The sequence below is a fragment of the Callorhinchus milii genome, unplaced genomic scaffold, assembly GCF_018977255.1.
Source record: "Callorhinchus milii isolate IMCB2004 unplaced genomic scaffold, IMCB_Cmil_1.0 Scaffold27, whole genome shotgun sequence".
NCBI classification, from domain to species: Eukaryota; Metazoa; Chordata; class Chondrichthyes; order Chimaeriformes; family Callorhinchidae; genus Callorhinchus; species Callorhinchus milii.
This window is the reverse complement of record NW_024704768.1, coordinates 1,104,512-1,176,258: the sequence shown is the minus strand read 5'-3', so window position 1 is coordinate 1,176,258 and position 71,747 is coordinate 1,104,512. Positions and strand designations below refer to the sequence as shown.

At 45.0% G+C, this 71,747-nt stretch overlaps 2 protein-coding genes across 3 annotated transcripts in view; one reads left to right on the top strand and one right to left on the bottom strand.

The window, feature by feature from the left end:
- LOC103190307 (STE20/SPS1-related proline-alanine-rich protein kinase) overlaps positions 1-27,701 on the top strand; it is a 28,507-nt gene extending 806 nt beyond the window's left edge. The window contains exons 2-17 of one of the 2 annotated variants that reach the window (XM_042344374.1): positions 2,506-2,618; positions 5,372-5,480; positions 8,417-8,558; positions 8,999-9,054; positions 10,575-10,684; positions 12,025-12,126; positions 13,224-13,357; positions 14,678-14,726; positions 16,215-16,280; positions 16,907-16,969; positions 19,747-19,869; positions 20,377-20,444; positions 21,513-21,565; positions 21,682-21,750; positions 22,435-22,496; positions 23,659-27,701. In XM_042344374.1, coding sequence (XP_042200308.1) covers positions 2,506-2,618; positions 5,372-5,480; positions 8,417-8,558; positions 8,999-9,054; positions 10,575-10,684; positions 12,025-12,126; positions 13,224-13,357; positions 14,678-14,726; positions 16,215-16,280; positions 16,907-16,969; positions 19,747-19,869; positions 20,377-20,444; positions 21,513-21,565; positions 21,682-21,750; positions 22,435-22,496; positions 23,659-23,730 — 1,391 coding nt within the window. In that variant the 3' untranslated portion in view covers positions 23,731-27,701. Of the gene's footprint in view, positions 1-2,505; positions 2,619-5,371; positions 5,481-8,416; positions 8,559-8,998; positions 9,055-10,574; positions 10,685-12,024; positions 12,127-13,223; positions 13,358-14,677; positions 14,727-16,214; positions 16,281-16,906; positions 16,970-19,746; positions 19,870-20,376; positions 20,445-21,512; positions 21,566-21,681; positions 21,751-22,431; positions 22,497-23,658 lie in introns of both variants that reach the window. The other variant, XM_042344373.1, reaches the window with a different exon arrangement.
- Positions 27,702-31,948: 4,247 nt separating this feature from the next.
- lima1a (LIM domain and actin binding 1a) lies at positions 31,949-65,189 on the bottom strand. The gene is made up of 10 exons (XM_007911037.2): positions 65,043-65,189; positions 63,456-63,498; positions 58,425-58,910; positions 45,478-45,616; positions 41,582-41,733; positions 40,822-40,902; positions 39,443-39,512; positions 38,887-38,981; positions 36,176-36,309; positions 31,949-35,039 (listed from the first exon to the last, which is right to left on the bottom strand). Exons 1-10 carry the CDS (start codon positions 65,159-65,161, stop codon positions 33,875-33,877), a joined length of 2,484 nt encoding a protein of 827 aa, XP_007909228.1. The 5' UTR covers positions 65,162-65,189; the 3' UTR covers positions 31,949-33,874.
- Between the last annotated feature and the right edge of the window lie 6,558 nt (positions 65,190-71,747).

Here is a 71,747-nt window from a genome sequence, read left to right as displayed (position 1 = left end):
TTCTCTCTCTCTCCCTCCCTCCCTCCCTCCCTCGCGCTCTCCCCCACAAACGCAGAGAGATCGCTCTCTCCCTTTTGCTCGAGTACTGGAAAAGAATAACAATTTGGTCTGTTTGTGGGGAATTAATTGGCTGCCGCGTTTCCCCCCAAAATATACGGTCACTACACTTTACAGTGTATCCTGTGAAGCGCTTTGCGACGTCTTGAGGACATATCAAATGCAAGGATTATTATTATTATTAAAACAATAGGTGACAGTGCACTATTGACAATCGACCGGCTTAAAAATTGCATAAAGCTGCAACATCCACCTTTTAACATCGAGCCCCATTCACCGATTTTATTCCTTGTGTGCGTGTACGTATATACTGGATATAAATATAAATATATTTCATTTTATTTTAGAAAAATCGCACTGACATTAAGCTATTCAGAGAGATATCTGTCTCTCAGAAAGCTCTGTTGTTACTGTGATGTTTCAGCGTTGGGTTTCAGCTGTCAAATGGCCTATTCCAATGCGAAACGTGACATTGCAATAAACTCTGTTTGTAGGAACTATAATGTGATCTCCCTCCTCCCCTCCCACCTATACAGACACTCACCAATAGTATCTGCTTCACCCTTTCAGTGCTCACAACTTACCTTTCACGTTGGGGGTGAATTCCATTACTTGTGTTGTTGGTGTGGATCTGAAATTAAAGAGCTTCATATTTCGGGACTTGGAACTCACAGTCCGAGTTCCAGTGCAGTAATAGGGGGGTGGGGGGGGTGCACTGTCGGATGAGATGTCAAATCGAGGTTCCGTCTGTGCCCGTTCAGGTGGGAGTTAAAAGATCCCGCAACACTTTTCGAATCGGGGTGAAAATTCCTGACGGTCCAGCGCTTTGGGACATCCTCCCGACGCGAAAGGCGCTGAGTCAATGTAACTCACTGTTGTTGAGTGGGGAGTTTCGCCCCATGTCCTGGTCAGCACTCCTCCATCTAGTCAATGTGTGGGGTGCGTGTGTGAGGTGTATATGCGTGTGTGTCTGTGGGTGTGTGGGTATGTGGTGTGTGTTGTGTCGGTGTGTGTGTGTATGTGGTGTGTGTGTGTGGGTGTGTGGGTATGTGGTGTGTGTTGTGTCGGTGTGTGTGTCTGTGGTGTGTGTGTGGTGTGTGTGTGTATGTGGTGTGTGTTGTGTCGGTGTGTGTGTGTATGTGGTGTGTGTATGTGAGGTGTGTGTGTGTGGTGTGTGTGTGTGTATGTGGTGTGTGTTGTGTCGGTGTGTGTGTATGTGGTGTGTGTATGTGAGGTGTGTGTGTGTGTGTATGTGGTGTGTGTATGTGAGGTGTGTGTGTGTGGTGTGTGAGTGGTATGTGTGTGTGTGTGTGTGTATGTGGTGTGTGTGTGTGGTGTGTGCGTGGTATGTGTGTGTGTGTGTGTATGTGTGGTGTGTGCGTGGTATGTGTGTGTGTGTGTATGTGAGGTGTGTGTGCTGGATCCTGCTGTGTGCAAACTGGCTACTGCTTTCACCCACGCAAAACAAACACCAAGACAGCTATTACTCTGGAGCAAATATCTGAAGCTGCGTTAAGGCTTTGCAATGTTACAGGCGCCATATCAAAGGCAGAGGCGATGATTTATTCATAGTCACAGAATATTGAACTGTTTTTTAAAAGCAGAAAACAGCCACTTGTTCCACAACCGTGGAGGGAAATCAGGCCACGTCGCCCTGCGTTGTGTGGCATTCAAATACCTCGTCAGCTGCTTGGCCTTTTGGCTAAGATCAAGGCTGGTATCTGTTATAATAATAATAATAATAATAATTTGGTCACTCAATCCACGACTGTTTGAGGGACGCTGCTGTGCACCGCGATTCGCCCACAAAATACGCAATGACTACACTTTACGGTATATCCTGTGAAGCGCTTTGAGACATCTCGAAGACGTGATAAGGCGCTGTGTCAAAGGCGAGGATTATTATTATGATTATCAGTGTATATGGAATGTGGCACATCCACATCACACAGTCCCTTCACCTGAAGCTCGGTGATGTGTCAGACACCCGGCTGAACCCCAACACTGCAGAGACATCACCTTGACATGCTGGGCCTTGTGTGATCGTCTGTGACCCTTTCACTCGGTTTCAAATCGCCTTCATGCCCTGGCACCTCCCTCCCTCCCTCCCTCCCTCTCCGACCTGCTTACCCCCCCACTCCACCACCCGCCGCTGCTCCCGCTCGGCTGGCTCCGGCCTCCTGTTCATCCTTCGCCCCCTCCCGCTCTACCATCGGTGGCCGTACCTTCAGCCACTACCCCCCCGAAACACAGTCATCCCCTCACCCCCTCCCTCCCTACTTTCAAATCCCACCTTCCTTTTTGATCGCGCTCATGGTCACCTCCCCCCCCACCCCCCCCCCCGGCTCAGGGTCAGACTCCGCCACTGTCAAGCCCCCCAGGACGCTACCCCATGTGAAGGGCACTGTGTAAGTGCATGTTGTTGTTGTCTCTCTTATCCGGCTCCAGGAAGCGGGGCCACAGCGCTGGTGCAGGCCGCCTTCTGCAAACCCAAGAAGGAGAGAGTGGCCATCAAACGGATTAACCTGGAGAAATGTACCACCAGCCTGGACGAGCTTCTGGTGAGTCCACACTTTCTGCTGAGATCCCACTATTCGTGCCCTCCGTTCCACCATCGGTGACCGCGCTTTCAGCCACTAAACGCCCTGAAACTCTGGAACACTCTCCCTCTATCCCTCCCTCCCCCTCGGCCCCTTCCTTCCCCATCTTCAGGTCACGCCTGAAGACCTTCCTCTTTGAACAGTGCCTCCCACCTCCCCCTCTCCTCAGCACCTCTGTCAAGTGCTCTGGGATGCTGCCCTGCACAGTGGTTAGAGTGCTCGCCTCGCAAGCGAGAGGACCCGGGTTCGATTCCCAGGCCGGGCAAAATCCTCAGCAAATTTCCTTTCTCCACACACACACACACACACACACACACAAGCCTCTGTTTATCCAGCAGTAAGTTAATTGGCTCCAGGAAGCGGAGCCACAGTGCTGGTGCAGGACGCCTTCTGCAAACCCAAGAAGGAGAGAGTGTTTGTTAATCAATTGGCGGATCGCTTTCCGGGGGTAACTCAGTCCACGGCTGTTTGTGGCCCACAAAACAATCCACTTTAAGCTTCTGGGCCACTACCCTGCGTGAGGGGCGCTATAAAAGCACAAGTTGTTGTTATTATTGTCTTGTTCATGTCTTCATCACCTCCAGGCTCGACTATGAAAACGCCCTGAACTCCTCCCTCCACAGCTGCAGATAATCCAGAACTAACTCTGCAGCCCGTGTCCTCTCCCGCCCCAAACTCCGTGACCCCATCTTCCCCACTCTCGCCCGACTCCACTGGCTCACTATCCTACAGAGGATCCAGTTCAAAATCCTGGTCCTCACATACAAAGCCCTCCATGGCCTCGCCCCACCCTACCTCTGCGACCTCCTAACCCCCTATCAGTCTGCCCGCTCCCTCCGCTCAGCCGGCTCTGGCTGCTCTACACCCCCCGACCCACCCGCCCCACCATTGGCGGGAGAGCCTTCAGCCACTCTGCCCCCAACCTCTGAAATTCCATCCCCCAGTCACTCCGCCTCGCCCCCTCCAAGTCCCACCTCAAGACCCTCCTCTTCGACCATTCCATCGGCCACCCCCTTCCCCTCCCCTCCCCTCCCCTCTCTCCCCCCCCTGACCCCAGCTCGGGTCTGAAATGCTGTCACTGTCCAGCACTTTGGGATGTCCTCCCGACGTGAAAGGCGCTGTACACATGTAATCTTGTACATGTAATCAAGGCTGAGACTGATAGATTTTTAAAAAACAGAGGGATTGGGGGATATGGGGAGAGGGCAAGTAATTAGAGTTAGGTCTGAAGATCAGCCATGATCTTATCGAATGGCGGGGCACAGGCTCGAGGGCCGAATGGCCGACTGCTGCTAATTCTTATGTTCTTATGTTCTTGTTGTTGTTGTATATTATTATGTTTTTTCTCTCCTTGTCCTAAAGGAGTGTGACTCTCCTTACTTGGTTCCAATTACACCATTTCACCTACAAATATACAGTCAATTCACTTTACAGCCTATTCTGTGAAGCGCTTTGAGACGTTGAGAAGATGTTAAAAACGCTATATCAAATGCGAGTATTATTATTATTACAATATATTCTGTGAAGAGCTTTTACAAAGTGATAATAGCAAATGAAAGGATTATTATCATTATTATGGATTTTATATATATATATATATTCATGGAGACATTAAAGGTTGTATGGCACCTTCCTACCTCTCCGACCTCCTTAACCCCACACCCAACCCACTGCCCACTGCCTCCGCTCGACTGGCTCCGGCCCCCTGCTTGTCCCTTGTGCCCCCCATTCCACTATCGGCGGCCGCGCTTTCAGCCATTAAATGCCCCAAAACTCTGGAACACTCTCCCTCTATCCCTCCCTCCCCCTCGGCCCCTTCCTTACCCATCTACAGTTGGCGTCTGAAGGCCTTCCTATTCGACCAGTGCCTACGGTCACCTCTCCCCCCCCCCCCCCCAGGCTCAACGTCGTGCTCTGCCACTGTCAGGCGCTCTGAGGGGGTGCTGTATAAATGCAAGTTGTTGTTATTTCCTCTGGAGAGAGGAAGGGGCTGTCGCTGACTCTGGGTTGTTGCAGTTGCAGTTCTCGCTGCTGTATTTGTTCAACGTCACTCGCTCTGCCAACAATTGTGAAGCGATTTGGCCAGATTCAGCCCCGTGTCAGATTCAAGTCTTTTTGGCTTTGTTTTTGGTGCGTTTCTGATCCAGCGGCAATTAAACAAAATCCTCGTGACTTGACTTTTGGTCGACAAAAATATTAAATGGTGAAATTGAGAGGAGATTTGTGTTTCAAACAATGCTCTGCCGTTCCCTTGGAACATTGCCTCGGGCTTCAGTTAATCATCTTCTCGATGTGGAAGGCGATATTTGTGATAATGGTTAAAAAAAAAACCTTTGCATTTGCTAAAGCGCTTTACTCCTGCCTTCGCGACGTCTCAATGCGCTTCACAGAACATACTGTGATCTTTGTGGGCGATTGACCGTGTATTTTGTGGGCAAAACGCGGCAGCCAATTGCGCACAGTAGCGTCCCCACAAACAGTCGTGGAGTGAATGACCGTATTTTTTTTTGAAGGGATTATTACCCCCGGAAAAGCGACCCATCAATCGACTAACAACTGGTTTCCCACTTACTGCGAGGCAAACAGGCGTGTGCGTGTGCGTGGAGTAAGGAAACTTGCCTAAGGTTTTGCCTTACTCGGGAATTCAACCCGGGTCCTCTCGCTCGCGAGGTGAGGCCTCTAATCACCGACTAACTGTTGTTGTTGTTGAACAGAAAGAGATTCAAGCCATGAGCCAGTGCAGCCACCCCAACGTGGTGACGTATTTCACCTCCTTCGTGGTGAAGGACGAGCTGTGGTTAGTGATGAACCTGCTCAGTGGAGGTGAGTAATAATAATAATACTATTAATAATACAAAAAGATTGTTCCCCGAGTCCCAATGTGCTCTCTCTCTCTCTCTCTGTCATCTTACTGGCCACACTAGTCAGGCTTTTCCATATAATAATAATAATAATCCTCGCATTTGACACAGCGCCTTATCACGTCTTCGAGACGTCTCAAAGCGCTTCACAGGATACACTGTGAAGTGTAGTGACTGTGTATTTTGTGGGCGAAACCCGTTTGATATTTGTCAGCTTAGGGTATCTAAGGGATACGGGGCAAAGCCGTGTAAATGGAGTTGAGGTACAGATCAGCCATGATCTAGTAGAATGGTGGAACAGACTCGAGAGGCTGAATGGCCCCCTCCTGTCCCTGTGTTCCTGAGACTGTGGGGACATTAGAGCTGAGCCCAACCCGGTCCTGTCTAGATTCCAGCCGGGGGTGAGGGGCCATATTCTATATCAACAGACGAGGGAACGAGTTCCGGAGCTCGGGTTTGATTAAGATATTGATCCAATCAGATAGCTTGGGTTAGTTATTTTGGGACATCACGCCTCAGGGTTTAGTTATGGATTTTAACTGAAAAATTCCACACTGTTTGTTGCTCAGAAACAGACCAGAGACGAATAACATTAAAGCATTAAATCACTGGCCGCAGAGATGAGTTATTTGAGCCGTGCTGGTCGGAACCTCAGGCGGGTTTCCCTGTTCTACTCCCTCCCTCTCTCTCACTCTCTTTCTCCTTGTGGGTCTCTGTATCTGTATGGTCCTACCATCGGCAGTCAGGCCTTCAGGCTCGGTCCCCACTCTTTGGAACTCCATCCCACGGTCTCTTTGCTCGCACCCTCCATTGCCTTCATCAAACCTTGTCTCAAGACCCTCCTTTTTGACCGCGCCTTCGGTCACCCTCCTACCCCCACCCTCACTGCCCTCTACCCCTCCTAATCCTGATCCCAATCCCTGACTCGGGTCCAAATCCCCGATTGTCCAGTGCCTTGGGACGTCCTCCTGACATGAAAGGCGCTAAACACACGTAATTTGTTGCAGTTGTTGTTTGCTGTGCGTGTATGTGTGTGTCTCTCTCTGTTTTCCTGCTCAGTTTATTGCTCCTTCTCTCTGTTCATTCAAATACAAATTATACATGGATTTCTTTTAGAAAATAATATTTTGGGATACAGAGCAGTACAGGAGTAATTTGATACATGACATATAGAAGGGTAGTGAGGCTGGGAAGAACCAGGCAGCTTAGGGTCTAAGGTTCTCAAAGCTTCCCACTCTTGTAGACTAATAATAATAATAATCCTTGCAGTTGATATTGCCTTATCGCGTCTTCAAGCGCTCTGGGACACTACCCTGTGTGAAAGGCGCTATATAAATGCAAGTCGTCGTTGTTGAGACGTCTCAAAGCGCTTCACAGAATATACTATATATTTTGTGGGCGAAACGCGGCTGCCAATTGCGCACAGCAGCGTCCCACAAACAGCCGTGGATTGAGTCATCAATTTATTGTTGTTATTATTATTTTTTNAAAAATGTTTTGAAGGGATTATTAACTCCCGGAAAAGCGATCCACTGATCGACTAACAACCGGGTTCCTGCTCACTGCCGGTAAACAGAGGCGTGTGTGTGGAGTAAGGAAACTTGCCTAACGTTTCGCCCTGCACCATACAGAATTAATTAGTTAAGTAACTACTCAATTATTGTAGCAAGCGACTACCAGAATGGTAGAAGGGAAACTGGATAGACCTTAGTCCTTTCTTGTCCAGCATTTCCTATGTTGCTATATTAGCTCCTCCCCAGCACCAGCCCCTACAATAGAATTATACAACACAGAAGGAGGCCATTCGTCTCATCGTCTCTTTTGAAAGAGCTACCGACTAGTCCCACTGCCCCCACTCTTACCCCGTAGCCTGCACATTGTCACTTGTTGCCCAGGCTCCCCCTCAGACTTGCCTGGTCTCCGAGGGCTCGGCTCCAGCTCTGCCAATCAGCTGCTCCTCCAATCCCTCCGCCACTTGGGTCTAATTTACCATATTTGCAAGACATGCTAATTGACAAGTGTCAAAGCTTGCAATTACCCCTCAAAATACACAGTCACTACGCTGTACAGTGTATCCTGTGAAGCGCTTTGAGACATCTCGAAGATGTGATAAGGCACTGTATCAAATGCCAGGATTATTATTATTATTATAACTAATAACAAATAGTTAACGATCGGTCTGTGTATCAGCCTGGCTGCACTCTCGCCTCTGAGATAGAGGTTTGTGGGTTCAAGCCCCCAGGTCAGAACATGGACCTATACAGTCCAGGCTGACGCTCCAGTGCAGGGCTGGTGGGGGGGGGGGGGGGGGGGGCGCTGTTCGGTCAGAGGTTCTGTCCTTTGGATGAAATGTTAAACCCTGGTCCTGTCTGCCTGTCCAGGTGGACGTTAAAGATCCCGTGACGCTACGGAGAAAGAGAAGGGAGTTTATTTTGGGAGAGTAAGCGCTCCGGGACACTATCCGGAATGTGAAGGGCTCTATATAAATGCAAGTTGTTGGTTGTTGTCCTTGGCCAACAATTCTCCAGATAAGTCTCTCACTTACTGCAGCTGTTTGGAGGTTCTGGTTTTGGTTCAAATTAGCTGCCATGTTTTGTCACACAGGACGTTATACGTGTGATATTATACCAAGTGAAAGGATTGTTATTGTGTGTGTGTGTGAGTGTGAGTGTATGTGAGCACAACATATGTGTGCAACAGACGTTCCTGTATATCCTGTCCTTCCCACTTTCAAATCCCGGCCAAAGACCTTCCCATTTGATCGTGCTCACGGTCACCTCCCGTCTCTCTCTCCCCTCGGCTCGGGGTCAAACTCCGCCACTGTCAAGCCCCCTGGGACGCTACTCCGTGTGTAGGGGGCTGTGTGAATACAAGTTGTTGTTGTTGTTGTCCTGCCAGGCTCTATGCTGGATATAATCAGAGGAATCATCAGTAATGAGGAACACAAGACTGGCGTCCTTGACGAATCGGTCATAGCAACTGTGCTCAGGGACGTGTTGGAAGGTCTGGATTACCTGCACCGGAACGGACAGATACACAGGTAGGAACACAAAAACAGGAGGAGGCCATTCAGCCCCTCGAGTCTGTTCCGCCCTTCTATTAGATCACGGCTGATCCGTACCTCAACCCCAATTACCCCCCTTTTCCCCGTATCCCCTGATCCCCTGACCCCACAAACATCTCCACCTCAGTCTGGACAGTGTGACTGGATCCAGTCATAACCCACAGCCTTTTGGGGGAGAGAGAGAGAGAGAGAGATTCCCACTGCCCTTTGGGGAAAAAATTGCCCCTAATTTCACTCCTTGTAAACTCAGGGGAATAACAGCCCCTGTCTGTGCCAGTGTAGTGCCAGATGCCAACAGGTACAGACTGAGCGTCCAGACATTCAGATAAACTTAAGAGGTCGGACAGATCTTACTGCTGCTCCTCTGTGTTCTCTGTGTTCTCTGGTGACTGTGTGTTCCTTGTTTGCCGTTGCAGGGATGTTAAAGCCGGCAATATTTTATTTGGGGACGATGGATCGATACAAATTGCAGGTATTTGCTGTGTTTCTTTTTATCGGTCAGTTATAAATGTTACCTTAGAGTCAGGAAACAATCGCCTTATTGTCCTTCTCCTGTGAACCGTCTAACACGGCTCAGCAGAGCGGAGCAGTAATCGGGATTATTAATAAAACTCGATTGTGTCTGAACCGTGGTTTTTGGCTGTTTAAAGCGTCTCCTGCTGTGAAATGCTGGTTAGAGTTAAAGTTAAAATGATAAGGCGCAGTCGTGAAGAATTTTCATCTTGCAAGGCAGAAATTCCTCCCTCCTTACCGGCTGCACCCCCCACCTCCCCCACATCCCCCCCCCCCCCCCAACCCCCTATCAGACAGCTGCCAATCTCATTAAAAACCTTATGAAAAATGTAATACGTTTCCCATCGCAGTCAGTGACACAGAGTGGTAGAAACTATTTTCTCTGGTGGGGGTGGCGGGGGGAGAATCCAGAACAAGGGCCATCATCTTAAAACTAGAGTCAGGCCATTTAGGAGCGAAATCAGGGGCAGTTTTTCACCCAAAGTGGGGTGGGAATCTGGAACTCTCTCCCTGCCCCAAAAGGCTGTGGATTATGGCTGGATCCAGTCATGTTGTCCAGACTGAGGTGGAGAGATGTTTGTCAGGTCAGGGGATCAGGGGATAAGGAGAAATGATGGGACATTGGAGTTGAGGTACAGATCAGCCATCGACAAATTATATCTGTATAGTGCCTTTCACGTCGGGAGGACGTCCCAAGGTGCTGCTGAAAAAAAATCCATTTAATTCCACTTCTCTGCCCTTCTCTATTACCTTTTAAATACATTGCTAAATATTTGTCCGATTCCCTTTTAAAAGCTGCTGTGGATTACGTTTCAAGCATCTGTTTTGCGAGGACATTCTGTGATCTCATAATCTTCTTTGCAAAAAAAAAACACAATGCCTCCTAACTCTCCCTTTGGGTTAGACGGTGGTTTTAGATGTAAGGCGTGGAGTCCACGAGACTCGTGGAGTCCTGTAGCTCAGTGGTTAGAGCACTCGCTTTGCAAGAGAGAGACCTGGGTTCAATTCCAGGCAGAGGGCGAAACCTTGGGCAAGTTTCCTTACTCCACACAGAGCCTAATAATAATCCCTCCAAAACCTTCTACGCTTCGGTGCGTAGTGGCTGAAGGTGCAGCCGGCCATGGTGGAGCGGAGGGGACGAGGGACAAACAGGAGGCCGGAGCCAACTGAGTGGGGGCAGCGGGTAGTGTGGGGTAAGCAGGTCACAGAGGTAGGGAGGAAGGTGTCAGGGCGCGAAGGGATTTGAAGTGTGAAGATCTTGAAATTGATCTGTTTTGTAATAGGGAGCCAGTGGAGGCTGGCGAGGGCTGGGGTGATGGGGGTACAGAGTTTAGTGTGTGTGATAGGGAGCCAGCGGGACCTGGCGAGGGCTGGGGTGATGGGGGTACAGAGTTTAGTGTGGGTGAGGATACAGGTGGGGGAGTGAGTTCAGGATCAGTTCAGACAGGACAGTAACCATCTGACTCTTTCCTTGGTTAGATTTCGGAGTCAGTGCCTTTTTCGCGACCAGCGGAGATATAACAAGAACCAAAGTGAGGAAAACCTTTGTTGGGACTCCGTGTTGGATGGCCCCAGAGGTGATGGAACAGGTAACTGAGCGTCAACAACAGCAACAACTTGCGTTTATGTCGCGCCCTTCACACGGGGTAGAGACCCAGAGCGCTTTAGAGGTGGGTTGTGTTTCATTTTAATCAGTGGTTTGTAAAGTAGGTCTGAGTGAGATTTTTCTGCTGTATTTTACACTAGGTTTTATTTTGGGGACTAACCAGGTGTTTGACACACGTGGAAACCCATCACCCGTTGCTTAAGAGCTAAAACCACTAACTACGTCTGTCCCCAAAAGGTGCAAATCCCCACGGAATTCCTTCCCCTTTTCAAGCTGTAAGATTTCTTCTGTTGCTCCAAACCTATCACTGGGGATTTTTCACATACTGTGTGTATTAGAAAAAGTAAGGTATATTTTTAACCACTGCCAAAGTGTGGAGTGAAGTTAATCGTTCACAAGACCTGGAGTTGATCCTTCACAAAATGCAGAATGAATTCATCACAGAAGTTGGTAGTGGATCACAAGCTGTGGTTAGAGCTGTATCCTATGGACCAAGCCCAGCCGGGCGTCTGACACACACGGAAACCCGTCGCCGTGACCGGCCGGGCGTCTGACACACACGGAAACCCGTCGCCGTGACCGGCCGGGCGTCTGTCACACACGGAAACCCATCACCGTTGCTTAAGAGTCTCCAAACCCGACTGAGAATTCCCGGCCTCCCACCTTCACATGGAAACCCCAGAGATAGATTGTCAGGATGGAATGCGCTCTCTCTCTCTCTCTCCTGGAGGGACACCTCCTGCTCACCTAATTCCTGAGGGTATTATGCACAGTTTGGCGAGAGCTAAGGCTTGGGGGAGAGCCCGGAGTGCGCGTTGAGGTAACTGCTGGAGTCTAACCAGCATTTTTCAGTCGGATCCAGCATCGGAACTGAGGTTTGATTACGGGCTAGGACTAGTGGGAATTTTGGGGCCTCGGAACGTTGATTATTTTAGTGGGCGGTTGATCTTGGTGAGATTTCCATGCATTAAAGCTAAACCTGCCTGTTACCACTAGATGTCACTGGCGGGGGGGGGGGGAAAGCACATCAACGTGTGCTGTCAGCTCCTCGCACATCAGTGACAAATTCACCCTGGATTCCCTGTTTACGCAAAGGGGAGAGGGAATCTCTCTCTCTCTCTCTCTCTCTCCCCAAAAGGCTGTGGATCCATTGAAATCTTCCAAGACTGAGGTGGGTGGATGTTTGTCAGATTAGGGGATACGGGGCAAAGCCGGAGAATTGGAGTTGAGGTACTGATCAGCCGTGATCTTATAGAATGGTGGAACAGGCTCGAGGGGCTGAATGACCTCCTCCTCTTCCTATGATCCTTTGTTTAATTGCAGGTTAGAGGTTACGACTTCAAAGCAGATATCTGGAGTTTCGGGATAACCGCGATAGAGTTGGCCACTGGAACCGCTCCGTACCACAAGTACCCCCCGATGAAGGTCAGGGAAACTTCTGAAATGTTTTGTCTGAAACGGTTATATTCTTATTATGATAATAATAATAATGATAATATAATAATAATCCTTGCATTCAATACACCGCCTTCCACTCACCTTGAGGATGTCTCAAAGGCGCTTCACGGGATTTTACTGTGAGGTGTGTAGCGACTGCAGATTTCTGGGCAAACGTGGACACAGGATCTCACAAACAGCCATGAAATGAGCGAACAATTTATCTGCTGGATTGTTGGCCGGGACACCAGGAGAAATCCCCTTTCCCTTTATCAATTGTGTTTACCCGAAAAGCCACCTCAGTTTAACATCTTATATAATAATAATAATCCTTGCATTTGATATAGCGCTTTTCACGTCGGGAGGACGTCCCAAAGCGCTTCACAGAACACACTGTAAAGTGAATTGACTGTATATTTGTGGGTGAACGCGGCAGCCAATTGCGCACAGCAATGTCCCACAAACAGTCGTAGATTGAAAATGACCAATTTATTATTGTTTTTGGTTTTGGAGGGATTATTATTAGGCTCTGTGTGGAGTAAGGAAACTTGCCCAAGGTTTGGCCCTCTGCCTGGGATTGAACTCAGGTCTCTCACTTGCAAAGCGAGTGCTCTAACCACTGAGCTACAGGACTCCATCTTAGCTGAAGAACAGCACCTCTGACTCTATTATAATAATAATAATAATAATAATAATAATAATAATAATCCTTGCATTTGATAGAACGCCTTAGCACGTCAATGAGATGTTTCAAAATGCCTCACGGAATATATTGCAAAGTGGATTGACTATATTTTGTGGGCGAAAAGCGTCAGCCAATTGCGCACAGCAGAGTCCCACAAACAGACTTTTGTGCTGTTTAAGCCTAGACCGGGAGCTCTAGAAGTGACGTGGAGCTTAAACCCACGACCTTCCCACTCAGAAACAAGAAGGTTATTGAGTGAGTCAGAGACACCAAGTGGAATGGAATTGTTGGAGGTGGATTTGACTGATGTTTGGGGTTACACATTCGCATATTGGGAAATCACTGTGTTGCTGATGTGCACATGTCAGTGAGCGCTTTCCTTCCCTTATTTTTCCACCAGGTTCTGATGGTGACATTGCAGAATGACCCTCCGACCCTCGAGACTGGGATCGAGGACAAGGAAATGGTGAAGAAATACGGAAAGTCCTTTCGCAAACTCATAGCCCAGTGCTTGCAGAAAGATCCTGCGAAGAGGTGAGTGAGGAGGCCACAGGCAACCAGGCATGGGGTGGGGGTGGAGTGGTTTGGGGTGGGGCTGGAGTGGTTTGGGGTTGGGTGGTTTGGGTTGGGGGTGGGGTGGGTTGGGGTGGTTTGGGGTGGGGGTGGGGTGGTTTGGGGTGGGGGTGGAGTGGTTTGGGGTTGTGGTGGTTTGGGGTGGGGGTGGGTGGTTTGGGGTGGGGGTGGGGTGGTTTGGGGTGGGGGTGGGCTGGTTTGGGGTGGGGGTGGGGTGGGGTGGTTTGGGGTGGGGTGGTTTGGGGTGGGGGTGGTTTGGGGTGGGGTGGGGGTGGGGTGGTTGGGGTGGGGTTGGGGTGGGGTGGGGTGGTTTGGGGTTGGGGTGGGGTGGGTGGGGTGGGGTGGGGTGGTTTGGGTGGGGTGGGGGGTGGGGTGGGGTGGGTGGATGGGGTGGTTTGGGGTGGGGGTGGGGTGGTTTGGGGTGGGGTGGGGTGGTTTGGGGTGGTTTGGGGTGGGGGTGGGGTGGTTTGGGGTGGTTTGGGGTGGGGTGGGGGTGGGGTGGTTGGGGTGGGGGTGGGCTGGTTTGGGGTGGGTTGGGGTGGGTGGGGTGGTTTGGGGTGGTTGGGGTGGGTTGGGGTGGTTTGGGGGCGAAAAAGTATCCAATAAAATGACATTGTTTCAGGTTTTGACGATCACACATTCCCAGGAAAGAGCAGTTGCTGTTTTGTCAGTTACCGTTGAACCAAAAACTACTTACATTTACACAACGCCCCTCACGCAGGGGGTAGTGGGTTGGGGAGTAAACAGGTCGGAGAGGGAGAGAGGGAGGGAGGTGCCAGAGTGTGAAGGGATTTGATGACCAATTGCAGCTCAATATTTCAGATGAGTAACTCAAACAGAACAACAACAACAAAATTACATGTGTGTAGCGCCTTTCGGGTCGGGAGGATGTCCCAAGGTTCTGAGTCCCGTCTGCAGGTCAGACCCATTGCACATCATCCGTGGAAACCCAGCTCTGTTTGTAATGTTTAAAAGGGAATTAGACAGGTGTCTGAATGGAAAAATTATCGAAGGGGTTTGTTCTCTGACAGAGAGACAGCACAAGCAACAACAACAACAAGATTCCATTTATAGAGCGCCTTTCACGTCGGGAGGACGTCCCAAGGCGCTGGAAAACAAATTGGTCACTCACTGCATGACTGTTTGTGGGATGCTGCTGTGGGGTGGGCACGATGGGGTGAATGGCCTCCTTCTGTGCTGAAACAATCTATGATGCTAATCCATGTTTAGGGCCATAGGCCGGGGACTGACCTGTCTCATCGCTTTTTGTTTAATTGCCAGGCCGTCAGCAGCAGAGCTTCTGAAACATAAATTCTTCCAGAAATCAAAGGTAAGGGAGAAAGCACTCAGCGCACACCAGACGCCCGGGGACACAGATTAAAGGGCGAGAGTCTATCCTAACACTGGTCACACAATTTTCAGGTATTTCTGTTCAGAGCAGCTTTGACTCACGGACTGTTTCCGACAGTAAGTTACACTCCTTTACAGAGTGGGAGTCGACAGCAGGAGTAGGTTACCAGGAAGGGTCACTGAGACCAGCTGGTTCCTGTAGTGGGAAGACATTAGGTTAATGTGCAATAATAATAATAATCTTTGCTTTTGATATAGCGTCTTATCATTTTGTTGACTGTGCTTCACAGAATATATTGCCAAGTGTAGTGACTGTGTATTTTGTGGGCGCAACGCGGCAGCCAATTGGGCACAGCAGCGTCCCACAAACAGTCAGAGTGACCACAAACGGTCAGAGTGACCAATTTGTTGTGTCCCACAAACAGTCAAGAGTGACCAATTTGTTTTTCATAAGGGATTATTACCCCCGCAAAGCGATCCACCAATTGACTTACAAACAGGATATGTGTGTGGAGTGTGGAAACTTGCCTGAGGTTTCGCCCTGTTCCGGGAATCGAACCCGGGTCCTCTCGCTTGTGAGACGAGGGCTCTAACCGCTGAGCTCCAGGCCTCCACGCCATTGGTAGTCTTCCAAGATGAGGCCAAATGACCTAAAGAGACCTTTGTAATCCTGGTGTCTCCTCTACCTACCTACCTGCCCGTACCCTCCGTTCCTCTGGCTCCGGTCTGCTCCACATCCCCCGCCCCAACCGCCCTACCATCGGTGGCCTTCAGCCTCTCAGCCCCGAGACTCTGGAACTCTATCCCCCAGTGCCTTCGCCGCTTCCTCCCTTTCCTCCTTCAAGGCCGGTCTCAAGACCTTTCTCTTTGACCTTCAGCCTTCAGCTCCCCTCTCGACTCTCTACCCCCTCCTTGCTCCCTCCCTTCCCTCCCCTCACCCTGACCATTTCCCCCTCCTCGCTCCCTCCCTTCCCTCCCCTCACCCTGACCATTTCCCCCCTCCTCGCTCCCTCCCTTCCCTCCCCTCACCCTGACCATTTCCCCCCAATGCTCGGGTCCTGACCCAACTGTACAGCGCCTTGGGACGTCCTCCCGACGTGAAAGGCGCTCAATAAATGGAATCTTGTTGTTGTTGTTGTTGTTGTTGTCTCTCGTGGAATCCTTCAAAAAAAAATTGGTCACTCATTCCACGACTGTGTGTGAGACGCTGCTGTGCGCAATTGGCTGCTAAGTTTCACCCACCCCCATATAGTCAATTCACATTACAGTATATTCCGTGAAAGTGCTTTGAGACGTCTCGAAGACGTGATAAGGAGCTACATCGAATGCAAGGATTATTATTATTACTGTGATTCTGTACGTGTGAGCTGTCAAAGGGAACGAGACGTACATACTCTGCTCACAGGTCGCTGATTAGATCAAGACCCAGATTCGTATCCGATTTGACCTTGTACTTGTCTCGTTTCAGAACAAGGAGTACCTGATGGAGAAAGTGTTTGGCCAGTTATTAAGTGGAGGACAAAGGAACGCTAAGGTAATCAGAGTGGTCTGAGATTAGTTATGCTATTGGGTGCGGTGCTCAGTCTCTGATCAGCAGAAATTTGTCCTCTCTTTGGAAGAACGTGACCTAATTGCAAATAGCGGCAGTGTACTAGAATGTGGAACGCTTTGCCCACACATACACGTACTTATTTGAAGCTAAGACCACAACAATATTTGAGAGGGAATTGGATAACTATCGGAAATGGAACAAAAGACACAGTTTAAATGTTACCGTGGAGATAGATTGGGTCAGTCGTTCAGTCGTCTCAAAGCGCTTCACAGCTGTAAAGTACTGTAAAGTGGAGTGACTGTGTATTGGTGAGGAAACACAGCTTTGGACATTGGATCCAGATTGTTGCATGTGTGTGCGTTGGTGGGGAGGGGGTGAGGGGGTCTTTCTCAAAACTAATTTTACTTCCTTTTTAACGTTGAACGTGTTCCTCTTTCCTATACAGTTCCTATACAGTTTCCTATACAGTTGGACACCCACACGCACCCATGCCACACACCCACACACGCACCCAACACACACACACACACACACCACACACAAACACCACGTGACCTATCTGTAATGTGTACACTCTGTCACTAACTCAGCTCTCCATCTCTCTACAGTCCGAGAACACAGTGCAGGCGAGTGGGACGGTGCCAAAGGCTGACAATGAGTCAAACAAAAAGGTTAGTGCTTGCTAAACGCTTTGGAGAACCTTTGCAGAGCGGGGGAACCTTTGACAGCGATTAGCTTAGTTGTGGGGCGGGGAGGGAGGGCTGGTTACGTGTGGGTCACAAGACAGAGTGACGTTCATTCCCATTGAACCTGACCCCGCGGTGAAATTTCAACTGTTTTGTGAACAGCTCTTTCAAATTAGAAACAGAAGCAGAAAACACCCACCCTGTTCCGTAGCAACACAATGACATTTACGCCTCCTTCCTTCGCTGCTCCTTAACTGCAGACACACTCAGCTACTCATTATCTGAGCCACCGCTCACCCTGAGTGTGTGACCCTGACAAGAGAGCAATCAACAACAACAACTTGCATTTGCGCAGCGTCCCAGAGCGCGTGGCAATGGTGGAGCATGAGCCCGGGGGGAGGGAGGGGTGAGTTGACCATAGGTACGGTCGGAGATGAAGATGGGGAGGGAAGGGGCAAGGTGGAGGGATTGAGGGAGAGTGTTCCAGAGTTTCGGGGCGCAGTGGCTGAAAGCGCGGCCATCTTTGGTGGCACTGAGGGCACGAGGCCTGTGCTCAATTACCACAGAGGCTGGATTGTTATTGTCATTATTGTTATGATTGTCCTTAGTCATAGAATCATAGAATTACACAGCACAGAAGGAGGCCATTCGGCCCATCGTGTCTGTGTCGGCTCTTTGAAAAGAGCTTCCAAGTCAACCCCACTCCCCCGCTCTCTCCCCATAGCCCTGATCAACCCCACTCCCCCGCTCTCTCCCCATAGCCCTGATCAACCCCACTCCCCCGCTCTCTCCCCATAGCCCTGATCAACCCCACTCCCCCGCTCTCTCCCCATAGCCCTGATCAACCCCACTCCCCCGCTCTCTCCCCATAGCTCTGCAAACTTATCCCCCACAAACAATTATCTACTTCTCTCTTAAAAGTCGTTATCGAATCGGCTTCCGTTAGCCTTTCAGGCAACGCGTTCCAGATCCCAACAACTCGCTGGATAAACATTTCTCCTCACCTCCCCTCTGTTTCTTTTAACAACTATATTAAATTGGTGTTCTCGGGTTTCCGAACCGCCCACCAGTGGGAATAGTTTCTCTTTGTTCATCCTATTGAATCCGCTCATAATTTTGAAAACTTCTATTAAGTCTTCTCTGCTCCAAGGAAAATAATCCTCGCTTCTCTAGCCTCTCCTGATAACTGGAGTCCTGTAGATCAGTGGTCAGAGCTGCAAGTGAGAGACCTGAGTTCAATTCCAGGCAGAGGGCGAAACCTTGGGCAAGTTTCCATACTCCACACTCCTGATAATAATCCCTCCAAAACCAAAAACAATAATAAATTGGTCCTTTTCAATCCACGACTGTTTGTGGGACATTGCTGTGCGCAATTGGCTGCCGCGTTCGCCCACAAATATACAGTCAATTCACTTTACAGCATATTCTGTGAAGCGCTTTGAGACGTCGAGAAGACGTGAAAAGCGCTATTTCAAATGCAAGGATTATAAGTCCCTCATTCCTGGTACCATTCTGGTCAATCTCCTTTGCAGCCTCTCCAAGGCCTTGACATCCTTCCTAACGTGTGGGGCCCAGAACTGAACACAGTCTCTCGCTGAGGCCTAACCACTGTTTTATAAAAGTTTATCATAACTTCCTGACTTGTGTATTCTATGCCCCTATTTATAAAGCCTAGTAACTCATATGCTTTTTTAACAGCTTTATCTACCTGTCCGGCCTCCTTCAAAGATTTACTTATATGAATCCTCAGGTCTCTCTGTTCCTTCACACCCTTTAAGATTGTACCATCAGCTTATATTGCCTCTCCTCAATCTTCCTTCCAAAATGGTCTGTAGTTCCCAGGTTTATGCTTCTGACCCTTCTTGTACACGGGAATAACATTTGCAACCCTCTAGTCCTCTGGCACCACCCCAGTGTCCAAGTAGGATTGAAAGATTGTGGCCAGAGCCTCCGTTATTTGCACCCTGACTTCCCTCAGTAACCTGGGATGCATCCCATCCGGACCGGGTGATTTATCTACCTTAAGCACCAAAACCTTTCTAGTACCTTCTCTCAGTTTATTCTTATCCCATCCAATTTCTCTCCCCTCTCCTCCGATACTGTGGCATTGGCTGTATTCTCTTCTTTTGTGAAAACAGATGCAAAGTCCTCATTCAGTACGTCAGCCGTGCCCTCTGCCTCCACAAGAAGATTTCCTCTTTGGTCCCTAATTGGATCCACCCGACCTTTGACTAACCTTTTATTCTTCATACGCGTATAAAATACCTTAAGGCTCCCTTTTATGTTACCCGCTAACCTTTTCTCAGACAATCTCTTTGCCCCTCTTATTTCTTTTTTCAGTTCTATTTCAGTTCTGTATTTGCTTATTGTTCCCACACGTCACAGTCGTTCACGTGTAGCGTGCCCCATTGTTCCCATGACACATGCTCCAAGCCGTGTTGGTTACATGTGGGTGGCGCGGGAGGAGAAAGACAATTGTGGAGAATAAAAACATTTGATACGACTCGAGAGAGAGAGATTTTTTGTTGGTCAGCCGTGTGTCTGACACATGCGGAAACCCATCACTGTTGCTTAAGAGTCTCCAAACCAAACTGAGGATTCCCGGCCTCCGCCCTACACCTGGGAACCCCAGAGAGAGATTGTTGGAATAATCTAGAGATAACTCGAGAGAGGGAGAGAGAGAGAAAGAGAGAGGGAGAGAGAGAGAGAGAGAGAAGGAGGGAGGGAGAGAGAGAGATTTCTAGCTGACCTTTCACACACAGGTGCGGAGGGTCCAGGGCTCTAGTGGTCATCTCTACAAGACGGAGGATGGAGGCTGGGAATGGAGCGACGAGGAATCGGGTGACGCTTACAATGAACGCAAACCTCCTGCCTCGCAGAAAGCAGTGAGTGCTTTGTTCTTTAGACCAGGGATGGGTTGTGGGTGGTGGGTGTGTGTGTGTGTGTGGGCGGGTGGTTGGGGGGCGGGTGTGGTCCAAGCTTTTGGCTGCTGAGAGGGCAGATGGCAAATTTGAGAAACCTTCACCTCACCAATATGTTATCCTGATGGACCAGTCCCTCTGCCGGGCAGGGACTGAGCCCCACCGGTGACCAGCTCCTGATTGGCTCGGGGCTTGCATGTGTGTCACCTGTATTCGCTCATCGTTCAATGAAGTTGGAAAGGGTTTGTGGACCGGGCTGGGCCGGATGTGGCCCACGGGCCACCAGTTGGACCACCCTGCCTTACGTCACTCCTGGACCTGATAATTCGCCACCCTCGTTTTACACTGTGAAAGCAAGTTTTGTGTCCAGTAAAACCTTTGACCATAACTATGTCTCCTCTGCACCTTCTCCTCTGGAGAGCACAGGGTGTGTCCCGGAGACTTTATTCTGATATTTTCTGTATTTTATAGGAACAATTAGGAAGTCCGTCACATCTCAGTAACTGCGACAATTCAGTTCATCTTGTGCTTCGGTTGAGGTAAGCAACAATAACAACAACAACAATTTTCGTGTACACGGCGCCCCCCCCCCCCCCCCCCCGCCACGCAGAGTAAAGTCCTAGAGCGTCTGACAGTCGCGGAGCACGAGGCTGAGCCGGAGAGAAGGAGGAAGGCGACCACAGGCACTGGTCGAAGAGGAAGGTCTTCAGGCGCGACCTGAAGATGGGGAACGATGTGGCAAGGCTGGGGGATAAGCAGCGAATACTGTAAAATCCCCCTCCTCTAGCCTCCCCTACTCTAACCCCCTCCTACTCTAACCCCTTCTTCTCTGGCCTCCCCTACTCTAACCCCCTCCTACTCTAACCCCCTCTTCTCTGGCCTCCCCTACTCTAACCCCCTCCTACTCTAACCCCCTCTTCTCTGGCCTCCCCTACTCTAACCCCTCCTACTCTAACCCCCTCTTCTCTGGCCTCCCCTACTCTAATCTTCTCTGGCCTCCCCTACTCTAACCCCCTCCTACTCTAACCCCCTTTTCTCTGGCCTCCCCTACTCTAACCCCCTCTTCTCTAGCCTCCCCTACTCTAACCCCCTCCTACTCTAACCCCCTCTTCTCTGGCCTCCCCTACTCTAACCCCCTCCTACTCTAACCCCCTCTTCTCTGGCCTCCCCCACTCTAACCCCTTCTTCTCTAGCCTCCCCTACTCTGCACTGTTCGAGACTCTGCGATTTCTGTGTCACAACTTTTCTTGACTCTCTCTCTCTCTGACTTCCTGCTCGGTCTGTAAGGTTCCCGAAATTCCATCACTATCGACCCCGTGTTTGAAATAGGAAAACATTTCCGTATTCTAGCAATCGGCTGTGTGCAAAATTTACAAGATACAGGTTTTGCAATTAAAATCGATCCTTTATCAATGGAGGTTGATTTAGCTTGTGTGCTCCCTCTCTCTCCCCCTCCCTCTCTCTCTCTCCCTCTCTCTCTCTCCCTCCCTCCCTCTCGCTCTCTCCCCCTCCCTCTCTCTCTCTCATTGTCCTTTATTTGAGTTTGTGAGGTTAATCCGGTCCCTGTATTGCCATTTGAGATATTTACTATTTTGCTCTCTGCTCAGGAATTTAAGAAGGGAGTTGAATGATATCCGATTTGAGTTCACTCCAGGAAATGGTAAGTGGATGAGATTTTGTGTAGAGTTCGGGGGGGATGGGGGGGGTGAACCTATTTTGTCCTTATTTAATGGAGGTTCTCTGATGTAACTGATTAGAGTCCTTGGTCCCTCACAGACTCTGCTGTTGGCGTTTCACAGGAGCTCGTCTCTGTGGGTTTGGTGGATGAGTTTGACATGATTGTTGGTAAGTTTTATTGAATCTGTCTGTAATGCTTTGATGGATGGGCTTAATAGACGTACAACACTTTACAGAGAATCTTGAGAGCGAGAGAGAGAGATTGATTCTAAAGAAAGGCCAATTATTGGTGACTGAATGCAAAGGTAGTTAATAATCCTTGAATTTGATAGAGCGCCTTATCACGTCTTCAAGACGTCTCAAAGAGCTTCACAGCTTCACAGGAAACTTGCCCAAAGTTTTGCCCTGCCGGCAATCAAACCCAGGTCCTCTCGCTTACCGGGCGAACGCTCTAAGCACTCCATTGCATAGTTGCATTCTGTTTGCAAATATATTTGGTTGGATTTTCCTGACCAATTTTCTATTTCTCTTGGCTTAGTGATTGGATTTCACGTGTGTCAAATCGACCCTCTCCCAATTAATTGGCCATTCATTTTCCTTTGCTTCACCTCACTGCTGTTCGTGGGACATTGTTAGTGCAGATTAGTTGCCATGGATAACATTTCAAAGCAACTCAGTAGTTTCTCGAGCTATTTTGGTGTGATACAGCTCTATCAAGTGGAAGATTATCCCTTAATGAAGGACTCCACTCCTTCTACGCCCCTCGAGATTCACTAACTTGACAGAATTGTTGTCTGAGCAAATCTCTGTTAACCTAACTGTTTTTTTCCCCCCGTGTTGTATTTTTAGTAGCTAACAATCTGCAGAGGCTTATTGATGACCCCCATTCCAACAGGAGCCTAACGTTCAGACTGGTAAGGAGATTGGACAGAAACCTGTAATACTTGTGGAGTCCTCTAGCGTAGTGATTAGACCGCTCTCCTCACAAGCGAGAGGACCCGAGTTCGAATCCCGGGTAGGATGAACCTTAGGCAAGTTTCCTTAATCCAAACATTTGTTTACCTCGCAGTAAGTAGTAATAATAATAAATAATAATCTGATCAGTCAATCCATGACTGTTTGTGCACAATCGGCTGCTGTGTTTTGCCCACAAACATATACAGTCAATTCACTTTACAGTATATTCTGTGAAGCGCTTTGAAACGTTTGATGATGTGATAAGGCGATACATCAAATGCAAGGATTATTATTATTATTATTATTTTGAATATCCCCGCTCACCATTGACAGGGACGAGAGATTAACTGAGTTTTCAGAAGATGGGTCTTTTGTGCCTGGAGCAAAGATGGTTAGGTGAGGTGGAAGGAACTTAATAGAGGTTTTTAAACTTTGGAAAAGTTTTGATAGGGTAAATAGAGAAGGACCATTTGTACTGATCGGTGAGTCAACAACAACTTGCATTTATATAGCGCCCTTCACGTGGGGCAGCGTCTCTGAGCACTTCAGTTGTAAGAGAACTGACTGATTTAGTTATAGGAGCGCATTAATAGTCACTAAAGGATAAGAGGAAGGTTAGTTTTTTTCAATTAGCACATTTAAAGGGATTATTTATTAAAAGAGATTCAAACGCCCGTTATACGAAGGCCAACTGAACACCTAGGAATTGCACTCAAACTATCAACAAAAACAAATTACATTCGAATGGCACCTTTACCGTCAGGAGGACGTCCAAAGGCGCTGGACAGTCAGGGAACGGCACCCGGGCTGGTGGTTGGGATCAGGAGGGGTGGAGGGCGGGGTGGGGACTAGGGGGTTGGGGTAGACAATTGACCGAAGGCACAGTCGAAGAGAAAGTTTTTGAAACTCTTGAAGGAGGCAAGGGTGGGGGCGAGGCAGAGGGACTGTGGGATGGAGTTCCAGAGGGTGGGGGCAAACCAATCTATAAACCCTGCTCAGCATGCTGAAGATACACGATATGAAGCTTACGTACATAAAAAAGATTATTATTCCTATGAGTTATTATTTCCTGTCGAGAGAGACTCAGAAAGCTCACGCTCCCCTCCATCCTCCTCACAGGTCTCGGGCTGTGAAGGGCTCACTCCAGATGAAACCAAACTGATTGGATTTGCACAGCTCAGCATCAGATGACGTTACCCCTTCGCAGTACAGCACCAAAGGACGTGTCGTCCTACCAGATCCTTACCCTACCCGAACCAGAGCACTTTACGGTTTAATTATCAATGCTTTAAATTGACTTATGCATTCAAGGAGACAGGACCAGCTCAGTATTGTAGAAAGAAACTCATTTACCCGGCACTGGAACCAACTTAGATGTCTTTGAATCTCTTGGGCGGGCTCATTTTTTTCCTTGAATGGAACTTAAGAGTTTTCAAGTAGTTAAATTCAAAGTGTGAGACCTCTCTCTCTCCCTCAGGCTCCCCTCAAAAGTTTGTATCCCCTCCCTCAGGTTCACCGTTGAAGGTAAGGAATGAAAAAGAGTCCACAAAACAGAAATATTTATAGGCTAGTGTAACTTCAGTGGAGTTTACAGTGCTATTGTCACATTTCATTCCAATCTCGATCATATATTTTATATATTATCCTACTGGATGTTTAAGCACTTACCGGGAATGTTATACTTAAATTGAGCAGACGTCCAGTGCACAAATAAGTCTATTTAGTGTCATGCTGATCTGTAGTTAGAATTATAGTATTGCTTAACCATCTCTATGCAAATTACGAGGCTTCACTCACCAGTTTAGATGGGGAACCATTTAGCCAGTGTCAGAGGAGTGTCAAGAGCTGGGAGCAATACTGTTCATATATAGCACATCTCCGGTACGTAGGTAGACTGACAATGAACAGGTCGGCACCCGCAATGCTAATGGAGGGAGTCGGGGTTTTTCGTCAGGCAATCCTTACCTGAGGGTGGGATAATTCAATCTCTACCAGAAAATTTGTTGGGACAGAAAAGGCACTTGTACGCCTTCTTTTCTCCGGGCTATCCATCAGAGGTCTGAAATATTTCGTTGATTTAAGCCTCAGGTCTGTTGCTTTCAGATTGTGCGGAATTGAGGAAAGTTTAGCAGCCGGTTTCTTTTCCGAATTAAGATGGAAACAAAACTTAAGAATTGTCCAAAATTGGGCGCCGTCTTCAATTTTAAGACAATGGACCTAAAGGCTGAGATCATGAAATTTTGGGGACTTTTGTTTTCTTGCTTTGCCCAATTAGTCCTGGTTCTTCTCAGGAACTGTCTAGATTTAAGGCCATTTGCCCCAGATGTCATTCAGTAGATAGCCTGAACAATTACATGAGATTAAATTAAAAGCAGTACCGTGTAGCCTTCAGGAGCCAGATCAGGGGAACGTTGACTTGAAAACACCAGTTTTGAAACCCATTCCTCAGCGGTTTGAGTTCCATTCCTCAGTGGTCCCTGTTTCGGCATTTGTAAGGGAAAGGAAAGCATTGAGGGTGAACATTCCTTTGTGTGCCCACTCATGGGGATATTTTAGTAACTCAACCAGGGAAGTGGTGCTGTGATGTGATATGTGTGGACAGAGTGGAATTCCTTTAAACAAAGAGCCATGATAATGTGGCATATAGAGTGCCTCGGAAAGCCAAAGACAAAGTCAATTTAGGCATTCTACAGGGATTGATAGATACTTGGTAAGCAAGAATATTAATAATTAATAATAATATTAAGGAATATGTAGGAAACGGCTTTAAAATGGAATTAAAGAGTAGACATACACTTAACTTTCAGAGCAGATACAATGGGCTGAAATGGTCCACTCCTATTCCTACGAATGGTTCCTACCAACTGTTAAGTCAAGATGTACAACATGTAGATGCCATTTATTCTGAAAATCAGACGGTTTGGGTGGGGGAGGAAGGAAGGCATCAAGGTTCTGGTTGCTCGAAAACAACCCATTTGGGAACTCTTCTATTCAAGGAAGGTAGCATTTTTAAAGCCCACTTAGTGGTCTAGATGTTTGATGCTTTTTATCTTCTGTCCGATCAGAAACCGTACTCTCCCAGTCAGGATTTTCCCTGGGCAATGAGTTAGAGGCTGTATTCCATGACTGAAATGGAATATCTGGGCACATACTTATAATGCACTTGGTAATGGTACTGTACTTACTTTGGGGAAAAATTTGTCATCTGATAGATGGAACGTTCTCTCGAGTTGCCTTTTCAACAAGGAAACAGCAACTTGCATTTATATAGAACCTTTCATGCAGGGAAGCGTCTCGGCGCTGAATTCAATCGAGGCGCGATGAAAGCAGTTTCAGTCTCTGAGATAAGGATTCCTGCAGACTGTCTTCCTCTGTAATCAGCAATACCTTAGTCCTTCCTGGGACCAGGTGGAACCTTGTCCCAAGGAATTTCAGGCTTACACACCACAGTCCGGTCCACCGTTTCCTCTCACCATCGGTGTTGTTCATTTTAAGTGTTTCTCTCAGAGGAAGGGTTCTAGGTTTCACTCCTGCTCAAGTCTGCTCCGCAGCACAACTCGAGGGTAAGAACATTTTGTGCAAAGATTGCATTTGCGGAGATTTGCTCCCATTACACTGGATTTGGTAGGATCTGCATTAACAATCCAGATTCCAAGGTTATGTTACAAGATGCTTCAGTGATCACTGGAATCAACAGTTACAAACTGGACTTATGCCCCTACCGATAATGTAGCTGTCGCCACAGCGATGCTCAGAGGTGCTATCTCACTATCCTGGGATGGATGTACATTCCTGCCTCCAGAGACAACGGCACAGAGGACAACAGGGTAAATGTTCAGGAATTTCTCAGTGCAGTTGGTTCCTCTGTCAGAGGCAGAAATCACTGGGATAAACTTTATTTTTTTAGATGCCAAAAAGGAATTTAGAATCAAGATGTGCAGAATGTTATTGGTACAAATTCTCTCCCTTTACCACAGCTCATTTGATAGACGCTCCTAAGGTCCGTCAAATACATGAGTCACGCAGACCAGGACAGCTCCAGGTTCAATTCCTGGGTGGCTGTTGGATGCGTGATATAGCAGTGGTTAGACAAAAAATCAACCAGGTTCCCACTTATATAAAGGCAGTGAGTTCAAGTTTTTCCACATTCCTCTCCCAAGTTCTCACTATCACAAGAATATTTGAAGGAACCTTTTGTTTTGAAAACAGTTCCAGAGCTATGCATCATGTCTAGAGTGTGTCATAACATTAAAGGGCAAAAGAGTCCACAATTCAGGACTTTTACAAAGGAAAACACGCTTACTCCCAAACCAATGTGACAAGCTACAAATCACATCCCACATCCTCTCCGCTGCTGGACCCAATATTGCTTCGCTGATACTTGTCATTTGTAATAAACGGGGCATTAGATTCCGAGCAAGAGGTGATCACTGGACCAGGTTCAGAGGAGCGAGGAGTTAAATACACTTAAAACACGTAAAGAAAAAGTATTCGTGCCTGTTAAGTCTGGAAAGCAAATTGTTGGTGTTCTCCAGGGTGTGCACCAAAGATGCTGTACTAGAACCAGGAGTATAGCTCGTGTGGGAGTTCATTTTAAAGTCTTACGTGAAGGTTTTGCTGGTGAGCCCAGTAGGCCAGTTGCTGTCTGTACATTTGCAACTGACCTGAGATGTAAAAAGGATCAGGTGAAGAGGAATATTTTACAGTGTGTTATCATCATAGGGAGATTAATTAGCCAGCGTTTTCTGGAGTAGCAAAAAAAAATCTCCACAATGAATAAATAATAATGGTACACGATTTGGAAATCGTAAACGCACAGAAGGGAAACCAAGTCTAGTTCATAAGCCAGGAGGTGAACGTGACTGCAGAACGTGCCTTGTATTGCTGCTTCCTACACGGAATATACTTGATACTAAACGTGAATGACGATTGTATGGATTTATTGGCATACGGGTTTCCATGTATGTAAAGCTGCTAGTGCTCGCACCTTTCAGATGCTTGATGTACTGTACCCTGTCATTTCATTTAACAACTGTGACACGAATGCAGAGACTTGTAAAAGGATCCAGCATGTTCCATAACGTTTTAATTATTAGACACAGTAACATGTGCCAGGAACGTAGGCTGTTGCACTATTATAAAAAAAAGCTCTTATAACAATATTCAGAGTTGTCTAGTCTTTTTTTTAAAAAAGTTTGTGGATCAAACATCAAACTTTGACTGTAGACTTTGACGACAACAACTTGCATTTACACAGCATTTCGGAGCGCTTAAGTGCACCACATTACAAGCAATCTGAGGTTTATCCAATCCTGAAGCTGTGTGTGTGTGTGTGTGTGTGTGGTGTGTGCAGGTATTTGTGTGAGATGTTATATGTGTGTGTCAGGTGTGTTACCTTGCAATAAATCAGTGCTTTCTGCGAAGGAGAGTAAAAAAAAACAATTCTGTTTCAGTTCAAACTACTTGCTTTGTTGATTTCTTTATACTGTATATATATATATATATATATATAAAAGGTCATTTAGTGAGATACAGTTTGTACATTCTTGGATGCTCAGAAGTATGCGGTGGAGGAATTGGAAATTTGGAGCAGAGAAGCCGAAGTCAGTCCAACCATGGAACGGTAAACGCTGAACAACAACAACAAGAGGATTGCATTTATAGAGCGCATTTCACGTCGGGAGGATATCCCAAAGCGCTGGACAGTTGGGTCGGAACCCGAGCATTGGAGGGAAATGGTCAGGGTGAGGGGAGGGAAGGGAGGGAGCGAAGAGGGGGTAGAGAGTCGAGAGTGGAGCTGAAGGCTGAAGGTCAAAGAGAAAGGTCTTGAGACCGGCCTTGAAGGAGGAGAGGGAGGAAGCGGCGAAGGCACTGGGGGATGGAGTTCCAGAGCCTCGGGGCTGAGAGGCTGAAGGCCACCGATGGTAGGGCGGTTGGGGCGGGGGATGTGGAGCAGACCGGAGCCGGAGGAACGGAGGGTACGGGCAGGTAGGTAGGGGGATAGTAGGTCGGAGAGGTAGGAGGGAGCGAGGCCGTGAATGGCCTTGTAGGTGAGGATGAGGATATTGCATTCGATCCTCTGGGGGATGGGGAGCACTGGAGGCGAGCAAGGGCGAGGGCGAGGGTGAGGGCGATGTGGTGCGGGACAGTACACGAGCTGCAGAGTTCTGAATGACCTGCAGTGTGGAGGGAGCGCCTGGAAGGCCGACGAGGAGAGAGTTCCCATAGTCCAGCCTTGAGGTGATAAAGGCGTGGACCAGAGTTTCAGCAGCGTGAGGGGTGAGGTAGTGCCGTAGTCTGGCGATGTTCCGGAGGTGATGGAAGGCGGTGCCAGTTGTGGCGCGGATATGGGGGAGAAAGGACAGCTCAGGGTCGAACAGAACCCCGAGGTTCCTGACTGGCTTTGAGAGGTGGAGAGTGCAGCCTTGGATGCTGATGCTGTCAGCGCCTGAGGTGCGGAGGCGCTGACGTGAGCCAATCAGGAGGGCCTCAGTTTTGCGCACGTTGAGCTGAAGAAAGTTGTCTCTCGTCCAGGACTCGATGTCGGACAGGCAGCTGTCAGGACATCGGTGGTCGTGGAGTTGAGGGTAGAGGAGGAAAGGTAGAGTTGGGTGTCATCCGCATACATGTGGAAGTTAACCCCATGTCTGCGGATGATGTCACCACAGGGGGAGCATATAGAGGGTGAAGAGGAGGGGACCGAGGACAGAGCCCTGAGGGACACCGCACGAGACAGTGCGGGGGGTGGAGGAAAAGCCGTTGTGGAAACAAAATGAAGACGGTGGGAGAGGTACGACCTAAACCACTCAAGGACAGGGCCTTGAAGGTTGAGGTGGGAGGACAAGCGGTGGAGGAGGATAGAGTGGTCGACCGTATCGAATGCTGCCGATAGGTCGAGGAGGACGAGGAGGCAGAGGGAGCCCTGGTCACAGATGGTCAGGATGTCATTGGTGACCTTGACCAGGGCAGTTTCTGTGCTATGGGCAGCACGGAAACCCGACTGAAGGGGTTCGAATAGTGAATGGGTGGAGAGGAAAGAGCGCAGCTGGGAGGCGACAACTCTTTCGAGGACCTTGGACAGGAAGGGGAGGTTGGAGATGGGCCGGTAGCTTGATAGCTGCGACGCATCAAGGGAGGGTTTTTTCAGTGTGGGAGTGATGGTGGCAGTTTTTAGGGGAATGGGAACAGAGCCAGAGGAGAGGGACAGGTTAATGATGTCTGTGAGGTGGGGCAAGGAGGTGGAGCTGGGAGATAAGGAGTGGAGTGGGGATGGGGTCAAGGGAGCAGGTGGTGGGTTTCAGGGACAGGATGAGTTTGGTGACAGAGGGTGGGGAAACGGGTACGAAGGTGTGTAGGGGAGGATGGGTAGGAGTCGGAGTGTGGGAGGGAAGGGGTGGGGGTGGGTGGAAGTTGGAGGGGAAGTGACCGCGGAGCGGATTCCCTTGATTTTGGATTCAAGGAAATCCAGCATCTCCTCGCAGTGAAGGTTGGAGGAGATGACCTGCGCGGGGTGGCGGGGGGACGGAGGAGTCGGGATGTGGTAGAGAACAGAAGCCTGGGGTTGTTCTACGCCTCCAGGATTATCCTGGAGTAGAAGGACGACTTGGCCGAGGCTAGAGTCGAGCGGTAGATTTTGAGGAGGTCCAGCCAGATTTGCCGGTGGACCGTTAGGCCAGATTTGAGACCGGTGCGTTCAGCGGCCCCCATCTAGTTCTTCAGTGAGCGTTGGGTGGTGAACCAGGGGGAGGAGCGAGAGTAAGAGACAGTACGGGAGGTGATGGGGGCAAGAGTGTCGAGTGTGGAGGAGAGGGTGTTGTGGAGGAGGGTGAGTGCAGAAGAGGGGTCAGTGAGGGATGAAGGCCAGAGGGAGAGGAGTTCAGAGGACTCCAAGGCAGTGGTTAGGGATTGTGGGGATAACTTCTTCCAGGGGCGGTAGAAGATGGTGGTGGGTCTGGTGGAGGTGGGGATGAGGTGGAGGAGATGAAGTGGTGATCGGAGACGGCCTTGTCGGTAATGGTGACATCCGAGACACTGAAGCCCCGGGTGATCACCAAATCGAGTGGGTGGCCGTGAATGTGAGTGGCGGAGTTGATGTGGAGTGAGAGGTTGAGCGAGGAGAGGAGGGAGAAGTCCGAGGAGGTGGAGCAGGAGGGGGTGAAGTGCAGGTTGAAGTCGTCCAGGATGATGAGGCGATCAGAGCAGAGGCAGAGAGATGTTAGTAGGGTAGAAATATCGGAGATGAAGGTGGGAGAGGTTTTAGGGGGCCGGTAGAGGAGGAGGATTTTGAGTGAGAGATGGGAGGGGTGGGAGAGGGTGAGGTGTTCAAAAGAGGGGAAAGAGCCAGAGGAGTAGGGGGATAGGGCAAGTGGTGTCCTTGAGATAAGGGCTACACCACCGCCACGGCGGTTGGGGCGAGGGATGTGGTGGGAGGTGTAGCCGGGTGGTGTGGCCTCCGTGAGGGGGAAGGTTTCCGTTAAGGCCATGATGTCAACGCTCTCATCAAGGATGAGATCGTTGATGACCGGGACCTTGTTACAGAGGGAGCGGACGTTTTGTAGTCCGATGTGGAGGGAGCGGTTGACAGAAGGGTGTGTGGGGAGGGAGGGGGGTCCAGATTGTGAGGCAGGAGTGGGGGGGATGGGGATGAGAGGTTGGCTCCCTGGGTCTGTGTCCGGGGTGGCTGGCGAGTGTGGTGGGGAATGGGGCAGTCGGTGTGGCTGCTGCTGGACAGCCAACGCCGAGTGCCACGGTGAGCCCGGCGGAGGATTCCCAGGCTGGAACAGGGAGGTTGTGGGGGGTCAAGTGGGGATAGAAGGCGAGGGGGACGGAGAGATGCAGAGGGGGGAGGAGGCTCGGGTCAGAGCGGCAGCCATAATGTGCATGCGAGGACCAGGAGCGAGCGGTCAGGTGGACGACATTAGCCCACAGGCTGGGGCAGCCAACCCAACAGGATCATGGTGGTCCCTGCTGCGAGCCCTGGGGTTATATTGACAATGAACAGCTCATTGTCAATATAAGCAAATGCAGATTTTCTTCAATTGCCCTGAAGCCAGGACACTAAACCAGTTTGGGGAATTGACTGTATATTTTGCCCACAAAATAAACAGTCAATTCACTTTGTAGTATATTCTGTGAAGCGCTTTTTGAAACGTCTCAACATGATAAGGCACTATATCAAATGCAAGGATTATTATGATTAAGAAGAGTGACATCTAAAGTTCCTCCTCGTCAGACTCAACGGTGAAAAAATTGCCACATGCAAGATCTGCTCAGTGGGGTGTATTTGAGAGTAGATTACCCAGCACTGCACGGCACTGCAGCTAACTGAACCTCAGCCTTATTCTATGGCATCAATGGGTGCGAAACGGAAACTCTTTTTCCGCAAGCAAAAGTGCACGAGAAAGACATGTTTGAAGTAAATGATTCTGAACAGTTTATTAATTGTTACATGCTGAACATAAAAGAAACACGACACATTGGATAAACAGCGGAGGCAGGAAGTGGGGTGAATGAAGTTTAAAAGTGCTAAAAAGCAGAGCAACCGTCCTCTCAATCAGGAACCCAGATATCGGAGACGCAGTTTAAATGGCAATGTAATGGTGGGTGTATTACAGCTACTGAGGGGGGCCCAGCAAACACAACCAAGAAGATAAATGAAGATACAATGAACCATGATATGTTCATGCAACATAGTTGAGAACTGTCTCTTAACTGATGGGGTAGTTAGCAAACACCTTCACCTAACCTAGATTTTAATGGTACATATTATCAGAAAGCAGTTTTAACAGTGTTTAATAGTGTTCTTGTAAAGAAATATTTGAGATGCCTTGATTTATAAAGATTATATTGAGATTTTCAGCAGCATTCTTGTCCCCACCTTTGTGCTGTCAGTATGTAAAAACATTTATATACCAAATCATACTGGATAGGTACAAGAGATTCTAAAAACAGGGCAACTCAGAATTAAACTTTAGAATTAAGCTTAAGAATTTACGATGTTTAAAGACTAGAGTCATGGTTATGCCCATAAAACAGCTGTTAAAATGTTTTTTTTAATTCCAAAGCCTCATTTTTATCTGCACAATTCAGACCACAATCACAGAAAGAAATGGGGCGTGCGGTCTTAATGTGACAACTTACAGAAGCTTGACAATGCATGATAAAACACATCGACTCCTCTCCAATTGGCCCAACGGTTTTTGACCACAAGACAGGAAATTTCACGGCGGAAGAAGTTTCTTCTGTTACTGAACACTTCAAAGGCTGCCCTAACTTGTGCATCCGGGTGTGACTGCCGGCTTCATCAACAGGTAGAGGGAGATACACTGTGACTGAAGCCAGATTGGGTCCTGTATGTGTCTGTCCACACTGCCCTCACTGAACAGAGCATATTAATTACATTATTCTCTTATTTCAGGGAAACACGGGGACTTCATCTGCCTCCAAACATTACACCTTTTTTGTTCTTTTATAAAAGATCCAATTTTGATTATCCTCGATCATTCACTGACGCACCAATTACTCAAGTCATTTTCTTGGCCCCGGTTCAATACATTATTGTTATGATCAACGTCAGGATGTCTGTGCGGGGACGCTATTTAAAACAAAGTGCACTAAAATGCGATGTGCAACAGGGCTGTGAAACTTGAAAATTAAAACACTCATTTCAATATTCTTTTAAAACTTGTACACAATTTTGTAATCGTTCTATGATTTTTCGAATGATTTTCCCCACAAGCACCACACCGTTCTCTGCTCGTGTGGTTGGTGAATAAATAGTCAGGGCAGGGGGCTTCAAAAGAAGGGCGGTGGGGGGTGACGTGTTCCGTGCTGGTCTTCAAGTGCTGGTCAAGGTGGCCTTTACTTTCCACCAGTTGGCCGAAGCACAAACAGGAAACTTCCCACACAAAACACCACAAACTCAAAAAGAAAAAACACATCCTTCCACTCTGAAAAGGGTATGTTGTCTGTGTGCACAGGAAGCCGCCATGTTCAGCAACATGTTCATTCACAAAAGGATTCCACATCCACAGCTTGGCAACACCGTGAATCAAACGAAAGACACTGGGCCTGACAAGGATTTGAAGCTTACAACTCTGGTGAACAAAGCTTTCTGCACTTCAATTGGTCTACAACAGTAAAAGTCTGTACCCTAATTGATAAAACTGATTACAGTCACAAGCCTATCCCCAATCTTCCAATAAATCTTTTTTTTAAATCAATAGAGGCATATAGAATAAACCATCATTTAAATCAGAAAGTTGTGAGCCGCAAAAGATCTATCAATATGAACAAAAAGGTAAGTCAAAATGTGGTGGTTAATCATCGGCTCCACCTAATCTTCCTCTTCGTAATACCTATTCCTCTTGATCTGGTCTTCAACTGATAGTTCCTCGGTTTCTTCTCCATCCCAAAACCCAACATCTTCGGATTTCTTGTCACAGTGGGTTATTAGCTCATCCGAGGTAAGGATTTCATCCGAACTTTGCAACTTGGACAGCTTTTGTTCATAGTCCTGCTCCTCAGGCTCCTCAGAGCTGGGTTTTGTGGCCTCTTCATCCTCGCTGAATGCCACCTCCTCTGTCTCGTTGTCTGAAAGGAGTTGTCCATTGACACTTCCCACGTCGACCACCTCTTCCACAACAGAGTCTTCCTTTTCATCCTCGGGCTCAGTTGTCACCGATTGCTCAGCACCATTGCCTACACTGGATTTTCTTTCACTCATTTCCTCCTGCTTCTTGGGTTCCTCCTGCCTCTTGGGCTCCTCCTGCCCCTTGGGCTCCTCCTGCCCCTTGGGCTCCTCCTGCCCCTTGGGCTCCTCCTGCCCCTTGGGCTCCTCCTGCCCCTTGGGCTCCTCGTCCTTCACCTGCTCTTTAGCAGTGACGACGTCATTCACTGCGGTGTGGGCAGGTGGCTGATTCTTACCCTGGTCCTTTGTGGCAATGGGTTTCATCTGCTCTGCAACAGTGAATGGTCTACACCGCTCCTTGAGGGAAGCACTTCTTCTGAGCCTTGATGTACCACTGAATTCCGGGCTCCTCTTGCAGGCTTGCTGTTGGGTGTCATCCTCTGGAGGCCACTTTGGTTTGCTGACTTTGACACTCTCTTCAGCAGAAAGTCCTCCTTTGCTGCCTGCATCCGATGGAGGTGGCCAAGCGATTTTTAACCTCCTAGTTTCCACAGGTTTTTCTGGCTTTTCTGGTGAAGAAATGGAACCCAAGGCCTCCATGCTGGCTGCCAAGACACCTACCTTGAGTATAGAGAGCTCATCCACAGAAGAGTTGAGCTCTTTGTCAGTAGAATTCTCAGCTTTGGTCATAGAATTATCCATCATATCTTCACTCTTGCTCTCCGCTCCGTCATTTTCGTTTTTGGGCACCCACAGCTCCTTATGCGGCTTGTGGCCAAATCCCTCATCGTAATTACCTTTGGATTTGAAGAGTTGGCTGAAATGTGGCTTGCAGTACACATTGCCATGTAGAGATGCATAATTTCCAATGCTAAGCAAAAAAGAAAGTCAAACATTAGATTTGTGGATTCTTAAGATGTGATGATGCAGGAAGTTACTTTGTTATCTCTTACTCAACAAATAAGTCAGTCCCTTCTCTCTGTAATATGAGGCAAACTAGATACATCAAAACTAAAGGCCCAAAATTCCACCCAGCCGCATCCTAAAGCAATAAGGTCACACAGCATTGTGGGAAACTACCAAATTCAGGCATTATTTGGACGTCAATTTTCTGCAGTCCTTGTATGGTAAGACTACATGGAATTTCAGGCCTCAACATTACGACAAAAAAGCCCAGTTCACTTGTGTGTCAGCCCGGCGCAGTGGTAGGGCTCTCGCCTTTGAGTCGAAGGTTGTGGGTTCAAGCCCCACGTCGGGATTTGGATTCACATAGTCTAAGTTGATGCGCCCATGAAACATGACTGTTTGTGGGACACTACTGTGACAATTCACTGCCTGCATTTCGCCCACAAAATACAGCCACTCCACCTTAACAACAACAACAATTTGGGTTTATAAAGCGCCCTCCCTTCCAGCCTGCGTCTCAAGAGTGCTTCACAGTAACGAATCCCCGGACCGAGCCAGGGGAAGGGGGAGCAAGGTACCAAAAGGCGCGGTCGAAAAGAACAATCTTCAGCAGAGACCTGAACATAGGAAGAGAGGGAGCGAGACGAAGGGAGTGAGGAAGGCAGTTCCAGAGCCTTGGGGAGTAGTGGCTGAAGGCACAGCCGCCGAGGGTGGAGTGGAGGACTCGGGGGACAAGGAGGAGGCCAGACCCGGAGGAACAAAGGCAACGGGTACTGTTTTGAGGAGAGAGGTCAGAGAGGTCGGGGGGTGCAGAGGAGTGGAGGGATTTGAAGACAAGGGTGAGGATCTTGAAGTTGATCCTCTCTGGGATAGGCAGCCAGCGCAGTCTGGCCAGGACTGGGGGGGGATCGGGGAGCGGAGTTTGGTGCGCGTGAGAATGTGGGCGGCAGAGTTTTGAATAATCTGGATTTTATGGATGGTAGTGGAGGGGAGGCCGGCGAGAAGGGCGTTAGAATAGTCCAGCCGAGAGATGACAAAGGCATGGACCAGGGTTTCACCAGATTTCAGAGAGAGAGAGAGAGATTACAGTAGCTTCCTCACCTGAGTTTGTTGTTACAGTGGTGGCAACGGAAACAGCTCTTATGAAATATCTGTTTGTTTGCGACCAGACGCTCCATTGGATACACAGTCTTTTGGCAGGTATCACATAGCTCTCGAGCGGGAGGTTTAAATTTCTGAGGGGAAAAAAAAATCAATAGGTTTATTTGTTAAAGAAACAACGATGAAGTTTATTCTTGAAATGTGACAAACATACAAAAACTAAACATGCCTTTGTTAGCTCAGCCCAGTAAATACTGCAAAAACTGGGAAATGATCAAATTCAACAATTTGTAAAGTGTTTTATTGCAAGCATAGTGCGAGGGAAGTGAAGTGTCACTATCTCCAGATGTTTCAGTTGTCTCGCCATTTAATTCAGCTACTTCATATCACTTGTGCTCAATATCTCTCTCTCCCTCTCTCCCTCCTCCACATGAGCAAGCCATGTGATATTCCAAATAAATCAAACACAAAAAATGCAACAATCAGGAATCTTTCTTACTAGATACTTATATACATATATTTAAAACAAGGGCATCAGTTGCGAGACTCTTTGAAGCTGACTGAAATAACCACAACACCAGGTGCAATACCGACCTCCAGTCAGTCAGCCTCTTCCCAGACAGATTACATCATATTCATAATTAATGGCTCGACTCTCCAGTTCAATGATATCAACGTTATAACAGCAAAATATGATTTTAGGATTTGATTTTACATTAAGTGCATCAAACCACACTAGCTTTACGTGGCCCAGCACCTGGGTTTTCCTTTGTCCAGTGTAATATTCAGCGTTGAGGTGTGACAGGACTTCTATTCCCTGTGACATTTCTGATCTCAGTGGTACAGAGAGCACAATCAGGGGAAGCCTGCTCCTGGGCACCATCCCGTGGCTAGTTAAGGAATGTCACCAATGTTCCTTCAACCCTCACCCCACCCACCGGTCATACTTGGGAACAATGCGTCGATTTCTGGAAGAAATTATTAATTTTTTAATATGGGGAGAGAGGGGCAAAAAAAGTGAAAAAAATTAAACACTTGACAACTGTAAAGGTGGGAACAGCATTTTCTGCTGTTAGAAGAACCCACTACATAACTGAGGGTTCTACGCAACTGAGGGCCTCTAGTGACAGCAAAATGGTCTGCAAAATTATTATAATAATCCTGGCATTTGATACAGCGCCTTTGTCACGTCTTTGAGACGTCTCAAAGCGCTTCACAGGAACGTGAATTGACTGTATATTTTGTGAACCAAACGCAGCAGCCAATTGCGCACAGTGGTGTCCCACAAACAGTCGTGGATTCAGTGGCCATTATTATTATAATTATTGTTTAACAATTTTTTTTAAAAAAAAGGGATTACCATCCCTGGAAAAACAATCTGCCAATCGACCAACAACCGGGTTTTTACTAATAGCCTAACACAACGCTCGCCTTGAGATTAGCAACTGCACTGGTAAAGTCTCAATTGACAGCACTGTTGTCAGCACATGGTGATTCAATGGGGGGACGGTGCCGTAAGTGAGTCTAAGATTTATATTTCAAATGCTCTTTTGAAACCATTTATACATTTTATAAAATTAATAACCCTTGCACTTGACATAGCACCTTATCACGTCATTGAGACGTCTCAAAGCGTTTCACAGAATATACTGAAAAGTGAATTGACTGTATATTTTATGGGCAAAAATATACTAAACATGCCTAAATACGTGCTTGTTCAAATGTAAATAGATTCATCTTGAAGCACGTTTTCGCTGCTAATTGTTTTTCGTTAACCTGAACACAACTGACTTTGAATAAAATATAGAGCAAAGAGAACCTCACATCAGAGAGAGAGAAGAATGCAGAGGGAGGAAAGGAATACTTCAGGAACAGGAAGTACAAGCTGAAAAATAGGCAAAGAAACAGAAGTAAGCAGCAGTATACTAAACAGCAACAGGACGTTACAAAGACTACGCATTGCGTTTTATACTGAGGTTTTACAGTGAAGCAGAATAGACAAGAAAACTGGCCTTAAATCACTGGCTCCACTGTGTTATGTCAATTAAGGCTGGAAAAAAAATTCCTGCTCTGTGCCCTTCCAATATTATGTGTTTGACTCTGTTACGGTTATTTCACTGGCTCTTTAATAAGGCTGGAAATTCGAAGTTCCCAAGTTGCCTGAGGGACAGCTTAAGACTTTGAGCCAACCTTGGAGTGAAAAGTAAATTGGAGAACAATTCAGAAGACTACACAAGAATAACCTCTTTGTATCAAACAATCAGCTTTATGGTGTAGTTATATTTGCAATTAATAAAATCTTATTAGATCTAAAAGTCTCAAAGCACTCAGTCACACTAAAATGTATTTAGTATATACTAATACATGTATTTGATCTAGAACCTGGACAACAAAATGTCTCAAAGGGTTTCACGGATAAACTCTGTCAAGTGTACTGACTATTCATAGACAAATGTGGTCTCTATTTCTGCCCACAAGGTCCCAGAAACAGACGTGAAGTGAATGACCAATTTAGTTGGAGGATTGTTAGGCAGGACACCAGGGGAAATTCCCTTTTCTATTCCAACAGTCTCATGGGAACATTAGCGTCCACCTGAACAGGCAGATGCTGCTGAGCCAAACACAGCAGCTAATCTGCACCAGTAAAGTCCTCACAAACAACAATGTTGAGCTTCACACACATCAAACCAGCCACTGGCTGTCGAGCGTACCTTGATATTTTTGGGTGTAACGCTTTGGGTTTCAGTGGGTGACCTCTGACCTTGGCCTGAAAGCCTCTGAGTCTCCTCTTCATTGTCTGCTTTCACTGTTCGTATCAAAAAGAAAATCACAATAGCAACTCGCCTGACGGACGTTAAAGCAGCAACCCGCCAGAGTTTTCCTTTTTAATAATAATAATCTTCCTTGGATTTGATAGAGACTCATCACATCTTCGAGACGTTTGAAGCGCTCTGGGACTCTACCCCGCATGAAGGACGCTATATAAATGCAAGTTATGGTCTGAACGCACTTCACGGAATATACTGTAAAGTGAATTGACTGTATATTTTGTGGGCGAAATGAGGCAGCCAATTGCGCTCAGCAGCGTCCCACAAACAGTCATGGATTGAGTTACCGAATGATTTTTAAAAAAAATAACAATCCTTGCATTTTAACGTTTAAGCTCAGGTTTCTTTCCAACACTGAATGTCAATGGCCTAGGAGCAGGTTGCCTGGTGAAAAACATTAACTAAATAAAAATTTACAAGATCAAACGAACAGGCTCACCTTTGTCATCAGCTGGTTTCTCAGAGATGAAACTTTTCTGTGAGCTTGGAATGCCCTCGACCACATAGGCCTAAAGAACAAATGAATGGAACAAACTTGAAATTAAATTAATAATAATAATCCTTGCAATTGATATAGCGCCTTATCACGTCTTCTAGCCATCTCAAAGGTCTTCACAGAATGTAAAGTGTAGTGACTGTATGTATTGTGTGCAAATTGCGGCAGCCAATTGCGCACAGCAGTGTCCCACAAACAGTTGTGGATTAAGTGACCAAATTATTATTTTTTAAGGTACTATTACCACCGGAAATGCAATCCGCCAATTGACTAACAAGCAGGTTTCTATTTACTGCTAGATAAACAGAGGCATGTGGAGTAAGGAAACTTGTCCAATATTTTGCCCTGCCGGGTCCCAGGTCTTCTGGCTTGTTAGGCGAGTGCTCTCATCACTGAGCTACAGGACCCCACATGTACTGAAAATCTCTGGATTAAACTACTGGAGGGGAACACAAGATTCCTCTAAAGCTTACTCATATGCCAAGCACTGAGTTCGGAGGTGAAAGCTGCTTAACCAGATTCTGCCTTAACCGCAGTCGACACGTGACCGGGCAGGGTGGGTGGGTGGGGGGCAACAAACTAAACCAAAAGTGAAATAATGAGCCACACTTATTTGAAATGGACAAAAGAAAGTGAATTCTTCCTGGTGACTTTGTAGCAATTATTTTTGCGGGAAAGAGAAGAAACAAAGTTAGAATGAAACCAAACTGGGAACAAAGATGTCTTGCTGTGGGAATCGGCTCAGAGATTTACTGTATCCCACCCACACAATTGCCTCAAGCACTAGCACAGATGACGAGGGGGCCCTTTGCGGTTTCTACCCCAAGGTAAATGAAAGTTCAGCCAGTTTTGGAAGCAGAAACATTACACCCCAGGTCAGGCTACACCGACCAGCACAAAGAGAACCAGATTAATGTTTGATGCCACGCAATGCCGGCAAGTGCAAGTGTACTCTTACAGTCGCACGGAGTGAACATTGGCTCCCCCCACAACCCACCTCTGCTCATGTACATTCCACAACTCTGAGCGAGAGGAGCTGCAGATCCACGTAACTGGTAACAGATCATTTCACCCTCACTCGCTCCTGGGTTTCAAGGTCGTGCTACAGCTCATCATCCAAGATCTTAAACGTGAGACCAAATTAAGACCTTTGCATTGTTTTCAAATGCGAATGAGGCTGCGTTCAGTTTTAATTACTGACTGCTTTTTAAACTCAGAATTGAATTGAAATCTGCAGTCTCTCTCTCAGCTGGGATAGCAGTTGGGGAAATATAACTGTCCTGACAAATTGAAACTGGACCATGGATTCCATTTTTACTTACCTTCTCGGATCTGGTTTCCCTGGTTTCCCACTGTTCTTTGGTGCTTGTTATGCCTCCAGGTAGCATCTCCCCCTCCACACTCTAAGCGACACATACAGCTTGTCAGCCACAGGCACTATTCCCATACTTTACATTTAGAAATGTCAACATCCTCACACTCATCTTCAAATCCATTCACTCTCTTGCACTTCCCTACATCTCCGACCTCCTCACTCCCCAATCCACTACCCGACGTCTCCGCTCGACCGTCACCAGCCTCCTGCTCACCCTCCACCCCCCCATCAGAGGCCGCTACGCCACAATACTCTGGAACACTCTCCATCAACACGCCTTGCTTCCCCTCACTCTCCTTTTTCAAGTCCTGCCTGAAAACCTTCCTCTTCGACCACCTCCCCCCCACCCCGGCTCGGAGTCAGGCTCCGCCACTGTTAAGTGCTCTGAGACGCTACCCTGCGTGGAGGGTGCGATACAAGTGCAAATTGTTGTTGCTGTAGAAATGAATATTACAAAGGTAATTACAGCACAGAGAGGTTTGGTTCGTAGTGTTCAGGCTGTGTCAAAACCCTCCAAATTGCATGACTAAACCAGAGAGGTTAATCAAATCGGATTCCTTCTTGCTCTGAACAACTGAATCCCACATCACAAGTTTGGTTGTCAAGACAATATAACGTGTTGTTGGGCGGGCGGTGCATTTAACCTCCAGGCTATCATCAGAGTTTTTTTTTAAAAATGCAAACAATTTTTTTCTGAAGGTCCTCACCTCGTGGGCTTGTGCGATGGTCTCCTTCCGTGACACAGCAGCCTGATACAGTGCCATTCTGTCTTTCAGCGAATTTGTCTCCTGCAGGTCTGCCAGCTCAGATTCAAGCTTTCGTTCAACTTTATCAGGGCTCGAGGCAGGCAAGGCAGAGTCTGTGGGAGGGAGGTGTGAAAAATGTTAGGTCCAATCTTAATGAATGCATCTCCACATCAAAAGCAGACATACACTCTTTAAAAATGTTAACACACTTTATCCTTTAATTCACTGTATATTTCCCACCCGTGTCAAAAACTACATCTGTGTCCAAATCAGCCAGGGAGAAATGAGCCCACACCTGGCAATAATTACAGTCTACATCATATTAGTCAGACGGCAAAGTAACCAGGATAATCTGTTAGTACAGCTGGTCAAATTCATTTTTCATTTCCATTCATACTTGCCTTTGATTGGCAAAGAAAATTGAAGTACAAGTTTCAAATCAAAACAAGACAAAACTCTTGTCCATCTCCTTCCCCCTCAACGAGAACAATCATACTTCAGCTGCTGAAGTTCCTGGCATGAGCGCAAACTCAACTGCTGGCAATACTCAGCTTTGGCCGCTGATTGTAAATCTACTCTAACATCCTGGTGCTTGGTTGATGAGCTGTAACTTAGTCACACGTCAAAAGCTAGAAAATCCCAGTTCTTCTGAGTTAATTAATCACAGCCAGGACAGAGACATAGATATTACAGTTGTCTGCTGTTTCCTCAGTGAGGGGAAGGGATTATACTTGGCTACGATTGTTGGCCAGGACACCTAGAAAAACTCGCTTCTTCTTTCAATGAATGCCATTAGATCTGTAACAACCACCTGAACATGGGACCTCAGTTCAATGTCTCATCCAAACAACAACAAAACTAAATTTGCATAGTGCCTTTCATGTCGGGAGGATGTCCCAAGGTGCTGGACAATCAGGGTTTCGGACCCGAGCTGAGGGTTGGGAATGCGGAGGGTGTAGGATGGGGGGGGGGGGAGGGGGGAGAAGGAGGGTGCCTAAAGGCACGGTCGAAAAGTAGTCTTGAGATGGGACCTGAAGGAGGCAAGGGAGGGGGCGAGGCGGAGGGACTGCGGGATGGAGTTCCAGAGGGTGGGGGCAGATTGGCTGAAGGCCCGCCCGCCAATGGTGGGTCAGACGAGGCTGGCGATGTGAAGAAGGTCGGAGCCTGCTGAGCGGAAGGAGTGGGCAGGTTGGTAGGAGGTTAGGAGATCGCAGAGGTAGGGGGGAGCAAGGCCATGGAGAACTTTGAAAGTGAGCCCTCACATCTTTAAAGTGAAATATACTTTAAAGTGAATTGACTGTATATTTTGTGGGTGAAACACGGCAGCCAAAGGATGGCATCTCACTAACTGGAGCTCAAATTATTCATTTTAAAAAAGATGCACGGGCGAGTTGAAACAATGCTCAAGATAAATTACTGATCTACACAGCAAAATCATTTCAGATCATTTGCACCAGCACCGAGGTCAGACACTGCAAACAGTGAATGTGTTTTAAGAACAGTAAGAAATTTCTGAATAAATGAAAGTGAACAGAGTTTGGCAGCGACACAGAGAAACAGCACAATTCATTTGCATGAAGAATCCATTAATTTGCAGTATTCTTTGATATCATAGAAACTCGATTCTTTTCACAAGACTTTCGCCCACTAAATATATAGCCAATTCACTTTACAGAATATTCTGTGAAGCTTTTTAAGACCTATCAAAGATGTGATAAGGCTCTACATCAAATGCAAGGATTATGGTTTTCTGTCCTTCTCTGTGGACACATTATTCTCCAATAGAGGGCAGCAATCTCCTCCCTATTCCAGTTACACGTACAGTGAGCTGTAGTGGCTTTAGATGCCCACTGCTCACCCTTCTCCCTTTGGAGAAGCCTTTATCTGTTTGATATCTGCGCTCTTGGCAGAGATCAGATTGTCAATCCCCATAACTCTACCCCACTACCCCTCTGAATCCAGGAGCTCCGGGTTCGATTGCAATTTTCCTTACCTCTCCCCCAACTGCAATCAATTAACAGTGCAGATTGGAACCAAACCCACAACATATTCAGCACTACACTGCAGTGCCTTTACCCACATCACCATTGGAAGCAGCTTACAAAATAGCACTTTCAGCCAAGAACACTCATTGTGTCTGTGGCGTGCAAGCTCCCTACTGGAGCTATCTATTTATTCTGATCTCATTATCCTTGCTCTTCCCATACCTGTTGATATCTTTATTCTTTGAGTGTTTACCCAATTTTCTTAAATGATGTCATTGACTTGGCTTCAATAGCCACTTGCGGTCAGAGTTGGACTCAGTCTTATTAAAGCTGACATCATGCTGTTATGACTCAGTCTTTCGAATGCAGGGAGAACAATCCCGGGGCTCCGAGGCCCCCTTCCAAAAGAGCAAATTGAATGACAACTGAGTAGTTTGGGTCATTGACCACCGTCAAGTTTCATTGTGATCAAGGAGGCAGAAGGCAGGCTGCTGGTCCTAGGACAAAACCCAGTCAGAAGGCAGGATTACGCCTGCCTGTGTGATAGAAATGTCTAACTCACTGGATTACATCCCCCTCACTGTGTACTGCAGCCCTGCCTTTTTTTGGAACCAATCCCTCAAAACACTGCAGTTGCAAGGTCATGAATTTTGGCATGTACATGAACACTTAAGTATACATCCATCAGCTACTGAGCACAGTATATTTCTCTCTCTGTCCTGAAACTATGAAAGATTAAATATTTCTAGTTCTTACAATACTGATACTTACACACAAACCACATAAAAGGAAGGCCATCCTAGAATTACCCTTCACAGTGGCGGAATCTGAAATCTTGTGCTTTCCTTTTCTAAATCAGTTGATTGAACCCTTCGAGAGCTTTCAAACCTCCTCCCAAGATGTGAAACGTACACGTGAAACGTGCAATATAATTGTAAATTGTCTTGCATTATTTTGTGCTAAGCAGAAGTTCACAGATGAGGTGGTATCGCACAAGGTACCAGCTGCAACAGACAGGTTTGGAGGCTAACCTACCAATTGCATTTAGAAATTTCGTAATAATCAAATAGTGCAAGTATGAACCTCTACAGACAGAGCTGCTTTCGAGTCCCTGTCTATCTTCTAGAGAAAATCCACAAGGATTGGTGAAGTGCAAAGCACATGGTTGTTTTATGCGGGCAGCCTGCACACCAAGCCTACACGTGGCTAGTGAAACAATGCCGACAGCAACTCTTGAAGCAGTGTGAAGCATTACCTCATTACCTTTGGAGATCAAGAGAAAAAGAAACACCTTCATAGGTGGTAGTCAGGGTGGTGGGGGGAGAGAGAAGAGAGGAGGAGGAGGGGGTAAGGAGGTGCAGTCATAGTAGTGTTACACAGTAAATCAACATAGAATAGCATTAACGAGTAATTAAATCCAAAATGTTTAAACAAATTGTACTCTTAAAGCCCGAAGAGTCTCAAAGTTCTATCCGTGAAGTTTTCAGCTATAGCAGGAGCACAGTTTAACAGACCATTGCTCATTTGCCTACCTCAGTTCTTAGGAACTACTATACAAAGTTACTTATTAAAGGATCACTGGAAGCAGCTGATTAAATTTCATCTAATTTCCATCTAAGCTAAACACGTAGCCCTGGTTTAATCATGCAAAGGGAAGAAATACTCAGTGACAAACACTAGGCAACATGTAGTCAGAATCCAAACTGACGTTTTGTTCACAAAATATAGTCAAATCACTTTACAGTATATTCTGTGAAGCGCTTTGAGACGTCTCAAAGACATAAGGCGCTATATCAAATGCAAGGATTATTATTATTAAGCTGTATGTTTCCAAACTCCTCACAGTTCATATAGTAAGCAGTAGATTCTTACCAGAATCATCCAGTTTCAAAGTACCAAGGCTTCCCTCTCCTGCTTTGTTCTCAGTGCCTTCAGCCAGACAGCTGTCTTCCGCCGTCCTATCTAGCCACTTCTTAGAAACGTCAGACTTGAGGTGGTGATCCCTGGTAGCCTACAAGCAGAAATAACGCACAGCACAAGTTCAGCCTGAACATTCAATCTGGAAGCAAGTAATTCTTCAGGATGTGGCTCGTTCCGTGTTCAAATCATTAATGCAAAAAGGATAGTGCGTTACTAGGCTGTCAATTACAGCTCAAAGCAATCAACTTCCTCATTACGTTGCCTTTTGTTGAAGGAAGATCACACCTATTTAATCAAATCGTCTTTGTCCATTTAAAATGGATGTGATTTGTATAGTGCTTGGGCTCAGACACACACCAGACTTAATTAATTCCTAAATCCCTATATGGTGAGGAGGGGGGGATGTAGAGACAATGAAGTGGATGTTCCAGCCCTGTCTGTCCTAGGTTCAGGCCCATATGATCACATCATAAGCCTGCTAATGAGAGCACTCTATTGCCATCTGGATTAACAGTCTTGTGCACAGAGGTCCATATAAGCAAATGGGTTCAAAGCCCTTGTGGCATTTCTGGACAAGACTGATCCCATCTGGGGTGAGCACAGGGCCCCTTTAATCCCGTTTCCAGATGGCTGAGAAGTGACTGCTACCTATGTACATTTGCAATTCAATATGGTTTGAGTAATTCAATTATCTAGATGTTGCCTGAAGTCTAACAGTTTTTTTATAAAAAAACATGGTGATTTTGCTTAAATATGTCTTTCAACAAAAGATACCTGGATCTGTACTGTACCAATTTGGCAGCAGAGATTGTTTTATTTTCTGCTTCAAGGAAAGGCAGTTGAGGTGTTTGCTTAGATTTAAAACTATACTGCAGGTGTGTCTGCCTGCATGGATGAAGCATTTTGCTTACAGTTCACCCTGAACACAAGACGCAGCTGTTTTCACAGACGAGGTCTGGTACCATTTGCTTTAACCTAGAGATAAGAGGAGCAGAACAGAACAATGCTAGATATTTAAAAAAACTCTCTTCAAAGAGGTGGCACACATTATCACTTGTACTATATTGTGTAGATCTGCACCATTTAAAGTAAATCATTATCAATTTGCTTCAAACCTCTTATGATATCTTATTTACAGGGACTAATAAAACAACATACAGATCATGTGAGATTTTCTGCCACTACTCAGCCCAAACTTCTACAGTATCTCTGATGAATAGTTCCCTGCATCAGTCATAATTGATCCTTTAAAAATTAGTTCAATTTGTTTCATTTAATTTAAAACTAACAGCAAATGAAGTTAATAGAAAAATAACCAGCTGCGTGTACAGACGCATTAAACTCCAGGGCCTTTTTTCTTTTTTTAAAAAAATATTTTTGGATGATTATTTCAGAATGGAGTCCTGTAACTCAGTGGTTAGGGCACTGCCTCGCAAGCGAGAGGTCCTGGGTTTGATTCACTGGCAGGGCGAAACGTTGGGCAAGTTTCCTTTCTTCAAACGCCTCCGTTTACCTAGCAGTAAGTAGGAACTTTAGTTAGTGACATGTCGTCCTTTGGCTGTTGCATTTAGCCCACAAAATATACAGTCAATTCACTTTACAGTGAAGCGCTTTGAGATGTCTTGAAGACATAAGGCACTATATCAAATGCAAGGATTACTATTATTATTTACACAGTTAAATTGTTATTTAGTGTTTAGATACTATTTACTCATTCAAGATGATTATTATTATTAATTAATAATATTTCACATTATGAAGGATATTCGTGTTTAAAAATACATCCACATTTGATATCCGCACTGGGTTAGCTGCTCAGTCATAATCAAGGTGGCAGTAGGACGATCATTAGTGGTCTCAGTAAACCTAGGTTTTCCCTTTCTGACTACTTTACTCTGTAAAAAAAATCACATTTGTAGGCAGTAGTGGAGGAAAGGATAGTTCAAGACCCCTCAGGGGTCACAGAACTGGGGTATTTTATGTCAAAAGCCAACTCACTTAATTAAAATTTTAGAAATCACATGAAGTTGGCTATTCCTTTGAACAAATATGGTTAATGAAATTACTGAATGGATATATTTGTTAGGTCAGAGTATCAAGGAATATGGAGCAAGGGCAGGTAATTGAAGTTGAGATACAAATCAGCCATGATCTTATAAAATGGCGTACAGGCTCGAGGGGCTGAATGGCCCCCTCCTGTTCCTATGTTTCTATGATATCAAGATATATGAACTCAGACAAATAACAGACAAATGCTCAGACAAGCATGCTTGTGCAGTATAGTGCACTATTCCTGTGATTGATGAGCCCTCATGCTGCTGCCAGATGCCATTTTGCAGGCGTTTAAGGTGTAGTATCGATTGCTCAGGGAGCTAGCACAAGACTTAAGTTTTAATGTTACACCAATGTCAATTCATTTTACAGTGTATTCTGTGAAGTGCTGAGACGTCTCGAAGACGTCTCGAAGATGTGATAAGATATATCAAATGCAAGGATTATTATTATTATTACTGCTGCCCCACACTGCATCAAAAACCCACTCTTTCCCATTCAGTTTTTTAAAAAAAATCAGATCAGGCACAACCCTGAACAAGATATTTCATTAAACAAAAACAGAAGTCAATGGGAACACTCAGCAGGTCAGGCAGCATCCATGGAGAAAGGAAAGCGAGTCAAAGTTTCGGGTCCACGATCCTTCGTCAGAACTGGTGTATTTTGTGCTTTGTTTTAAGATATTTCAATACTTGTGCAATCCTCTCCACAAATATCAGGATGTGCACACAAGGGCAGGCATTAACAAGGTTGGAATACATTTTTTTAAAGAAAAATTGATCTACTTATGCGGTAATGTGTGAATTGTCAATCATTTTTAACTGATGAAATGAAATGCCTCTTGTGCAACTATGGAAGGAGATTTTTAGATTTTAAAAACTGCAAATGAATGCTTAAAACTGCTGGAGTTTCATATGCATATTTATGTTACTAGTTTATCTCTGGAGGCAACAAGTAAAACTCACTGTCGTACCAAATGGAAGCAGATTTAGAAAACTTTGAACTCAGCTATCACTTTGAATCCGAGGAGCTATTCATAAGCAATTTACCTAGAAATTTCTTTGGCAGGAACCCTTTCCAAATTGAAATCTTTCTATCCTCACTGAATACAATACATTTGTATAATAAAATGCCCCATATGGAGTCCCGTAGCATATTGGTTAGCTCGCTCGCCTTGTATGCAGCAGGACCTGGGTTTGATTCCTAGGCAGGGCGAAAACTTCGGCAAGTTTCCTTACGCCACACACCTCTGTTTACCTAGCAGTAAGTAGCAAACCAGTTGTTAGTCGATTGGTGGATTGCTTTCTGGGGGTAGTAATGCTGTCAAAAAAACGTTAACAAATAATAAATTGGTCACTCAATCCACAGCAGTTTGTGGGACACTGCTGAGTGCAATTGGCTGCTGCGTTTCTCTCACATAGTGTACAGTTAATTCACTTTACGGTATATTCTGTGAAGAGCTTTGAGACGTCTCAACGACATAAGGCTCTTTATCAAATACAAGGATTATTATTATTAAGAAACTTCCATATTTTACAATTGGAACATTTCAATTCACAAAGCCTCATACACTCAAAAATATGCCTGAAGTAATTAAATTGGCAGATGGAATGATGCTCCATGTTGGGTTATGAAACATTAATAAAAGGAAAAGAAAAGGCATCAATCTATAACTGAATGGATGCTCCAGTGATTCAGGCACAGAGAAGAGTTGCAATATGCCAATGGGCAAAACGTCGTGCTTTTCCATTCTGTAAAGAATTATAACCATTTAAAGTCTGAAATTACAGTGAAATGGAACAAATCATTACATTATGTGCTTGCATAGAGCATCTTTAGAAAACAGATTACAGTGTGAGTCAAAACATAAAGGAGACTCAATATTATATGCAGTACAACCATTCAAACATTTGTCAGTACCGAGGATATTCTATTTACTCTTCCTGGGTAATGCGTTCCATTATTAAGTATATCTGTTATTTCAATATACACTATTTGCACACAGTGTTCAGATGATGTAAAGAAGTTTTGATTATATAGAACGGGTATTACTAAATTGTATGGTAGATTTATAGACTGGCTCCATTGGTAACAAACCAAATTACTGTAGATGCGCGCCCCACATCAGGACTCGAGTTTTATCTGGGTTGGGCATCCCATCGCTGGGGGGAAAATGCTGCATTGATCAGATAATGAATGCATTAACTGCCTTGAGTCATGCTGCTGTTCAAGTCTTAGCACTGAAGAAAGGCGAGTCATTTCCTTCCTTGTTTGCTACCCCAACCCAAAGTGACTAAGAACTTCAAGTTAGGGTTAAATCTATAGCCCATCACATTGAAGTTACTGCTCCAAAATCTGGTACTACCAGATTTTAGGTTCCAACACAGATAACTGCAGAAGTAAAAAGACACCCCAAGGTGGTGCTAAAAATGTCCATCGAGTCATGAAAAATTAAAAAGCCCACAATCTCTCTCTGCTTTCATCTCTTGCAGAGGAAAGCACATCGTTCTAAACTTCACATGCAGCCACTTAATACTATCTGATGAAAATGATCTCCAAATGGATAGTGGTGATCTGGCAACTTAGCTAAAACAGCACTTGATTTAAATTGGAGTTGGAGATGGCACTCCCAAATATTTCCTAGCACATCCAGGAGAACTCAAATTCAGGCGTAGCAAGCATTTCAGCCTCAGAACTTAATGCTCAATGAAGAACTCATTAAGATAGTATTCAATTTGTTAATTCATTATTTTTGCCAGTTCATCCCCCCAGCCCTCACCACACTATATACCATTTGCTGGAATACAGGCATTATTGCTTCCAAGCTGGCTGCCAATGCTGCTCTTTGAACCAGCTGCAAGGTGGTGAGGTAAGCATTCATTAACCTCAGACAGTGCCTCCCTCGCTCCCAGGAAATGGATCCTGTCATGAGTCAAACCTTGCGCTTGTTGACATATCCTTCAGTCACGTGGTGAATGTTACAGATTTCTCTGCATTTTTAATTACAATCAAAAATTGCAATGCCACAGTACGTATAGGTAACGTACCTCAATTACAATCAAAATATTATTTCACATCTTAATACTGTTCACAATTATCACTTTGTAACATGTTGGTACATCAGAACCTCTGCACACAAATACTGTACTAAATTAGCAGAGAAGACCACCAGACCAAGTGCTGGTCATGACAATTCCCAGGATTAATAGGTCTAGGATTGGATACGTTAACATTCATTGGTTTACAGTTGAACTGTACAGTTTACAGTTCATTGGTTTCCAATATATCCATGTCCTTGTACGCTGGTTCTCGTATTAAAATAATCATTTTAGTGTTGTTATCTTAGCCATTATGGTTTTAACCCAGAATGGAAACGTGTAGGAGCTCGTCTGCTGCACTCAAATCAACCACAAACACTCCGTCTCGCCCCACTGAAGTAACAAGTCCAAGGCTACCCTCACAAACATGTACATTTTTGAGAAAGGGTTGCTGGGAGTGCAATCAGGATTATGAGCCACTCTGATTTCATTCCCACTTAGTGCATGTTACCTGCTTCCAGACAAATACAAAGTTCAAAATCAGTTACGCTTGTACACATCCCTGCTCTTCTTCTGTGTTAAAAGTTCTCATTTTCTGACATTAATGACTTTGTGGAGTCCTGTAGCTCAGTGGTTAGAGCACTCGCTTTGCAAGCGAGAGACCTGAGTTCAATTCCAGGCAGAGGGCGAAACCTTGGGCAAGTTTCCTTACTCCACACAGAGCCTAATAATAGTCCCTCCAAAACCAAAAACAATAATAAATTGGTCATTTTCAATCTACGACTGTTTGTGGGACATTGCTGTGCGCAATTGGCTGCCGCGTTCGCCCACAAATATACAGTCAATTCACTTTACAGTGTGTTCTGTGAAGCGCTTTGGGACGTCCTCCCGACGTGAAAAGCGCTATATCAAATGCAAGGATTATTATTATTATTATTATAATAAACCTGGGAACTTTCCTGGTCTGCACCACACAGCATTTACTTAGCACATGCTGAGACACCGAGGCAGTTCACAAGTACTGTGTCCCTTTCTAAAGTTAGAACATTTCTAAAGCTTTAAAGGATTACTAGCATGGAGGGTTTTAAAAATAGGTGAATACTGTGATAAATAAGATTTTGCTGTTAATTTAGTCGATGTCGCACAGACCTAAAAGAAATCATGCAACATTTTTTTCACATAACCAGTTACCTTATTCATTTCCCATGTGAATCATACACTGGATAGTAGGAGCACCCTCATCCTCTGTGTATTCCTCAGTACTGTGGCTCTAAGCAAGAAGCAAACAGCATAGCAGGCAACTAACAGAGGAGGGTCTGAGAAGCATAACATATGAGTAATTTGTCATTTATTAGACCAGAATGTTCCTCTGAATAAATGTCTTGTGATCTGAAGCTGCAGTTGGACAATACTGTACACAGATTTCCACTCGGGGCTTGCTCAGATTTGGAACGTAGAAGATCACAGACATTATAGTGAATCATGGCCCACTGCTCCTAGATCTAAGAGGTGCCCAACTCTCAAACTACCCTGAATACAGAGTCAAGCTCCATCTATTCAGGCCTTGACCAAAACTCACAAATAAGGCTTGTCAAAGATAATAATCCTTGCATTTGATACAGTGCCTTATCACGTCTTCGAGACGTCTCAAAGTGCTTCACAGAATATACTGTAAAGTGAATTGATTGTACATTATGTGGGCAAAATGCAGCAGCTCACAAAACATCGTCAATAAAAACACCTCAGATTGAAACAGTTTCTGCCATTGACTTGCACATATTAGGAGGACAAAGCCTTGTAGCACGTTATAGAGATGATGATATGAATCACGGAAGAAGGTGAAATATGAATATATCAGTTCCATGTCATCTACACTCTGCTGTCTGGGTTAGTGAGTTCATGCTAAGGCCACCCTAGGATTAGCTTGTTAGCCGGGCAATTGACACACATCACCCAAATTTCTTAATAGCAACAATCTGTGCCTTCCCTGTGTACCCCTTAACCATGCACTCGCCATCTTTTACAGTAAAGTATTGATGCAATGCTGAAAAACTAGCCCCATCTGCTACAATTCAGATACGCAATGAGTTTACTAAGCTGAAGGAGTATTTAATTACAGAAACACTCGGCTGGCACTGCCCGGGAACAGACTGAACACGCATCATACGCTCAGCAAAGACACAGACGATGAGCTTGCTACTCTGTGGAACATAATGGATTCTGTCCTGCTGGGACAGGGGCAGCGTCATCTGTGGAATGCAGCTGGTTGTAGCTGAATAATATCAATTGTAACGTCATACCTGATTTAGAGCAGAGACGTTTTTGCATGTGGTTCTGCCCTCCTGCTGGTAAAATGCATTTACCGTGCACCAGCAAAGAAAGACAGAAACGTCAAACTGTGTCTGCTAACAGATGTCCCTCACCCCTCTGCTTTCCCAACCCAGCAGACCAGCAGTGGCTTTATCTTAACTTAATGGTATAGTGACCCGCACCAACTCTGTAAATAAGTGCAAGCAATAGTTGTGGAGTTATCAGGAAACTTCAGTGTCGTTATGCAATATGTTCACCGCAGTACAGGGAGGAACAGGAGGTTTGGGTCACGGTGCCACATTTCTCAGTGACTGTTGGCTTTCCTCAGTTTACAGCAATGTGAGAGATAATAACAGCATGCTGAAATACTAACTGCTTTACAAACCTACAGCAATACAGCAACCTTGCTTAGCGAGATAAGTTGATCTGCAGCAGCATAGACCATTTGGTCCCTGCCTGGAGCAAATGGAGAACAATTTTAGCACCTCTTCCATCACCCTAAGATAAACCGACCCCACACAAATCAAACAAAAGCACCGATAATGGCTTGCAAAGTGCTTAAGGTAACATGGCAATGCAAACAGTAGGCAACAAAGATGAAACTATGGCCCTGAAATAGGTTTTGAAAGTGGGCATCTCAACTTATAGCTTTCTGTGTGTGTGTGTGTGTGTGTGTACATGAATTAAATATAAAAAAAATTACATAGATATTCTTCCATCACCAAAAATGTTATAGTAATTACTTCTAGATGTAGAAGGCAGCATAAGAGAAAAGACCTCTCTTTGACAGGATATTAAGAAGCACTAAATTAGGGCACCACATTACCTCAGGCAAATCGCTGATCTCAGTGGCTGTGTTCTTTGTCAGCTGGACATCACTTAGGGGGAATTGTTTTTTGCACTGAATGCCAAGCCTTTTAACAAGGAGCCACACTGAGCACTTTTACAGCCTGGTTGTGAAACTTAAGAAGATGAGTGTTTTTTGTTGAAAACGATTAAACTCTTGACGAGTACAGTTATGAAAGATCAGTGAACAACTGGAAAATCAGATCATGTGCTGGAGGAAAAAATTCAGCGTTGTGCTCTACATGTGACATGTGAAATCATTCGGCTTCTATCAATATCATTATTTTCCATTTGCATTCCATCTTTGTGCTGTTTCCATGTGTTTTTCCCAATGTAAACAGCTGTGGACTCTTTCAAAGACTGTCTGTTTTAGTTCATTTCGTCTGAAACGAGAGGCACTTTATAGAAAAAACACTTTACTGCTAAACCCTTTGAAGTTTGATGTTGAAGGTGCTCGATCAAATGCAAACATTATTACAGTATTTTATTAGTTTTGTGTTGCGAAGAAGGAGGACCACCCAGCAGGGAGAAATAGATGCTTTACGATGATTTTTTCCCTTCTTTTCTGCAAACTCTGCCCAAATGTTAGAGCCATTTCCACCACAGTGAACTGCTGAATTTTGCAATACAAAAACCAGTGCACCTCACCCACAGACTGGTGCTAGCATTAAATATCAGCAAAAAAGTTGGAATTCAAACCAAAGTATATGGAATTCATCTATAACAAGGCATCCATCAGCATCCCGACACTTATGTCACATCGCTCACAAGTGTTTCACACAAAGTGATCTCAAGAGGCCCCTACCTAAAGTCCAACGCACTTACTTTTTCAGAAACAAAGTCTCTACAGTTCTGATGTCACCAATTTTGCTACAAACGGATCTGGAGATGGACAATGTTCACTGAAGAAACCAGCATTGTTGAAACAATTCGTTTTGCTAAACAAGATTGTGCTCTTTCAAGCTTATGTTGTAATGAACAACAACAACAAAATTACATCTGTAGAGCGCCTTTCGCGTCGGGAGGACGTGCCAAAGCGCTGAACAGTCAGGTGTCGGGGCCCGAGCATGGGGGGAGGGGTGGTGTAGGGGAGAGGGAAGGCAGAGAGGTGGGAGGGAGACCAAAAGCACGGTCGAAGAGAAGGCTCTTGAGACCGGCTAAAGGAGGCGAGGGAGGATTATTATTAGGCTCTGTGTGGAGTAAGGAAACTTGCCCAAGGTTTGGCCCTCTGCCTGGAATTGAACTCGGGTCTCTCACTTGCATAGCGAGTGCTCTAACCACTGAGCTACAGGACTCCACAAGCATATGGAGCAGGGCCAGAGCCCGATGAACGGAGGGAGTGGGCAGGTTGGTAGGGAGTCAGCAGATCAGAGAGGTAGGAGGGGTCAAGGCCATGGATGGCCTTGAAGGTGAGGACGAGGATCTTGAACTCGATCCTCTGGGGGATGGGGAGCCAATGGAGTCGGGCGAGGGTGGGAGTGATGGGGTCACGGAGCCTGGTGTGCGAGAGTACACGAGCTGCAGAGTTTTGGATGATCTGCAGTTTGTGAAGGGAAGAGTTGGGAATATTGTAATATTGGATCTAAAGCCAGTGATATGGGCGGCTGAAAAAACATTGAGACTCCTGCGATTGGGAGTTCTATACTTCGCTTCCTTATTAAGGAATCCTGTTAAAAATTGATGCCTCTAAGCATTGTATTTAGCAGCAAATGGAGGTCAGGAATGTTCCCAACTTTCTGAAGAGTTTCTGAATCAGCTCTGAGGCTATAATCCACCTGGTGCTGATCTCAGTCTAGCAATGACTCAGATGCAGATGCACATCTCATATAATAGCAACGGATCAGCCTAATTAAAAAGCCTCTGTAGATTCATCAACCCATTCTGTCGAAGGGTTGCTCACTTCCTCCCACCCACTGACAACACCCCATGAGAAAGTGAAGCAGCATGTAGCAGCATGTAGTGTGCATACGTGCCAACATTCAGAATAAAACATACTATCAGGCAGGACAGAGCGAAAAATCCCTGCTTGTATAAACAACTCCAATTATCCCTACATTTGATTTAATGCCGGATGAAACGCAGCAGATCTCAATGTAAAAGACTGCGTGCAACAAGACGTCATCTACCAGATCTTTACAAGAATAAGTTTAATTAAATTACGTTCATCACTAAAAGGACCAGCTTCCAGATAACCACAGTACATTCCAATCTGAGCTTAAAAGAAAGAGTTGTTCCTAAAAGTATCAAACTGTTTTAGAACAAACTCTGGAACCGGGATAAAGAAACGCTGGTGCTCTAAAGTGGCACACCATTAAACAGTAAGGTATGGGTGTCACTACTATCTTGCCAACATGGAAGTTGTCTGTCCACAGAGTTGATGAAACAAAGGAAAGTCATCCAGGCTATGATATCTGATTAACATGTACTGAATTGGTATATTAACAGATTGTGGAAGGTTGATAGCAAAGAGGAGAGTTGAGGAACAATAACAGAATGTATTTTCTGTAATCTTTTTTGAGGCGTCAGCCGGGTGTCTGACACATGCACCAGCATTTAAGGTCAAGGATACCAAGTGTATGATGGAAACCCATCACCTTGCTTAAGAATCTCCAAACCAATCTGATATTCCATGCATCCCATCTGCACATGGGAATTCCAGAGATAGATTGTTGGACTGGAATGCTCACTCTCTCCCTGGAGGGATACATTCTGCTTATCTAATTCCGTAAAGTATTAGGCACAAGTTGGCTGGAGTCAAAGCTTGGGGACCCCAATGTGTGAGTTTAACCAGCTTGCCATTGCTATTGCTGTATGGCAAGGCTTTCCCGCTGCTTGGTCAGCTAGGACCACCGCTAGGGCATTGGCTTGCAGGGTTAACAGGAGCTGAGTGAGATGCTTGGATGAGATGCAAGATCATTCCCTTTAGAATTGTGCACAACTTTATGGGATTTGAGAGTAGAAAATTAAAAGGGAAAGAAAAAGAGTAATACAGCAGGAAGAAGGGCTTTATGTAGGAGAAAAAAAATCATAGTGTGATCTGTGTCTGACCTGCTAGCTGGCTGATAGTGCTTATTGTGGTCATTTTGTCAGTAAGAACGTGATCAAAAAATATTCTGTTATGCACCCAGGTTTGTTTGTGCAGTATAAATTACTCTGTCTGTTTTAATACTTCTGCATATTTGATTGTCCAGCCTAGACCACATTACCATTTAGCTGTAGCTTGCAGGGTTAACAGGAGCTGAGAGGGATGACTCCCTGCCCCCAGTGAGTGGTCTGCCCTTCCAGGTCCTGCCTATGTCATCAACAGTGCCCTGGAATTCTGTGGACTCGCCTGTCTGAGAAACCGGACTACTGAGACCGCCACAGAGGCTGGCTCAATTCTGATATTCCATTGCCAGGCATGTCACCTTGGAATCAGTTCAGCTCCAATGAGACCCCGTTTACCAGGAGGATAGTTGGGATTACATTTCCTTAATGAGAACTGCAATGGTACTCCAACTAGCCAAGTTCAACTGCTTTGTATAGTATCATTTCCTTGCTTCCCCTATACTAAATTTGAAATCCTTTTATACCTGCACTCCTACTTTAAAGATCTGTGCATCTGCACCATTAAACACATTAATTCTTCATTATTTGGGGACTAATTCCTTTACTTCAACTCCCATGTACCACTTTACACACTAAACTACATCTACCACCTATCAGCCCATCCTTCAGCGATCCAATTTATCCTGCAATTTCTTGTGTTTTTCCTCAAGAGCTCCTCATCTTAATCCAGTGATTGTTACCAACAGGCTTCCAGGGATTTGGGGAGAGGAAACTACATTATGGATTCAGTGAGCAACTATGCACTTAGACCAGTAACAATAAGTTCTCCCTGTCCCTCAAAAGAGAGTATAAATTGATATAATAGCCCCCAGGTAACACACGTCCATCCAAATTTATCCAGTTAGTAGCGGAGTCACAAAGGGTTCATTTCGGACTTAGCTGATCTTGGTCATGACAACAAAAGGATCACTACAACTGGCCTGAGAGTTCCTGGGTCAGGAAGAGGAAAAATATATTAACCAGGCTGTAAGTTCCCAATTGCTATCTAGCAACTCTGCTGGCGGTGCGCATGTATAAAAAGAGGATAAAGGCAAGGTCAGGCTCAGCTGTGACATTTCCCCCCCTCCCCCCACATACCCACCCACAGTTGAATAGGTAGTCGACAATGTCAAGGCTTACATATTAACAATTGCCATTTAAGCGAGGTACCGTGCCAGACAGTGCCAGACCGCCTGTGGAATCGACCACAGAAGAAGAAAAAGAGAGTTCAGGCGCCTTCAGTAACCGGGCAAAATTGTCAGAAAAAAAATTGTCAGTGGGTGGGTGGGGGAAGGGAGTTGGGGAAAAGAAGTACCTCAGAAACAAGAGCTCAAACTTCAACCTAAAAATGCTCAAAAAAATGTTGTGCATTTAATATTACAGGTCATTTAATCTGTGCACCAACCACATGTACAAAACTGCAACCAATCTGCATGCAATTATTTTAGGCTGAGAGTAATAAGAACTGGTTGAAGAGCATAGAACACAGAAAAGCACGTTTTTAAAAAACTGAGCGGGAAACTCTCAGTCTTCAAATCGAACAGGTTAAATGTAGGTAGGATTTACCTTGACTGCAGTTCCATTCTGTTGGTTCTTGGAATGAACGTTTGCTTCCCCCTTCTCAAACATCATCTTCAAACTGCTCAGCGGCACATTGAACTTCTCGATTTTGGGGGAGATGGTCAAATCCTCTACGATGCCATTCTCCATTTCATGCCCCACTTTCTCCATCTTCTCAGATTGGGTTTTTAACTCTGCCTGGCTTTCACTCTCGCCACCGAGGTAATTAAATCTGCTCAGGACCCCAGGACTCTTGGGAGACTTGACTCTAGATTGGACAGTAGTGGTTTCTGAATTCCAATCCGACTCCGTTCGGGCCACTGTGCTGCTGTTTGCCTTAGGACTGATATGGTGCCGAGGATCTGAGAGATTACTTCGAACAGAAATCTTCGGAGGTTCTGACTGCTCTGTGGATTTTTCTTGGCTCTCCCACTTCTTTTTTAAAATGCTCAGTGCCCCCTTCTTTACATTCAGGGGGAACTTTTCAGTGTTCTGCAATGACCAGAGTTTGAAATCAGTTTAAGAACAGGAATCTGCAACATTGATTAGCACCAACGTTCACCTCTGAATAAGAACACACTGCGCAGACACACACACACACACATATACGTGTCACCAGTGTTCAAGTTACACAGGCAGCTGCAACCATTTAGTGTTACAACTTGTACTGGCATTTCACCCCTTAGGGTATAACCAGAAAGTCCAGGAAACTAAAGCAGGAAATGATAAAACAGCAGGATTTCCTTATAAGGAAAAAGGAAGAACAATGAAGGGAATTGTTAAGGAGTTTTACTTATTAAGAAGGCAGTTATAACCAAAAGTTCCTCAGTGAAATTTAAAGAAATCACATTCCAGGGTGAGCTAATGGCACAAAGCCCTCAAACTGGGACACCAGCTTTAATTTCTCAACATTTACAGATTTCCAATATAACATCTTCCAAAAGCTAGTATTCTTCATCAAATGGCTGAAAAAAATAATCCTTGCATTTCATACATCGCTTTTCACATCGGGATGACGCCTCAAAGTACTTCACAGGATTTACTGTAAATTGTCGTGACTGTATATTTTGTAACGAATGCCAAACAAAACTTCTATTGGAGTTCATTGTAGGATGTACAAAAAATAGCAGCCAAGTACTTCTAAATATACTCCAGGAAAATGAAAAAGACAAGCCTATCTCTCTCGTTCTCCCAACCGCACTCCACAGCCTGGAAGCCTCTCTCACCCACATTTGAACTGGTTATCCCTCACAGGTCACTCAGATAATTTTATATAGAATAAATTTGCTTTTATTTACGTGGGAATGAAGCTTTCAACTGCTAGTTTCTGTAGTTACAGAGACGCTTTGAAGCTTACACAGCTAACAAATGTGGACAAAAAAAAACGCGTCTAAGAGAGCCAGCAACATAAAGGTTACCAACTTCCCAGATATCAATCGAAATTTCAGCACCTGGTTTGCGCACAGCTGCTGGCCACAATGTTCTAGTAATGAAATGTCCAATTCAAAGTAACACAGACGGAACATTTAGGATAAAACTATCTACTGATTGTGTGCAACAAAGAAAATCTTTTGGTTCAAGTTTAATAGTATTTGTGATTTACTCACTATGTGCTAGAATATAAGTCCTTGCAAATACTTGTGGAGTCCTGTAGCTCAGTGGTTAGAGCACTCGCTTTGCAAGCGAGAGACCTGAGTTCAATCCCCGGCAGGTCAGGGCGAAACCCTGGGCAAGTTTCCTTACTCCACACAGAGCCTAATAATAATCCCTCCAAATCCAAAAACAATAATAAATTGGTCATTTTCAATCTACGACTGTTTGTGGGACATTGCTGTGCGCAATCGGCTGCCGCGTTCGCCCACATATATACACAGTCAATTCACTTTACAGTGTGTTCTGTGAAGCGCTTTGGGACGTCCTCCCGACGTGAAAAGTGCTATATCAAATGCAAGGGTTATTATTACTATTATTATTATTGCACTGTAGATCAGGATTTGGAAGCTCTTTTCTAACAGCTTTCACACTGTATACTTGCAATATATACGGTCAATTCACTTTACAGTCTATTCTGTGAAGCGCTTTGAGACGTCTAGAAGACGTGAAAAGCGCTATATCAAATACAAGTATTATTATTATATATTACTCATCATTGCAAAAATTCTCTGTACCAAAGGCTATGGTTATAGTGCATGCTGCTTATGACTTCTACTCAGATACAGAAACCATATAAAATATGCAGCATGTTAGCACTAGAACCATATGTGGACTCCCTTAAAAGAGGCTATGGTTATAATGCATGCTGCTTATGATTTCTGCTCGAATTCAGAAACCAGATGAAATATGCAACCCTAAAACCATGAGATAGGGCTCCCTTAAATAGAGGCTCTTGCATATTGTGAAGGCTTCCAAAATGTTTTCCTTTAGGTCATGTCCACTGTAGAAGATTTTCTCTTCTGTCCATGATAAACCACTAATACAAGCCACCTTGAATGAGTTAAGGGTAGCGAAACATTAAAAAAAAGTAATTGCATAGATAATAATAGTAATCCTTGCATTTGATATAGTGCCTTATCATGTGTTCATGATGTTTCAAAGCGCTTCACAGAATATACTGAAAGTGAATTGACCATATATTTTGTGGGCAAAACGTGGCAATTGTAGATTGAGTGACCAAATTATTATTTTTTTTATTGGATTATTACTCTGGAAAAGCAATCTGCCAATCGACTAACAAACGAGTTCCTACTTACTGCTAGGTAAACAGAGGCTTGTGGAGTAAGAAAACTTGACCAATGTTTTGTGCTGCTCAAGAATCGAACCCTGGTCTTCTCACTTGGGAGACGAGTGCTCTAATCACTAAGCTCGAAGGCTACACGGTAAAGTCAAAAATTGGTATATTAGTCAGCGATGTGGAGAACAATTTACCTAGATGTAAAACACAAGTACAGCAATAGCTTTGTCACTTGTACCCTGTTATACCCATTTTTCCGAAGTGGCATACTAAGCACAGTGTTAATGCAAAAAAGCTTCAGTCAGTGGGGCCCTGTGCGTATTGACGAGTTAAGTCAGGCAAAATATTTAAGGTCAAGGTCACAATATGTCAATGACATCATTGCCAGGCTGGGGCGTTTGTGTGCGGAGTTGGGGGGGGAAGGGTGCTATACACATAATGCAACACCAAATTATTTGAATAGGGAAACATTTCTCTGAAAGAATGAGTTCTAGGAAAGACAATTCACTGAAGCTTCAACATGTTGGGAACTGAGAGGCAAATTTTTGCTTCCATGATTCCTCAAGTTCCTAGAACCTGCAGGAAGGCAAGTGGAGGTAGAGAAAAGGTGAGATAGAGTGGTGGAAAACTGAACGAGAGAGGGTGGAGCATATTGGCTGATGGCTCGGCTGCCAATTGTACAGCAGGGAGTGCAACAGGCGAGAGTTTGCAGAGTGAGGGACGAGCAGAAGATCACAGAGGTAGGGCAGTGAAAGAATTTCTAGGTAAGGTTGAGGCTAATCAAGAATTGTCAACCCAGCACTTAGCAGTGATTAGAAGCCACGCAACATTAGCAAAGGCAAAGGGGAATGATTCAGGGAGAGAAACTAAAACATATTTTAAAAGCCCCGAAATACACAATCAGTCCCCTTTACAGTATATCCCCTGAAGCACTTTGAGACGTCTTGACAATTATGATAAGGCGCTACATCGAATGCAACACTTCTAGATCTCTTAAACTAGTTTGACTTCAGCTGATACTTTCTGCTGCTGTCAAAACTTCTGCCAAAGTTAACTTAATTAATTTCATAAATAAATGCTTAGTTTGTTTCATTGATAGTTGCACATTGTAACCTGCCTATTTCAGTTCTTCTTGGTAGCTCTGATTTAGTCACTAATTAAATCAGCAAATTATTAAAACGATAAAAATCCCAAACACCTTGACTAAGTCTATTAATGCTAATAGAATGGCCTTAGCTGTTTCTCTTCTGAAGGTGCTAACCATCTTTTGCTGCCACCAGCTCTCTGGTATCTCAGCCAAGTGGACAGTCTTCAGGTAGGAGTTTCGAACAGTGAGTGTCAAAGGGCTATTCAGCAGTGAAGGGTATAACAGCCCAATCTGATGAGGTTCTAAACCTACACCAGGTGGGTTGGGGGCGCTTGGGAGCAATTCCCTATCCCCGCGCTCTGAGCCTAACCCAATTACAGTATTGGCCAAGACTTGGTAACTGAGCACACCCAGGGAATCAAACTCAAGTCCTTCTGGCTCGCATGCTTAATGCTTTTGGACAGTGGAATGAACAACTAAGCCACTGAGGAACCAGAAGACTTTCAGAATGGGCAGTTCCTGCTGGTGGACTTGACATACATATTCAAACAAAATCCTGAATGATAACACAACCATTTCCAAAATAAACTGTACCTGTTCTTGATTCATTACTGATACCTGGCTCCTACTCTCCTTCTGTTTAGTGCATACAGAGACTAATGTGAGCTATGGAGAAAAATAGCCAGATAAAGCCTGTAGGAATTAAAGGGGATTAATGGATAAACTGGGATTGAGGTCCATCTCACAATAACATTAACTCTTTAAATCCTAAAGGCCACTTGACCTTGTGAACATTACAGGCAACATCCCAAATTAACAGGATGCCTTGATAAATCCATATGCTCTTATATAGCACTTTTAATTAGAATGCCATTATCATTGGTTATTACAGAGTGGTTCCACACTGTTAGAAGAGCCAAGCTGTGCTCTACTCACAAAATGTTCCAATAGCAAGGATGCATACTTTCCCACTGCAGATCATCCAGGCGCATATACATACACACACAAGCAAACATGAGAAATTGGTGAGGGAATTAAAAGTCTGCTAGCTTCACCCAACTCCAGTCATCTAATGAAATTCCAATTGCAGCACTCACTGAATATCTGAAAAACAGCTCTGTATGCTTGAGAAAGTCTGAGGTCTAAGTTGTGTGTGTGTGTGGCGGGGGGAGAGAGAATGAAACAGGATTTTCTTCTAAATGTTAAAGAGTACACTTACCCTCTTCCGTTCACTGCTCGATTCCTCTGCCGCCTTCTGATATCTGATAGGAAAACACAACATGAAAGACCAAATAGACAAGTCCTTTAATTCAAACAAAATTTGGGTGTCTTGTGTTCAATTATAACAAATTGTGTCTATTGAGATTCAGTTTTTGGCAGCAAACCCATGTTAAGTGTATTGACAAAGGGGAGCTCAACACACTGGCCATACATGCCTGGCACCTGCACTTTTCTCAACAGCACCACCGACACGTCACATAGCCCTCTTTCACTCACATTCTCTCTACATCTGGCCTCAAACTCTCAGCAAAGCAATAGCCTACAAGTCTATTGTAAGCAGAGTTGCACCATAGTGGCTTGGGGGAAGAGAAAGAAAGCAAGGCGAAAGATGTTTCAACCAAATGGGTTTTTAGGGAAACGTAGGATAATCACAATACATCTTTACAAGGATAGGGTGAAGAAGCTGCCATCTTAAATAGGCAATAATACCATCTCATAATTAAAATTATTTTCACACCAATTCACACCTAAGACAGACAGATACTACAGGCAGCAGCTGCATGGAACGTTTAAGAGACAGTATCTACTTCAGTGCAGAAGTGCTAGCAATTTAACAACTGAACCCACTTTGTGGCTGACAGCACTATGGGAATACTTAATGGCTTGTACCAATTTTTGTCAAGATTTTGGCACAGCTCCAACTCTGAAAGAGAAGTGCATTCATAGAGGATCTGCTTTGTAGCGCAAACTGTTTAATACTTTCTGTTAAAAGAATGTATGCTGAACTTTCAGTACAAATCATCCTTCAGATAGCAAAGCATTTAAGGGACAAACTGCAAACACACATGAGGGAAAAAAAGAACTCCATTTTAGCTGCTCTGGACATGACTTTCCCCTTCTTTCGCTGGCTACTTGGGCCATAGGAACAGCAGTAGCCATTTAACCTCTCAAGCCTATTCCACCATTCTATTAGATTATGGCCGTGTTAGAAAATAGATATCCAGGGTAGCTTAACCAGTGCCAATTAACCATCTCTCAACAGAAGAGAAAAAAGAAGCAAATGATTTCAGGAATGCAGGGGAGACAAAATTGGTGAGAAAATTAAGTCTGCTAGCTTCACCCAAATCCAGTCATCTCACGAAATTCCAATCGCAGCAGTCACTGAATAGCTGAAAAATAGATCTGTATGCTTGAAAAAGTCTGAGGTCTAAGTTGTTGGGGGGGGGGGGAGGAGAACAAAACAGGATTTTCTTCTCAATGTTAAAGACTTACACACTCCCATCCCCCAAATCATCAGAAATTCAACTCTGTTCCCTTACACCACAAGCCCTTTAAGCCCGGTGACAAAGTCGCATTATAAAACTTTAGGTACCAGGCACTTCCTGAGACGTAGGAGCAAAAGGCTGTTCAAAACTGGGAGGGCATTTTTTCAATTTGAGAGAGGGAAAAGTTTGCTCATGTTAATAACTCAACAAAAGGACAAAGTATCATCCAAGCTGGAAACATCTCAGCATATATTCGGAGGCACCTCATTGGTACTCATGAAACAAATTTGTGCAGTTAAAAAGTCAGTGAATACACTTACTTGGAGAAACGTTCCCTGAGTGCTACCGATCCCCTCGTGTTGACTATAGACAGCTCTTTAGCAGTAATTCGCAGGGACTGAGACACCCACTGCCCTCGTCTAAATGGTGAATTCTCCATGGTCTCTTTATCTGATCAGCCTTGTATCTGGACACAAAAATAGAAAACAAATATGCATAATTATTAGAATAGACAATTCCTACTGCACAAGCAAACCTCGGTGTGTGACAGATTATTTTTTGGTCAAGTTCTCACTGACAAAGTGACCACAATGACAAATATCAGCCAGCTGTAAACAGCAGGTGAGACACATTATGATGTTTTTTCTTACATAAAGCCCTACTTCCTGCTGTATTACTCTTTTTCTTTCCCTTTTAATTTTCTCCTCTCAAATCCCATATAGCGGTGCACAATTCTGAAGGGATTGATCTTGCATCTCATCAAAGCTTCCCGCTCATCTCCTGTTAACCCTGCAAGCCAAAGCCCTAACAGTGTTCCTAGCTGAACAAGCAGCAGGAAAGCTTTCCAGACAGCAATATTAATGGCAAGCTATGCGGTTTTAGCTGGTTAGACTCCAGAAGTTATCCAAACGCATACTCTGGGGTCCCCAAAGCTTGGGTCTTGCCAACCTGCGTCTAATACTTTTCGGAATTAGGTAAGCAGGACCCATCCCTCCAGGGAGAGAGTGCACATTCCATTCCAACAATCTATCTCTGGCATTTCCATGTGTAGGGAGGATCCATGGAAATCCCATCTTGGTTTGGATACCCTCAAGCAAGGTGATGGGTTTCCGCCCGTATCAGACACCCGGCTGCCCCCAATTTTTTTTTCCAAGCATCTGTGTTTCATGTGTGAGCTTTGATATAATAATAATAATCCTTGCATTTGATACAGCGCCTTATTACGTTTTCAAGACATCTCAAAGCTTGATAATGCTCTAAAACAAACTATTTGTATTGAATTTTTAACAAGTGAGACTTTCAAAGTTTGAAATGTGCTGTAGAAAGTTATTACGTCAGCAACCTGGTTACTCTTAACTCCTTGCATTTATATATTTGAAAGTTAACAGAATGAACTGTACAGACGGGTAAGGGTTAAGTAACCTGCACGACTAGAGTGTGAAACATTACCAAACATATTTTAGTGTTGAATAACTCGATCTGGATAACATCTTTGCAAACTTCAACATGTCAACGCTTCAGTTCCTACATAAACCTGATCAATCTCCCACCATTTCTGTTGGCTTAGAACAAAGGATTCGATTGAAAGTACAAGCGACACCTACAAATTACTTTGCTTTTAAATGGATTAAGAAGGTAGGGAAGCAATGATGCTTCAGCAGCAAATTTATCAAATTACTAAATGCAAATTGGAGATAGATGAAGAGGAGATTGAGACAAAAGTTTCAACATATTGAAAACTTAAGGCCAAGTACAGACGTGCGTGCACAGGTTGTGAAAAGCATTCACCATATTTTATTCTCTTGGAGTTAAAGTTTCTACGGAAGCAGGTTCATCACTGAACTTTTCCTATTTAATGTGAAACCAGATTCTCAATAAATTCTTTAAAATCAAAAGCTTTAAAGAACGCAACTTATTGAAATCAATCCGGCAGAATATTATCTTTTATATGAAATGTATTGAATTGCTTAAACTCATTTGTGAGGGTATGGATCCTTTTCCTTCCTGCCCTGGTTCCCACTAGTCCCATGCTGAGCTTGTGACAACGACTCCAGTAAAGAATAAGTGAAGCCTGTATCAGGAATTAGGGAATGATGCATTGCTGGAAGTGTTATCGTTCAAGTGGCATTAAGACTAAGGTCTCATCTGCCTGTTCAGATGCATATTAAAGATCCTGTGACACTTTTCTTTTTAAAAAATTGAGTTTCTCCTGGTGTCCTGGCCAACGTAAAAAGTAGAACGTTCTCAGGTCTCTCTCCGGATCCGAGCCTCGGCAGTATTTGGCTCACATGCTTCTGAGCACCCACAGACGAGATGTGTGTAAACAAAATAAGTCATATTCCCTATGTGGCCATACATTTACCATCGCAAAAATGACTGCTACATTTGCCTACATGGTATTCTAATTAATCTGAAAGGCGCTTTGAGACGATTGTGTAGTCCGATAGCTCAGTGGTTAGAGCACTCGCCTCACAAGCGACAGTTTGATTCCAGCAGAGGGAAACGTTGGGCAAGTTTCCATACTTTACAAGCCTCTGCTTAACTAGCAGTAAGTAGGAACCCAGTTATTAGTCGATCGTTAGATCGCTTTTCCTGGGATAATAATTCCTTAAAAAAAATTAATAGTCCACAACTGTTGGTGGGACACTGCTGTGCGCAATTGTCTGTCGCATTTTGCCCACAAAACATACCGTCAATTCACTTTACAGTATATTCTTTGAAGCACTTTGAGACATCTCGAAGACTTGATAAGGCACTATATCAAATGCAATCAGTATTATAAGATAACTTGCTAAACCAGTTTTAGTACGCATAGCAAACATGCATTCATCAAGATAAAGATAAATTGATCAACAAAAACAGCATCTCTGCACAAGCACCAAATCTTCTAGTTCACCCACATTTTTAATCTCACACACATATTGGCTCTGCCACCAGCAATATTGATCGATGAGTAATAGTTTGGGAGTGCTGAGTTTAAAGGTCTGAAGTACAGATGTTACCGACAGGCAATTCTGTTGCTATTCCATCTTAATTCTACCTAAAGAATATTAATGTCTCAGCAATTTTCCTACATTTAGAAGTTAAATGATTAATCATTAAAAAGGGTGCGCTACACTAAAAGTGTCCTCCTATCGTCCATCGAAAAACTTACAGAACATCTCCACACAAAGGGTTACAAAAGTGACGAAGCATTCTAATACTACGTGGCAACAGAAGTAGAAAAATGCCAGGTAAACAATCTTATCTGCTCCAACATTTGGTTAAGTCGTGCATTCACGAAGAAGAAATACTGCTGATAGAGCCATTTGCATGTACAGTGAAATTATGTTAATTGCACTATTCAATTTGACAGCAATAATTATTAGTCTGACCGTAGTTATATACAACAAATGCCCTCAGTAATCCTGAGGCAATGAAGACGACAAAAAGCCACTTTCTTCTTTACAAACTCCTGTGTGGACAAGATCAGTTTTGACTAAATATTGCTCAATATAACCCAACACTTACTGTCTCAGTTCATATATGAAAAACGCACATTTGTACAGAACACCAGAAGGCTGCTTGAATAAACCGAGTCTCCAAAAAAATAGGTAGATCAGGCGATTTTTTATGTTGCACAGAGGGCTATTAGGACATGGAAATGCCCTACCAAAAAAGTGGATCAGCAGAATCCATTGCAGCTTTGAAGGGAATAGGACAAATATTTTTTAAAAAAAAGTAAGCAAATATTGCACTAAATGTGTTGAGTGCCTGCATAAAGATGCCCACAGTACATATTACTTGCATTTGTGAATTGAACTCACAACTAGTGTTTATAAACCACTATTACTCATACAAAAAGTAACAGACTTTATCCCCACAGGTCACAGGGAGGTCTGCAGAAATAGCCTCCTAACAGCGGAAATAACATTGCTATCAACAGTGAGCAAGCCAGTTACAGATGTCCTGGCGGACTATCTACACTAGCCCCACTCTGAGAAGCCGTTTTCCTACATGAGGAGCGCTATGCAAGTACAAGTTGTTAGTGATACACACCATCTGAAGCCAAGAATTAGGAGCTTAGATGGAATCATTGCACATTTAGTTCTGTTCCTCATTCTATCTCCCTACCCTTATCCATTCTCAGTTGCAGTGGTGACTCATTCTGGAGTGCAATGCCATAAGCATTAGGGGCTCCTTCCTGTACCTGGGCTAAGTGCCCATTCCTCATGCCAAAGCCTAAGCAAGGTCACCACCCAACAGCTTTCTGACCTGTATGGCTCAGTGCCAACCATATTGTACATTTATTTTTAAACAATTGGGTAACTATAATATTTTCTAGTGATTAACTGCGAAATGCCATCAAAGAATTTCAGAGGACTGAATAAACTGGAGAATTAGTTTATAACAGTTGCCTAAACCCCAAGAGTGGGCTTTTGTCTTATACTCAATTCAAGGAACCAATCCATTTTTGAACCACCCTAATGCAGCTTAAACTCAGCCAGCTGGTGTACTCTGGCCTTGAGTGATCCATCCCTTCTTCTTCCACCTTCCTTCTCTTAAACAATTCTCCCAAAAGACAGAGTAAGATTTGCAACTGATGACCCCAATCCTTACAGCCCATTGTGAGCACCAGCTCAGGCAAGTACTTAAGCGCAGCTCATCGAGCGCTTCAGCTGAACATTACATTAGCCAGACATGAACTAAATGGGCCTCACATTTTAGTGCCGATCACCAATGCCACTTCTTGTATCACCAATCTGGAGTCCGGAAGTGTGGCCTTAAAGATGCAGTGCTTCATTTCGGTGGTCCGGGACTTCACCTTCTGTGGGAAGTCATTTTTCCAATGCCTTACTCAGTCGGACATGAATCCACTGATCAGCTGCTCGCCTCCAGAGTGCCATCTTTTTCTTTCAGTACTCGGTTCGGCGCAAGCAGCTGATCCGACTCCAAGCTGGGTCTTGTCAAATTCATAAGGGGTGAAACTGGTTGGTTGTACTGTTAAGCGCTCTGAGACACTACCCTGCAATGGAGGGTGCTATATAAGTGCAAGTTGTTGTTGATGTTGTGCATTACCGGTTGCCCCCAGGAGCAAACAGTGTAAAAGTGGTCTCCTTGCTCCATGTCAAATGCAAGGATTATTATTACAAGCATCAGAACCAAACTTACTGTCTCGGATTGCGGCTAAACATATGCATCTTTATGTACAATATATAAGTTACACTACAAATACGTGCCAAAACTTGCAGTTATAGAGAGCCTATCAAATGGGGTAACATTTCAACATCCCTCACTGTATACTCCTTTCGTACCTAATGCTAATTTGGACTTTATTCTCCACACTGAAGCACTGTAATTGAGCAGATGCAATAAAGCTGGTGAGGGGAGTTTATTCAGTATAATTTTAGGTTACAAAGCAAATGTAAAGAGTCAAAAAATGAAACTGGACAAATAAATAAGACTTAAGATTCCACACTGTAAAATGCAAATCACAATAAACGTTCTGCTTCTGATTTGAGACACAGTATATCAAAATTTCACTGATGTATACATCTTGAAATATAAAACATTGAGTACTGTAACTTCAAAGTAATACTGTATTTTTAAAATGCTCCCATAAATCTTCAGCACTTGAACCACAAATAAAGAGGGCTCCATGCATTATGCTACTGCCACCTTGTGGTACATAAATATTTAGTTCGGAGAGAAAAAAAGCCCACATGCAAAGTGAAGATTCAAATCACAGGTATATGATTTCACTGCACACACCTACCGTATCCATTATTTAGTGGCAATTAATACAGTCCCAAGTTTTAGCTCTTCTCCCTTACCTCCTACCCACTTTTCCACCCCCCCCCCCCCCAATTCCAAGTGGACAACATAAATCTCAAGCCTATACATACCCAATTTATTTAAAGGATGTCATCTATTCAAAGAGAAAGTCTAGTCATTTAAAACAACAATGATGTAATGCATTTGTTCTCAGATAACAGTGCTGATACAATAAATAACACCAAAGTCCAAGGTACTGTAAACGCTAGCGTGACAACATCCACCCTCAAGGCTGGCAAACATTGTGCTCTCCTCCACTGCCAACAACCTGGATTTTAATAATTCAATCAAGCATTTTGTGTGTTTTTTTAAACCAGTATTGAGATACACAATAAATATAAATACAAGTGAGTTTTAATCTTAATATGATTTCTCAAACAATAACACGTGCTTTGTATAGTGCTCTTCATGTTGCCGGTTTGGCTTAGTTGATTGTACACTCTCCTCTTGGCCAGATAGTGTGGGTTCAAGTGCCACATCAGGACTTTGATCTCACAGTCTCGGTTGACACTCCAGTGCAACAATGGGGGGGGCATCGTACTTATAATACTAATAATAATAATTCTTCGGATGAGTTGAGGTGGTGTCCACCTGCTCGGACAGATGTCAAAGACCCCCTTACACGATCGGAAAAGAAAGTTTCTACTCGTCTTCTGGTCAATATAAGGCTGTTTGGGTAACATTGCTCTGCAAAAATGCAGCAGCATTCACCTAATAAATCCACACTTTGCACCAGTGGTGGCCAACCTTTTGGGTCGGCCAACAAAATAACATTTCTTGATTGGCTATTTCCTAATTTATGGCATAAATCAACCAAGAAAAACACTGGGAACAAAATATTGATTTAAAACAGACTCACCTAGACTAGTGCGTGCGGATGTTCAGCATGCCAGTTCTGGCCTGCAGGCCATGGGTTTGCCACCACTAATTATAATGTGAAGTGCTTTGAGATATTTCAACATTATAGCTGCTATATCAAACGCAAGGATTGTTACAATTTGTAGAGGCAAATGAGACAAAAACAGTTTGCATTGGGATATTTTGAAAAAATAGCAATGTTTCTGTGGAACTTTGAAAATCGCGAGCTGGGTATCTTGGCTTCCTCTGAAGGAAACAGCATCAGATACTTTATATTATACTGCAGCCATAGACAGGAGCTGTTTGAGAAATGCTGTAACATCAAGGGGAACTGAAATAAGCCACTGTTTGCA

Bases quoted from the DNA above. Each gene is read 5' to 3' on its own strand.
- lima1a (XM_007911037.2), bottom strand. From the start codon at position 65,161: ATGGAGAATTCACCATTTAGACGAGGGCAGTGGGTGTCTCAGTCCCTG. The intron at 45,617-58,424 runs GTAAATCCTACC...TTCTGCTTGTAG, and splicing joins AGAATGGAACTGCAGTCAAG to GCTACCAGGGATCACCACCT. The intron at 39,513-40,821 runs GTAAGTAAAAAT...TTTGTTCTTTAG, and splicing joins GGGAAACCAGATCCGAGAAG to GCCTATGTGGTCGAGGGCAT.